Source organism: Amblyomma americanum, chromosome 8 (genome assembly GCF_052857255.1).
Source record: "Amblyomma americanum isolate KBUSLIRL-KWMA chromosome 8, ASM5285725v1, whole genome shotgun sequence".
NCBI lineage: Eukaryota > Metazoa > Arthropoda > Arachnida > Ixodida > Ixodidae > Amblyomma > Amblyomma americanum.
Window position 1 is genome coordinate 73,691,648 of NC_135504.1, and position 72,089 is coordinate 73,763,736.

The 72,089-nt window shown below is 47.4% G+C and overlaps 2 protein-coding genes, 1 long non-coding RNA gene and 1 pseudogene across 4 annotated transcripts in view; 1 reads left to right on the forward strand and 3 right to left on the reverse strand.

Moving 5' to 3' along the window:
• Positions 1–653: 653 nt before the first annotated feature.
• On the reverse strand, positions 654–24,811 carry LOC144101914 (flavin-containing monooxygenase 5-like; annotated as a pseudogene). The gene is made up of 2 exons (XR_013308101.1): positions 24,218–24,811; positions 654–2,003 (listed from the first exon to the last, which is right to left on the reverse strand). The product of XR_013308101.1 is annotated as a flavin-containing monooxygenase 5-like (transcript).
• LOC144101915 (uncharacterized) lies at positions 15,242–16,246 on the reverse strand. The gene has a single exon (XM_077635136.1). The coding sequence runs from the start codon at positions 16,226–16,228 to the stop codon at positions 15,242–15,244; it is 987 nt and encodes a 328-aa protein (XP_077491262.1). The 5' UTR covers positions 16,229–16,246.
• A 27,154-nt stretch (positions 24,812–51,965) lies between the features above and the next one.
• LOC144100443 (uncharacterized) lies at positions 51,966–52,554 on the reverse strand. Its single transcript, XR_013307655.1, has 3 exons — positions 52,495–52,554; positions 52,168–52,407; positions 51,966–51,990 (listed from the first exon to the last, which is right to left on the reverse strand). It is a non-coding gene; the product is annotated as an uncharacterized LOC144100443 (long non-coding RNA).
• A 16,757-nt stretch (positions 52,555–69,311) lies between these two features.
• The window catches only part of LOC144100444 (prolyl 4-hydroxylase subunit alpha-2-like), a 6,232-nt gene continuing 3,454 nt past the window's right edge, over positions 69,312–72,089 (forward strand). Inside the window, exon 1 of the mRNA XM_077633400.1 lies at positions 69,312–69,924. Coding sequence (XP_077489526.1) covers positions 69,367–69,924 — 558 coding nt within the window. The 5' untranslated portion in view covers positions 69,312–69,366. The remainder of the gene's footprint in view (positions 69,925–72,089) is intronic.

The following is a 72,089-nucleotide window of genomic DNA, read 5'->3' on the forward strand; positions in this document are numbered from 1 at the left end:
ACTCTGCCATCTAATCGCAGCCGTAACGCTGCACATGGAAATCTTCTGCCGAAGACGAAAAATGTCTACGGAGAAAGGACCACAGCTCATGTGGGGACGAAGCTGTGGAATGCCCTTACAGGTGATGCGAAGCGAAGCTGAAATTTTCCACTCCTGTTAAAAAATTAGTATAAATCAGAGTGATGAGAGTATTTTCTGTATTTTCTTTGTATGCTGTATTGTGTGGAGACTTTGTATATTTGTTCAGCTTATGCCTTTTTGGTTAAGATTTCAGCTTTTGATTTGAATGCAAGAGCCTTCGTCATGTGTAATGTAAATATTTTGTTCTGATGCCTGCACTTAGTATCACTTGATAAGTTTTGCATGGATCCCAACTAGCTTTTAGCTAGGGATCTAGAAGTTCTTTCAAATATGCGTTGTATAAATGTTGCGAAATAAACTTGAATTCAAATTCAAATTGGTGATATTCTGCGCATTTCTGTATCACTGAGCGATAGTGTGAATATGATCTATTGTCGAGTATCCTTTACGAAAGCCTGCCTGATCATTTGGTTGACTGAAGTCTAAGGTTGTCTTCACTCAATTAGCGATTACCTCAGTCAATACCTTGAAGGCAACGAACATCAAGCTGATCAGTCTGTAATTCTTCAAGTCTTTGTCGATTCATAAAGATAGGCAAATTGTGTTCTAAGGTCAAGGAAGAGGGGAGCAGAAGGAGAGTCGCAAGGTTAATCGCATATGACGTGAAGCTTTTGCAAAGACACTTATTTTACACTGAACAGCCACGCAGTCTATTGCTTGGATACCAGAATTACACTACTTAAATTTATCACTTCCTTGTGATGTGGTACCCTCGTTTCTTAATAGTTAATACACAGCTTTTAGCACTTGGAGGTTTCGCTTGCTCTGTTCACCTCATGCTTCTTCGCTTATCATTCCGCCGCTGCTCCAAAAGGCCTTTCTATGCAATTAGCGAAGAGAAGTAAGCGCTCCGCTTCCCGATGCCACCCGCCGGGAAGGCTGTATTTTGTACTCTTTAATGTCCCGCAGATCAGGAAGACTGAGACCCCAACGACAGCGCATAGTGCCGAGACTCTAGTGGCTCCGAAATTGGTAGCTGCGGAGCGCTCTTTGCCGTTTCCGAGGGAGCGCAGTGGAGCTCGCAACTTTTCCTGGAACCCCGGGATTGCATCCCGAGCTCCTTGCCATGAGTGCGGTCCTAGGAGCCTGTATTGATAGTTGAGGACGGGAGAGCTCATAAGAGCGTAATATATCTTCGGATACGTTAGGAAGAGCTTCAGGTAGTTAGGGTTAACACTGATGGCTTTAGCGAGGCCCTCGACGTAGGCGATCTTGTCGATCATCAAAGAATGTCTTGTCGTATTAAAGAAGGACGATGTGATCTTCCGCTGCGTCACATCCACAGCGTGTTTCATAGTCTCTTTGGAGGGCAATGTCAGCTTGCCTGAGAAAACTCGCACCATGTAGTGCGCCTGCATCTCGAACGTCTGCACAAGGCTCCCGTTGCCATCAACGAATCCCAGGAACGTGACATTTGGGTTCTCTGGCGGGATCATCATCTTTTACAGCAGAAGCCGCTCTCCGTCTCTGGGCACAGCATCCGTCGGGAACGGCAAGCCAGTACTGAAGCCAGTGGCGGAGATCACGGCAACCACTTCCTCCTCTACGTTGTCCATAACTAGGCCGTTCTCAGTGAACGTTTGCGGTGGCCCCCTGATTTTGACGGCTCCGTCGATGATCTTGCCGTCGATATACTGGTTGGCCACGATGGCCTGAGTCATGACGCCGTGATCGGCTACAAGGCCCAGGGCTTCGTGGTCCCAAATGCCATAGGCTACCCTAACGACGAAGCGGCTGGAGCAGGACTGCGGCAGCCAACTGTACAGCCAGAGTCGTGTTTGGTTCAAAACGTACACATCCATGGGGACGCACTTGTAGTGAAGTGGAAGGACCCAGTTGATCCGCCTGGTGCTGATAAAAACCTGCGGCGTGAAAAACACATTCACTGAGCTAAGCGGGCGATACCCCAGCAAAAAACAACAGCCGGCGCAAATACGCGGTTCCATTTGGATTTAAATGGCACACTTGAACAGTCAATTTGATCTAGATGGTTTCAACATGTCGTAGCAGTAAAATTGGTTGGAACATTTGGATTATTCAGCTGGTTTTGCAGATCCCAAAAGGCTATATGAATTGTTTCCTAAGATTCCAACTCGTATTATGCCACCCGTTTGGATAATTACTTAGGAGAGGTAACCGCAATTGCAATCTTAGAAACGGACTAGAGTATACAAATTCAGTTGGATGAATCCGACAGGTTCCGGCAGTTAAACATTACAGTTCGCTCCCGAGATTCCAAGTGGTGTGCCCATAAAAAAAATTGGTGACAGTTACATTTCCCAGTTACAAAATTCACAGTTGTGTATTTGCAAGCGATTGGAAGCCTGGAGCATTGCAGACATTCCGAGAAAAACAGTGCTCTCAGACAATAGACGAGAACAAGGACACACAACTTCAGCGCAGTTATGCGTCCCTCTTGTTCTCGTCCATTGTCTGCGAGCGCTGTTTTCTCAGAATGTACTTCAACCAACTCGCCCAGCAACACACCTTGCTCAAGCATTACAAATGAGGCCAATTAACAGGTCAAATTGGGTGCTCCATTTGGTGTGGAAACCTTCCAACTGAGACCAATGATTGCGTTGGCTAGGGTCCATAGTGTCTTCTATTGACACATTGAACTAATTAAGATTGTGCAAAACAAAACAAAGAGACTGTTAATTCCACCATGTATTCGATATGCGATAGCATTCTGAGCTGTTGATGCCTTTGCCGGAAGTGCCGAGTGGAGGCTGTGAGGCACAGTTTGTTGTTGAGCTCTTCCCGTACACCACCTGCCACGGCTGGAAAGGAAGGCTTCACACAGATGAATCTGGTCTGGTGATGTCATTTCCCTCGAGCCAATGAGCAATCTCCGGTCTGTTTATGTCATCCCTCCAGCAAATGTGATTTACCCGTTCTGGTGACGTCCGTGAGGACGTCACTGCCAGCTAGCCGACCAGGTTTTTTCTGGACAACGCCAGGTGGCGCCAGGATTTTGCTCTGGTAAGCGTTTCAATGCTAGCGAAAAAAAAAATGTTCGCAGCTATATAGCCCAATTGTTTTTATTATTTCCACCACCACCGCGGACTTGCTTAAATGAAATTACTTCACTCGATGGACAAGCGCGAATGGCTCCAGCAGCAGCGAATCATGGATATGGTTTACAGAAGCGGGAGCAAAAGCGTTTTCTGTCAAAATATATTGCGCTTATATTTCTTCTGTGTTACACTGGCTTTTCTGTTTGGATTCTAGGCGGCAGAATAAAATGGGGTCCTATACTAAGGACTCAAACCACGGGCCTGGCACCTGAATGGAAGTTTTATTGTTTAATTCATTCACTTCCTTCCCCTAGATGCATGCGCCATTGTCATTATTTCAATTCCATTCTAAATGTGCTGGCACTAGGCAGAGCTTCTACATGCAGTCCTAAGAGAAAACACAGTTGTTACAATGGGAATCAAAAAAATTTTTGGACACCACTGAGCGTTTGAACCAGTTGGAGGCAGAGCCAATTGATTACAATTGGTTTTAAACCCATTTGAAATAAATTTTGTCCAAAAGGCAATTGCTTTCAAATGCAATTCCGAATGGTATTTTTGGTGCGAAAGCACTACTTAGCACGGTCAAATCAAACCAAGAATTATCTGTGAAGCCTTGGAGTAACTCGGGTAGGCTCGGGTTAGCGCGGTAGAGCGTCGTGCAAGCTGCAGCCGATGGGAGGAAGCTCGGGTAAGTTCGGAGAAGCGTCGCGCCAGCTGTAGCCAATGGGAGGAGGGCGTCGCACCAGCTATGTCCAATAAGAGGAGGGCGTCGCGCCAGCTGCAGCCAATAGCAGGACGGCGTCGCGCCAGCTGTAGCAAATGGGAGGAGGGCGTCGCGCCAGCTGCAGCCAATGGGAGGAGGGCGTCGCGACAGCTGCAGCTAATGGGAGGAGGGCGTCGCGCTGGCTGCCGCCGAGTGGAGATGAAGAACGAGTAGTGCGGTTGCGTGCACATGCAGAAGCAAGAAAGAAGAGAAGAATGAGCACATGCTTTCGCACGTTTACTCGGTTTAGCTACGTACTCGGTTTAACTACGTAACTCGGTTTAACTACGCGTAGCAGTGTTTTCCATGGAATGTGCTCCGTTCCTTGTATTTTTCGCTATTTCACAGTCGCGTCAGCTACTGCTGCGAATCGTGGGGCCAAACACCCAAAACCTATTTAGTTCTTATGTAGAGACTACAGAAGAGAGCATTGTAGGTAATAGGCCATGCGTCTTCATATAATAGCGACAGTTGTCTGTATATGGAACATCCCGTATTGTCATTTGAATGCATGCTTTATAACAAACTGTGTGGATTGGTAAATAATATTATTAACGCTAATACTTATCTACAACTAAGTTTTTCTTATTTCGACGCCGTAACACAAGACATGCATTAAATGGAGGTTTCATTTTGCCTGCCTGTCGCAATTTATACGGGGAACGCTTAGTTCAACTTTCCGGGGCAAAAGTATGAAACACAGTGCCTGTGAAGCTTGCAAATAACTTTAAGCTCGGCTGCAAGTTTTGCTTTATTAGCAACCTGCGAGGGCACTGATCCTTACCTTTTTTAACAGTACGTTTACCTTTGTGAACTTTTCTTTCCTGTTCCTTATCACACTATGCTTTTTTTAGCGTTTTCTTGAATTGATTTGTTGTGAAGTGTTCCTTCAAGTGCGTATTTTGTTCCGAGCCGTTACTATTCATGTTGGTTTGTTTCTTTTTCTTTCTGTTTTATTTTTTAAATGATCTTTAGTCATTAAGCTGCCTGATGTATTTTATTTTGTAGTGGACAGTTTCACTGGCTACACGGCTATCAGTCGAAATATTTTTGTTTTATGCACTGCCTTGTACGTTCGAAAATAAAGAATGAGTTGACTCTGAAAACCATAGCGCTTTTTTGCAGTGGAATGAGTTTTTTAACGCGGCACTGAAATACTATGCGCCGCTGTTGTCACCTTTGAAGTCAAGAACTGCGGCCCTAAACAGAGCAGACTGCATGAGCTACAAGGATGCCAGGCATATTCAGAATTTATCCAGCGTGATGTCTGCCACACGCTGATAAGGAGAGAATAAAAACATGCGTACTATTCCACTGGGACATTGGAACTTTTATGTGAGTGCGGAGGCAGAACTTTGTTTTTTAATTCACTTAAAAAGAGGAAAAACGCTAAGGCGCCCGTGTGCTATGCGATGTCATTGCACGTTAAAGATCCCCAGGTGGTCGAAATTATTCCGGAGCCCTCCACTATGGCACCTCTTCCTTTCTTCTTTCACTCCCTCCTTTATCCCTTTCTTTACGGCCCGGTTCAGGTGTACAACGATATATGAGACAGATACTGCTCCATTTCCTTTCCCCAAAGACCAAATATTATTATTATTATTATTATTATTATTATTATTATTATTATTATTATTATTATTATTATTATTATTATCAATATACTAAATTTTATTTTCTGCTCATATTTTTCTGATTCCATATTGTTGAAAAGAAGGTTTCTTTACTGTATAAAGACTTAAACTGTAGTGAGCGGCTTTATAAACATTAGCATGCGACGAGAGATCGACATCAACCAAAGGTTCGCGCATATTCTGTTTCAGTTCTACTAATCACGCCCACAAACAGGGGTCAGTCACCTCTGTTGGGAGATGATTTGTTAAGACGCTCAAACGAAGAGCTTTAAGACAGGCTTCCCAGCCAAATAAACCACGAAAACTAGAGTAAATTGTAGGCGCTGCATAGTTCTATAGGAAAATAAACGAAGAGAAGGAACAAAAGACGTTCAGCCCGGTTAGGCGCACACTATCGACAGAAGGTTCATTCTTGACATGAAGAAAAAGAAAACACGAAGGATAACGAAAGAAGAATCACTGGATTGCAAGAGGCAAGTCAAAGTTTGTTTTCGGGAACGCTGCGTCTGGTCCACGTTGAAGCTGTCATGTAAAAGTCAGCACATTTTTGCGAATGCATAGTGTGATAAAAACTTTTGTGCCGCACCAAAAGAATACTTGTGGGCGAAGTGCGGGTTTTGCCAAAGGCTGGGCAATGTGCCCACTTCCGAAACGTGCAATCTAGTGTTTGTTTTTTGTTTTGTTTTCAAGTGTTGTAGGAATTTTTTTTTATTTCGAGATGTCTGTCGTCAAATTTCGCACTGTCAGCCTTATAACCTTTCATGTGTTCTCCCTCTCGCGTCTGGTTTGTACCAGTACAGACCCTGTGAGCGCAAAATACAGCGTTTAATGGAAGCTGATGCTTGTGCCTTGTCCTTTCGTTGTCTCTGCGTAATGGAACCTTATGTGAATTACCCACTAGCCCAAACCATCACCCTTCTAAATGGCGTTGACGTGCATTCTTCGGCAGCAACCGCTGCCAGCGCATTTCAGCCACTTCCGCTAGGTGGAAAAAATCACAGGCGCATACAAACGTGACCATCGTCTTGCACGAGGCTAACGTGTTAGTGTCTTCTCCCGAAGCTGGTCGCATGCACTGGCGAAAGCCTGAAATGAGGCGACTGGTGGTTTCTCCTGTTCGCGAAAAATCATTCTGAAGCATATTGTCACGGCTTGCTTGACGTAGAGGCCAGCTGCGAGCACACGTGTTGATAGCAGCAGCAGCACACGAACACAGGAACAGGCCGGTCCGCCAGCAGCAGCGTCGTCGTTGGCACGCGGCAATCAGGCTTAAACTTTCTCTTCGCTACGCTACCTTCCCCTATAAAGAACCATCATCCCGATGCTAACCAGAGAGCAAAAAACACTTGGCGTAAAACCACACAGGGGCCCAGAAATCTTGCTGGCCGGTGTAGAAGGCAGCGGGAAATGCAGGCGATTACCGCGCGTAATACGGCTTAAGCCGGACAACGTGCGCAATTTCAGGGCGGGGGGAACGACGAGGTGACGGTCGCATTCCTGCGGGCAGCACCTCGTAGTCCAGGTCACCGATGCGGCGAAGAGCCGTATACGGGCCAAAGTAGCGCTTCATGAGTTTCTCGGAGACGCCTCGACGGCGTACCGGCGTCCACACCCAGACCTTGTCCCCAGGGTAAAAATGGACGTCACGTCGACGGAGATTGTACCGACGAGCGTCTGTATGCTGTTGGTGGTGGAGGCGGAGCCAAGCGAGTTGCCGAGCTTCCTCCGCGCGCTCGCAGACTAGACGGGAATCATCGACTACATCGATAGACGGCTTGTGTGGCAACATAGCGTAAAACATCGTGGTGACCTGTCTTCCATGCACCAGTTGGAAAGGGGACACACCTGTCGTCTACTGGGCAGCGGTATTATCGCGAATGTAACGTAGGGCTGTACCTCGTCCCAACTGCGATGGGCGACGTCCACATACATGGCGATCATGTCAGCCATCGTCTTGTTCAGCCTCTCCGTCAGCCCATTGGTTTGTGGGTGGTGCGCCGTAGTTCGGCGGTGGCTGGTGCAGCTGAGACGGAGGATCGCCTGTGCGAGCTGTGCCAGAAATGCGGCACCCCGGTCAGTGATTAAAACGGCAGGGGCACCGTGTAGGAGCACAATACACTCAATAAAAAACTGAGCTGCCTCAGCAGCCGTCACTGAAGGAAGTGCTCGGGACTAGCCGTATCTGGTTGGGTAGTCGGTGGCTATGATAACGTACCTGTTAACCGACTTCGACGTTGGAAATGGGCCGAGAAAATCCATTCCGATTATGTGCAACTGAGGATGCGTGAGGTCGGGCGGCTGAAGAAGTCTAGCTGGTCGTGTAGAAGGTTTTTTCCGCCTTTGGCACTCTCTACAAGTTCTTACGTAGTGACGGACGTACTGAGGAAGTTGCGGTCAATAATACTTTCTCGAATACGTGCAAGTGTTCGGCTGTAGCCAACGTGACCAGCTGTAGGATCACCGTGACAAGCTTCGGCCACTTCGGCGCGCAAGTCTTCCGGCACAACAAGGAGCTATGACCTCGGGCTGCTGTCGAAGTTCTGCTTGTACAATACGCCGTGCAGAATCCGGAACGTCAGCAGATTACGCAGGAAAACGCGGGGCACCACGTCTTTGTGGTCTTCCAGGTGTTCCATGAGCTGACGAATCTGAGGATCATCGCGTTGCCGAGTAGCCACATCTGCCTTGTCCAATGCCCCAAGGAAGCCGTCCGTCATTATCGCCCCCTGGCGCCGGATTCATGGGGGCTCGAGACAAACAGTCAGCATCATTATATTTGTAGCCGGATTTATAGCCGATGGTGACGTCGTACTCCTGTAGCCGCAGGCTCCACCGAGCAAGGCGGCCTGTGGGATCCTTGAAATTGGCGAGCCAGCACAGCGAATGGTGGTCGGTAACGACGCGAAAAGGGCGACCGTACAGATAGGGCCGGAATTTGGTGACCGCCCTGATGACAACGAGACACTCTTTTTCAGTTGTTGAGTGGTTGCCCTCCGCTTCGAAAGAGCTCGGCTGGCGTAGGCAATAACCCGCTCTGCGCCGTCCTGGAATTGCCCAAGCACTGCCCCTAGTCCTTGGTTTGCTGGCGTCCGTGTGGAGTTCAGTGTCGGCGTCTTGATCGAAATGGCCTAGTACGGGAGGCGCTGCAAGGGTGTGCTTTAATTGGCGGAATGCTGATTGCTGCTGCTCGGTCCACTCAAAGGCTACGCTATCCTTCGTAAGGCGGTAAAGTGGCGCTGCGATCTGGGCGAAGTTGCGAACGAAACGTCTGAAGTACGCCCAGAGGTCAAGAAAGCTGCGGACAGTCTTCTTGTCGGATGGTGAAGGGAAGGAGTCTACGACAGCTTTTTTCTCTGGATCTGGCTTCACACCCATTTGGCGGACGGCATGGCCTAGGAACTTCAGCTCACTGTATGCGAAGCGGCACTTCGAAGGCTTGAGCGTGAGTCCGGTGGTCAGAAGAGCTTGAAGAACCCCTTCAAGGTGCACAAGATGGTCAGCGAAAGTGCTGGAGAAGATGACATCATCCAGATACACGAGACCTGTCTTCCACTTGAGTCCGGCGAGCACAGTACCAGTGACTCGTTTAAATGTCGCGGGCGCTGTACACAGGCCGAGCGACATGACTTTATACTCGTAAGAGTACATCCGTTGATATAAATGCGGTCTTCTCGCGGTCGCGCTAATCCACTTCAATCTCTAAGTATCCACTCTTCAAGTCGATGGACGAAAAATAGCGGGCATGACGGATACGGTCGACAGTGTCGTCGATGCGAGGTAGTGGATACACGTCCTTCTTGGTCTCCTTATTGAGTCGCCTGTAGTCGATGCAAAATCGAAGGGTCCCGTCTGTTTTCTTGAGCAGGACTACAGGGGCGGCCCACGGACTGTTCGATGGCTGGATGTCGTCGTCGTTAATCATTTCGCGCACTTCCTCCTGTATGGTTTCCCTCTCCTTCAAGGAAACGCGGTACGGCGGTTGGCGAATCAGAGGCGTCGCGGTATCGACAATAATTCTATGCTTGGCGACAGGCGTCTGGCGAACTCGGGATGTCGTCGCGAAACAGTTGTGGTACCGATGCAAAAGAGAGAGCAGTTCGCGTGTGTGGAAAGGGTCTAGCTTGGAATCGATGTCCAGGGGAAACGTTGTAGGGTCACATGACCCGGGCGGGGCCTCCTCCTCAGGCAGCGCAACAGCTTCGCGAACGTCGCTAAGTTCATCCAGTCGGGCTATAACTACCCCTTTCCTCTGATGCTTCGGCTTATTCCTGAAGTTGGTCACTAAAATGTTGGCACGCCCACGTTGAACACTGGCGATCCCCCCCGTTACACCAATGCTCCGCGTAAGCAGCATCTGGACACTTCTTTCGAGAACGCCTTCGCCACATGCGGTTCTATCGGCTCGCACCGGAAGAAAAACTGTCGATAACGGCGGCGAGTGAACATGGTCGACATCAACTTTCATCGAAGCGCGAGAGGCCCGAGGAGGTATTGGCGATGAAGAACGTGCGCGGAGAGTCAACTTGCTCCTCCCTGCGTCGATTACAGTGTCATACTCACGGAGAAAGTCCATGCCAAGAATAACGTCTTTGGAGCACTTCTCTAAGATCACGAATGTGGCTGAGCACGTCTCACCGTGGATCTCAACGCGGGCAGAGCACTTGCCAACAGGGTTTACAAGGTGACCTCTCGCGGTACGTATGGGCGGGCCGTCCCACTGAGTGGTAACCTTGCGAAGACGTCGAGAGAAGTTGCCGCTGAAGACCGAGTAAGCGGCACTGGTGTCGACAAGCGCCGTTACGTCACAACCGTCGATTAAAACGTGTGTGCATTGCTAGATGTGCATGGCTAGATGCCACAGAACAGTCTTCGCTTCCAAGGGTGCCATCAGTCGAGCAGGGGCATTCCAACGTAGGCGGAGGTTCTTTACTGCGTGAAACACTGGCAACGCCACCTCCAGGCGTCGCCGTACTTAGTTTTTCTGAAGTGCCGAAACGCTCTCACGGCGAGGTCCGCGAGAAGGGGCTGATGAGCGGCGAGGGGGCTGCGACCGGGAGGTGCGAGATGGAGCTGACACTGGCGATGGAGAGCGTCGAAGGTAGTCCTGTATCTCGCGGGCTGTTCACCGTGCAGGGGCGCGGATCAGCCCGGTTGAAACCTCAAAGGCCGAGTTCGTAATACGAACAGTAGCGGTACACGTGGTCAGGCTCACCGCAGTGGAAACACAGCGGCCTCTGGTCTGAAGTCCTCCAGATGTCGGTTTTCCTGCGGTCCAGCAGTTCCAGGTGTGCATCAGACGGGGGCATGAAGACTTGGCGTCGAGAGCCGGAATCGGACTGGGTCTGGTAGTGACGATGTACGGGAGCTGGAAGACGGACGGCGGCGGCGTAGCTCAGAGATGGTTGGTCGGCCGCAGCTACAATGGGTACGTCTTCGGACGCCAGCGCTTGTCGCAGTTCGTCCCGAACAGCCGTTGCGATGGAGACAGATAACGGCTGTTCAGGAGCTGGGAACAGCCTTTTCAGCTCCTCTCGGACGACGTGGCGGATAATTTCGCGAACATCGGACAGGCCATCACCGCTCAGGCCGGACGAAGCAAGACTTGAGACGACAGGAGGGGCGCTCAGTCGCTGAAAGTGACTGGTTCTTGTCGCCAATGCGTGCTCGATATTGGTAGCTTCAGCGACGAATTCGGTCGCTGTGGCAGGAGGATTGCGGATGAGGCCTCCAAAGATGTCATTCCGGACACCCCTCACCAAGGCCCGCACCTTCTTCTCTTCAGTAGCCCGAGGGTCAGCGCGGGCACTCAGATGCAGTACGTCTTCGACGAAACTTCTCACGCTCTCGGTGGGAGCCTGGATACGAGCGTGGAGCAGATCTTCAGCATGCTGTTGCCGATGCTGGTTTTCAAATGTGCGTACCAGTTCGATCTTACATATCTCCCATGATGTTATCGACGCCTCGTGGTTCTCGAACCAGTATTTTGCTGTCGCATCTAAGGAGAAGTACAGGTTCTGCAGACATTGGTCGGGTGTCCACCCGTTATGTCGAGCTACCCGTTCACAGTGCTGGACCCAGTCTTCAAAACCATCAAGTCCATCACCACGGAACGGGGCGACAGATCTTAGGGTGACAGGCACGTAGACGATCCTCGGCACAATCGCGGGGTCGGTTTGTTGTGACTGGGACGACATGGTGGAATTGGTCCTAGATCGTAAGCGTGAATTGTTGGGCAAGTTGGTACATGTTCACGTGAAAAAAACCTGCGAGAAAAGACAGACTGTCGCCGGACTTTCAACTGAATTTATTAAGGTTCCACCACATATTTATAGCCACTACTTGCGCAGGCGCACATACATGCCACATTCAACAAAGTCCGGACGTCATTACTAGCCAGATAAAAAATTTCATACTTTGTCATAGAGAATAACACATGAGTCGCTGATACAAACACGCTCGTTCTTTTTTATTAAAAACGCTTCTAACAGCTCGCGCTCGTGCCTGGACTTCCCGCAGCCGATAATGGTAGCATTGTTTATTTATTTATTTATTTATTTATACACAGTACCTACAGCGCCCTCATTGGGGCCTTATTGTAGGGGGGAAACATCATAAATAAGAACAAACATCTAGTACATAATGAATTAGGCAAATGATGCGGTCTACACAGAAAATACAATAAACCCATGCACACGGAAGCAAAAACAAACAAACAAACAAAATAAAAACCATTGTAGAAAGGCAAACATACCCTAAACACACACATACACGCAAAAAAAAAGATACATATTAAAATACAGCACTGCTTAAAACATAATACACTCGGACAAGAATTATAGCACTTATATTGACAGGTGGCTTTGCAAATCGGTCAGAAACGATGTAGGAGGAGCGGTAGCGACCCGCGAAGGGAGACAGTTCCAATCATGCACTGTTCGTGGGAAAAAACTATATTTGAATACGTTTATACGGCAATTGTACTCGCACACCTTGAGTGGGTGGTCAGTGCGGGCGGAAGTGTAGCTGGGTTCACTAATGTATTTCTCTTTTGGAATTCCAGTTTTATTATTAAGCACATTATAAAAGAAAGAGAGCCTCAAATATTTGCGCCTGTTTTCAAGTAACGGCCATCCCAACTTCTCGCGCAAACCAGAAGAACTTTTTTGGAAATTGTAATCGGCGGACACAAACCTAGCAGCCCGTTTCTGGACGCGCTCCAGCTCCTCAATATTCAGTTTTGTATGCGGGTCCCAAACCGCGGAAGCATACTCAAGTATCGGACGTACAGTAGACATGTATAATGTCTCCTTCAGCGTAAGGGGAGCGTCCTTAAAGTTACGTCTGAGAAAGTTTAATGTGCGACTGGCTTTAGCAGATATGTAATTTACGTGTGTATTCCATGATAGGTCAGTAGAAAAAAAGACTCCCAAGTACTTATAAGTTGAAACTGCGGATAATTCAGTGCTACCAAGGAAATAGTCTGTTTGGAGGAATTGTTTCTTTTTTGTAAACCGGACCAGATTACATTTGGAGATGTTTAGCGCCATATTCCAGTTGTTGCACCAAGAGAATACAGAGTTGAGGTCATGCTGTAGTGAAATTGCATCTGCTTCAGAAGATATATTGCGGTAGATACAACAGTCATCAGCATAAAGTCTGATTATACTTGAAATGTTACTAGTGAGGTCATTTATAAAAATGAGAAATAGAAGAGGGCCCAAAACCGACCCCTGCGGAACACCTGAAGTTACACCCACACTTTCCGAGCTGACACCGTCGATAACCACGCACTGTCTCCTTTCCGCAAGATACGCCTCAATCCAGGATAAGAGTGAGGTAGGAATATTTAATTTTGAAAGCTTCTGTAACAATAGGTTGTGAGCAACTAAATCGAACGCTTTTCGAAAATCTAAAAATATACAATCTACCTGACCGGCGGAGTTTAAGGAAACAGAAATGTCATGTGTGAATTCCACGAGCTGTGTTTCACATGAGAAGCCGGACCTAAATCCATGTTGTGTCGAACAGAAAAAACTATTGTTTTGTAGATGGCTAATTAACTGAGTATAAATGACATGTTCCAGTGTTTTGCATGACACGCTCGTCAGCGATATGGGCCTATAGTTACATGTTTTAGTTTTATCACCACTCTTATGAATCGGAACGACATTGGCACTTCTCCAGTCAAGGGGCAAAGAAGAATTCTCTAACGATTTCTGAAATAATGCAACGAGATACGGGGCAACTGAAGCTGCACAATTTTTCAAAACGTAATTGGAAATGTTGTCAGGCCCTGGTGCTGATGTAACTTTAATTTTCTGTAATAAAAGCATGATCCCCCGTTCAGAAATTTCTACGTCATTCATTCTGGTCAGGGTGCTGGAAGATTGAAAGTCAGTATGTGTATTAATGGGATCGGAAAACACCGATTGGAAATAAAGATTGAAACTTCTCGCTTTACCTTTTGAATCCCTTCCAAAATCAGTTGCGTCTAGTATATCAGGCGCAGAGACCCTGCTGTTTCTCTTATTTTTAACATATTTCCAGACTGCCTTTGGGTTTGTATTTAGTTGTTGGCCTAGTGTGCTGAAGTATGCCCTTTTCGGTTTACGGATTTCTTTCGATAAGTTCTTAGTTTGCTTTTTCATCTCGGAGTACAAAGTTAGAGCGGGCGTATCACAATATCTGCGAAAGAGCCGTTTCCGCCGGTAGATCATTGCCCGCAACTGTCTATTCATCCAATGCATATCGTCACGACGCTTGGCTGAAATCAAGCGGGATGGGATAAAAGTCTGCGTCAGTGACAAAATTTTAGTTTTAAACAAGTTCCAGAAGGAATCAATATTCAGGGATGGCTGATGTGAAAGAAACTCAGGAAAAAATGCGTCGAGTTCCTGTGATAGCGAAGCATAATCCCCTTTTTCATAAAAAGACACTTTGCGTTGTTGGGTGTGGTGGGTCTTCATAGCATTACAGGATACTTTTGCTAAAACTACATCATGGTCGCTTATGCCTGGCAGCGTTATGACAGACGAGACTAGGCTAGGGTCATTGCAGAAAAACAAGTCTAGCACATTAGCACTGGTAAGGCCGAGTCTGGTAGGGGTTTGAACAAACTGAAATAATGAGTGAGCACCAATTACTTCACGGAAAGCGGTATACAAGAGGGATGCAGTGCGAATTACTGGTTTAAAACAAGACCATTCTACGCTGGGCATATTAAAATCACCGGCAAGGATAATATGTGTTGCGTCTAAGGCTAATAATGTGTTGCTAAGTTCAAAAAATGGCTGTGCGCAGGTTGAACCGGGCGTCCTATAAAAAGAGCCAATTGCCAAAGAAGTACCATCGCCCAGCCGTACCCTGCACCAGACAGCTTCAGAGGAATCGTTGTCTAAGTTAACAGACACGCTTCTCAAACTGCTATGAACGAGGATGAACACACCACCACCGCGTACATTGCGATCCTTCCTATACGTGGTATAGGATGGAGGAAATATTTCACCATCACTTATGTTGCTGTCCAGCCATGACTCGGTTCCAATTACCACATGTGCGCTCGTCATTTGTAAGAGTGAGAGGAATTGGTCAGTTTTGTTTTTTAGACTGCGGCAATTAACAACAATACAGACAAGTTCATTTTTAATAGCAGTTTGTGGGCTAGCTAACAGCCTCGGTGATGGCTATTGGTTTACACAAGTGATATCGTCTGTTTCAATGTTGTACATATAGGTTTTGTTGTCCAGGTTTAGCTTATTAAACCGCAGTTTCAACTTTCCGCCGCGTGCCTTAGCAAACTGCATGAGCTTTTTTCTTTGCTGCCATACTTTGGCCGAATAGTCCTCGCTTATCGCCCAGTCAGTATCTTTTAGTTTGGCAGCATTTGAAAGAACACGATTCTTTTCTTTAAAGGACAAAAATTTAACGATCAGGGGTCTGTGCTTGTCGGGCGCATATCTTCCTAGTCTGTGCGCTCTCTCAATGGCAGCGGCGTCAACGGAAAGTTTTAACTTTTCAGCGCAAAAAGAGATAATTTTAGTCTCAGACTGTTCCCACGATTCGGTTGCTTTGTCATGGATGCCGTAGAATATTAAGTTGTTTCTTCGTGATTGGTTCTCCAGGTCATCATGCGATGACTCGAGGGCCGCGCACGCGACAGCAAGTTTCTGGGAACTTTGAGATAATCTTTCTACTTCAGGCTTTAGCGGGAGCACCAGTGACACATTATCTTCAACGCTCTTGACTTTTTCTGCGAGTTTTGTTAGTTTTTCTTCGAGATTCTTTTGCTCAAGCCGAATGGAACGTAGTTCGTCCAATATTTCGGTCTGTTGCTGTTGTATCACAGGTATTGTCATGATAGTATCGAACATCTGCTTTTCCTGCCCAGCAGACAGAGGCCCAGGGTTTTGCTCTACGTCTCCCGCAAGCAAAAGCTTTCTTTGAAACAAACCTATGTATCCTGAACAGCTCGCGCACACGTCGTACAGAAGGCGTAAAAACATGCACACAGCAAAGTTGGGATCTGGCGTCGACTTCCCAAACGGTTTGCCATTAACCGAAAGGTAAGAGTAACAAACCTGAAGAAGAACAAGATGTAAGCGTCTGGCTGCCATGTCGGCGCCAGATCCCGGAGTGGCTGGGTACAACAGCTGCTTATGTAGGTCATGCATGTGCGGAAGGTTCCAGGGTTGCCAGTCGATGAAGCGTTCGAGTGCCGGTAGCGCTGTGAAGTCCAAAGCTGAGCAATTTTTGCACTCCTTGACATGTATGGCCAGGTTGCTCCCTGTACCTAAGCGCAGCGTACTGCCATGTTCCCTGATTCTCTCGTTCAAACATTGCCCCGTCTGCCCAATGTAAATTTTCCCACAAGAAGTAGGGATAGAATATACTACCCCCACAGAACACTTCCTGAACTTTGTTTGGTGCTTAGTTTTGCAGGCAGGTTCTCGCTTGGAGCCGGAGATACGGACGCAAAGGCTGGAAAGCTGGTCCTAGATGTCCTCGATCCCTGGGGCAAGAGTCGAAATTCCGGCGCTTGGCCTCGCTGACGTCGGCTAGCGCGAGTCTCTGTCTCGCCCTAGGGCTCCAGGAAAACCCGACGGCCAGGACTTAGTACCGGGCTCGAGTTACGAGGCGGGGTGCGTTGCATGAGATGCGTTGCCCAGCACCTGCCCCGAATGTCAATGCTTGCTTGACGTAGAGGCCGGCTGGCGATCACAGGGGGTGATAGCAGGAGCACAAGAACATAATGATGATGCTGATGACCTCTGGCTGAATGGCACGTACCCACGTTGGGAGATTGGCCAGGGTACATTGTTGATACAAACGCACACATGGATAAGGAGTGGAGTAACTGGATAATCTTGTGAAGAAGACGCACATTTGGATGAAAAATATGAAAAAAAGGAAATGAAAAAGCTGTGAATTCACATTTTAGCATTAGAATCGACCTGATGCAAATATATACCCGTGAATAAAATCGCACACAGGTTTCAAGGCATACCCTTGGCGCTTGCCCCAAAGGAGAGTAGGATACGAGTAGATAGAGGGAGCCCCAGTCGAGCGAGGGGGATCTCCAAGTACGTTCTACGGAAAGAAGCGAGCCGCCGGCAAAAGAGAAAAAAGTGATCTATTGACTCTATTTCGCCATAAAACTCACAAAGGTTGGTCAGCGATAACCCTGATCGACATAAGTGGAGATTTTGTCGCGCTATTCTGCAACGCAAGAGGGTCATGGACGCCTTACATTTCCTCGAACAGCACATCCGCACACTCCAAGGAAATGCCAGGTGTTGAAAATCCGCTACAGCAAGGAGAGGCTCATGGCTCAAGTAGTGGAAGCGCTGGAACCGTTGAAAGTGTGCTGCAGTCAAGAAGACAGTATTAGGACCGAAAGGAACAATAGGTCCCCCAAGGGCGGACTTAGCTAAAAAATCAGCCCACTCATTAGAAACAGTGCCACAGTGTCCAGGGAGCCAGTGGAAACGAACTTCTGTAATATGTCGTGGAAGAAAAAATCGAAGGGAACGGCTCATAGGGGTATCTCTCGATTTTTCCAGCTCTGTCAAGACGGAAAGGCTGTCTGAAAGTATAATAACCTAGGAGATATTGCAGGGAATCCTGATTAAGACCAACTCAATGGTCAGAAACTCGGAGACAAAAATAGGGGTATAGTCAGGGGCCCGAAATGAATAACTCCAATCAACAGCCATTGAGTAAATTCCAATGGCCGCCTTTACATTTTGCTAGGAGGCGTCTGTAAAAACGCAATATGGGCAGGAAAATTACCCAGATGCTCCTCTATAAGCACTTTTAATACACTGGGAGGCCGATCTGTCGCATTCCCTGGGAGGGTGTCATCAAAGGAGAGCACAGTGTCAGCGCGGCGGGTTATAACTGGTACTACAGAATTTATTGATAAGGAAATTTTTGGCAGCAGGGAATTAGTGAACACAACCGGAGGAAGCTGGTACCTAGGTCAAGAAGTACAAAAGAATAGAGATGGGTTCGTTGGGAAATTGGGATTAGCCAATCCAGGAACACGCTCCAAAGACCTTAAGAACATCCGCACAGTAAGGAGCTGAAACCTCGAATTAAGATCAGGTATCCGCGCCTCCAAGTACAGCACAGCACTCGGCACTGATTTAGGCAGACCTCAGCAAAGGCGCAGAGCGCAGCGTTCCATAACAAACAGGGGTTCAAGCTTGTACTTTGGGCACCCAGAAAAGAGAACAGAGCCGAATTCAAGTATTGGCCGCACATAGGCCTTAGAAAGAAATAGCAAAGTGTCGCGATGCATACCAAATTTTTTGTTGCTGATCCTAACCAACCGGACAAGGGAACGCTCACCTTTAAGCACAATGCTTTTAATATGGGGCCGCCAATCTAACTGCGGGTCATATAGTATACCCAAATATTCAACCGAATCAACTTGCGGTATTAGGATAGAATGATACGACAAAGAAATGTAAAGAGAAGATGACGATGGAAAAGCAAGGACGAAACACTTGTTGACCTTTAAAGTTAACATCAGGCTGTCGAGCCAAACTTCAAGAGCATTTAAATACTCCTGCAACAATTGATACAGGTTATGAATATTTTTGGCAGAAGCGAAAAAAGCAATATCATCCGCATACACATAAACATTGACTTCCTGGTGAATAGGAATATTACGCATTATTATGTGAAACAATAACGGCGAAAGAACGGAGCCTTGTGAGACACCTCTAGACTGGGCGTATGTGTTAGAATTTAACGTACCCGTAGTGCAAAAGAAAGATCTCGTACTTAAGGACTCCCTTATCCACGCGAAGAGGCACCAAGGAGGTTGTACACCAACTAGCTTTTGAAGCAAAATGCTGTGTTCAACGCTGTCATACCCCTTAGCTGTACCTAAAGTAACCACAACAAATACCTCTTTTTGCTTCATTGGAACCCTAATACTGCTCTCCAAGTCTATGTGCGCGGTACAAATTGAACACCCACTACGAAAAACAATCTGAGCCTCACTGAAGCATCGAAGAGACAGAACATGATTCGTGAGGCGGCTGAGGACTAGCCGTTCTATAAGCTTAACAAAATTTGATGTGAGAGCAATCGGCCGAATATTGTCGAGCTCAAAACCTTTTCTCTGATCTTTGAGCAATAAAATTATTTTCGCTGTTTTCTAATTTTGTGGAATCCAGGCTTTTTTCAAAGACGAGTAGACAATCTGTAAGAGGTCCAGGCAAAGTCCTGCATTGGTATCTTCAGCATGCCATTAGTCACTCTGTCAAACCCAGGGGCAGCACACTGCAGGCAATTTACTGTAGACGTTAAATCAGATACAGAGAGCTCAGTAAAATCTGCACTCAAATAGAATGGGGTCGAAGGAAAGCCAGTGCAAGCATGAAAACGCGCAACAAGGCCTTGAGCTATGGACTCCAGTTCTTCTTTTTCATCCAGAGGGGGCAGTACTGTGGATTGACCGATATGAGAAGAGGGCAGCACGTTAGTATGTACCATGTATCTATAGAGAGATTTCCGATTGACTAGATTGGACAAAAAGGTGTTCAGATTTGCACTGTAGTCATCTTTTGTCACATATATTAAGGAGCCTAAATTAAATTTTAAAGAAAAAGGTGTGAAGAAGACGACGCGAATTAAAAAAAGAATAAAGAAAAGGAAAAAGAAGCATTCGATGAGGTGGAGGGAGATGATTGGTGGAGAAGCATTCGGTGAAGTGGAGAGAGATGATTGATGGAGAAGAGAAGACGACGACAAGGCATACGTGGACTAACACCGAGGCTATAAAAGGGCGAGTGAGAGCGAGGCCCGAGGGGGAACAGCAGAGAAGCGGAGGCTCCGGCAGGTCAGGAACACATCGGCTGGAAGAGAGCGACGCCGGCTACTGCTCCGGTGAGCTCGCGTTCTACGACATCGCATCGTGGACTTCCTGCCGTGCCTGAGCCCGTTCCGGGGAGTCAACAGAGGACGCTACCACCTGCTACGGCCAGGGGTATCTCCAGCGCTGTTGCCACCCATCCGGGTGGTGCCCCCAACGCCAATAGCACCGGCATCACCTCCACGGGCGCTTGCACCTGGAGCTTGTACGACGCAGCCAGCGACGCCAGCCGAAGCACGTTGGACGCCGCCAGCAACGGCAGCCCAAGCACGCCGAACGCCGCCTACCGGATCCACACAAAGCCGCAGCCACACCGAACCAACCGTGGGCACGAACGCCGACCGCTAATAGTAGAACGCTATAGCAGTAGACGCTGGTAGCGGTGTGCCCGGGTCGTGTGTATTTATAGCCTTTGTGTTGTGTTAGATTTGTTAGTATTGTATTCTAGTGTGTGTGTCATGTAGGCTGTATTAAACGTGCGCTTGTGTGGGTACACCCGTCGCCTAGTCCATTCTTTCGGTCCGAGTGTTCTCCGGAGAGGTCTGTGACATCCTTAGCCTTAGATATGGTTCGTTTAAAAGATGCTGCAAAGAATTTGCAATTGATCCAGTTCTTAGGGCACTGGCTATGCGTTAGGCTCTTCAATGCGGCTTTCCTTTGAAGATAAGCTTTTTCGCATGCTTCTTTCGACCAGTTCGAAGAAGTCTTATTTTTAACGGTTCAGTAAACCGTAAAGACTGATCGCCGAGTGGCGTCTAACACGGAAGTTAAAACTTGAGGATCGCGGTCAGAATTATTCGAGGGAACAACCGACGAGAAGGCCTCACCTAGAAGTCTCTGGTGTAGTATTGACTAATTTATGTGCGTAACTAGTCTCCCTAAGCGGGCTGCATGCAATAGTGATAGTGAAAGTGATGGATAGTGGTGACTTGACGTACCGTAGTCAATTGTAGACGATGAAGATACCCCAATACCATTGACAGCTAAAGTTAAATCAATAGCTGACCGAGAATTTGCCCTCTTGGAAGTTATGCCGCGACTGTTATAACAGCACACACCATTTCCTGACATCCAAGACCAAAGTAACTGTCCGCTGTAGTCTGTCCTGACACCCCATATAACATGGTGCGAATTTAAGTCTCCAGCCCAAACTACATTTTTGCTGTTGCGCCGTAAAGCATCTAGCCTGTCCGTGCTACGGACACCGGCGGGGAAATAGATATTCGCAACTGTAACAGGGGCACACTGCGGCAAAATGATGTCGCCTGCAAGAATCTCACAATCAGGTTGCATTAATTTATGAGACACTTTAGCACGATGGTATAGTTTTGATGAATTCAATGTTACCAAGCCTCCACCCCTGCCGATTGGGCGATCCGCTCTAAGAACAGAGTAGCTTTGAATTGCAAAAGGACGATTTGGAGAGAGCCACGATTCTTATAGTAAATTAATGTCTGGAGAAAATTGAAGAATAAGATGCTGTAAATCGTGGAAAGAAGATGCGATAGATCGACAATTGCGCTTGTGAACAGAAATACCCGCCCTGATTACTGCTTTAAAAATGAGGCAGCAACAGCCTCTTTCAACACGTCTGATTTCTTTGAAGTTCCTGGCGAACCTTTCTTGGTCTTGACATGCAGATGGTCTCATTTAGAAGGAGAAGAGGAAGCACGACGCTTCTGAGATTGAGGGGTCATTTCAACATCTGACTCACAAGCCTTAGAGAGGGAGACTGGGTCAGAGACATTTACACTCACAGGCGTGGAGGCAGAAGGGGTGATTGGTTGAATATTGTCAGCAGATACATTGGATGGAGAACCGGTAGACGAGGTTAGGTTACCTAACGCCGGTGAAACAACCTGCGTGGAAATTACCTGAGATAATTGATCACTGGATGTATTGATCATGCGGTCAAGTACTCTAACAACAGCCTTGTCTACCGCAGCGACGACCGACTTTGTTAAGATTGTCTCCACATCGGCAGCGGTCGTGCAGACAACATTTGCGTACGAGCTCTGTCGTCTGTCAAGATGGGCATAAGCATCTGCGCGTGAACACCGTTCGCGTTGAATAATGCCCAATACATACTGTTCATCGGCATGCTTCGGGTAGGTGGGATCGTCAGCTGTGTGATCACAGTGGCAAAGGCAAGAGCTAAATGGCTCACAAGTGCAGAAGTCGGAAGCATGATCACCGCCGCAAACGCGGCAGCGCGTTGCCGACTTGCACGATTTCCCACTGTGACCAAAACTCCAGCAGTTCTTACATTGTAATGGTCGGGGCTGCAGTAGGTCAATGCGGTATACAATGGGCTAGTCTTTGATTTCACATGGGCAAGAGGACACCGCAAAACTCGCTATAATTGACTCAGTTGGAATACGAGTGCCTCCAGCCTCTTTGTTGCAGCGGTAAACTGAGAGGATGTCAACACCGGCATCATGGAAATCTGCAAGAATTTCTTCTGGTGTAGGGGAGGGATACACACCGCGTATTATTTCTATTACGCATGCAAGTTGCTCAGGAGTAAACGCTTTCACCGGGAGTGAGGCGAAAGAAGTGCACTGCAGCAAGTCTGCAACACAATCCAAATCAGGTGATCTGCACAGAATTCCTCTTTTGCCAAAAGGTCGAACCTCAGCAATTTCAAGATAGCGGCTGGTCGCAGCCTTCAACTTCTCCTGGATCAGACGGGAACTTTTGATTTTAATGAATCTATCTCCTACAGGCAACAGCGCCACAGGAATGTCCTTCACATCGTTTTTGGAAAAAAGACTTTAGCGGCATATTTTCAGCCGGCAAACTGGCGAACTAGGTTACCGGACCTGTGCACGGGGATGACATGGCCATTGTGCGAAGGCTAATAAGACACGACGCACTGAAAAGGGGAAAAACCGGGCCAAATCTCTGACTCGCGGAACGGCCTCACTAGTAGTTGACGACAGGCCAGAAGACGCAGAGGCAGTCAGCAGCACCAAGAAACACTTCAGCACCGAGGCTTTCTTGAAGAACGCAGCGGCGGTCACACGATGTCACAGCAACGTCACAGTGATGTCACAGCAATCGTCTCAACAAGAACATAGGAACAGGCAGGTCCGCCAGCAGCAGCGTCGTCGTCGGCACGCGGCAATCGCGCTTCAACTTTCTCTTCGCTACAGTATTACTCTACGATTGATGTCAGCCGCTCATCGCCTCACCATGGAATGTGAGAGGTTCATGACTGTAAATTTTGTTGCGACGCCGTGCAGCAGAGGCCGCGTACGTTGGTTATAGGGCTTTGTAAACTCACTACCTTCCAATGACGCTTCTATTTTTTCCGGGACAATATTCAATAGCTTTCCTATGATGACAGAGGAAACGTTTCTTAAATGTCATTTTCACCCTTTCAAGACTTGATTTGTTCGACTGCAAATCATTTATTCAGAGTAGGTCCTAGCGTTCCTCTAACTAAACTGCGCTCATGTGTCGCACCAATTGCACTCAATATTTTTTACATACAGAACGACCACATGTGCTGCTAGGAAATGTGCACTTTGTGGGAAGATACGCATATAGACTGGTGAGAACGCAGTTGCAACACACGTGTATTGAAAAAGACACCTAGCTGTAACGCCCACTCGAAAGGAGCTGTCAGAAACACCAATTTCAGAAATTTTGGGGGCTCTATAAAACGTCAACCACCTCCCACTAATGCCTTTCCCTCTAATGTGGAAGGCTTATGAAGAAGTCAAAACGAAATATTCTTCTCAATTGTGCAAATAAACAGCCTCCACTGACCGGGGAAGCCTTCGAAATTAGGAAAAAGACAAAATTTTTTGAAAACATGGCGCAGAAAAGACACAGACGACACAGATGTGGATGGGACAGCACCTGTCCCGTCCACATCTGTGTCGTCGCTGTCCATTTTTTTGCACTATGTTTTCAAAAAAACTAACCAACTAGCCCTAACCAAGCTACTGCTGCATCAGGAAGACAATAATCTTCATACGTGGCGCGTCATTGTTTCAAGTTCCTAAATTCATGCTTTTAACTCCTATGTAATTTCTCCTTATTAGCTCTGAACTCCTTTAGAAACAGAACACTCTTATAAGCCTAAGCTAAAGACCTTGTGAAGTACGGCTTAGTGCATTGTTCAGGAAATGGGTTCTCCTTTCGTATGTTGAAAACAGTGTTCTCGATTGTCTTGTTATTTCAATCAATTTGGTGATAGGCTACATTTTGGGAGGACAGAACACATAGCAAAGCTTTTTGCTTCGGCAGAACTCTTGCATACGCTTACCTGACGTGCAACGGTGCTCATATTAACTGCGATGTCCAGCGCCGAGTTGGCAAACCCCACGACGACAACAGTCTTGTCCTTAAATGTGTCGTCGGCGTACTTGAAGTCGCGCGAGTGCATCACCCGCCCGTGGAAGAGCTCCCGCCCGGGAACATCGGGCACCGAAGGTGACGCGTGATGACCCGTGAAGACAAAGACACCGTCGAAGACCTCCTCCCACGTCTTCGAGTCCCGTACCCTAACAGTACCGTCTTTCCCTACTCAAAGGACCTCGTAGTTGAAGCGTATCTTGGGAGTCACGCCAAAGTGGTCGGCATAGCCGCGAATGTAGCGGAGTAGGTGCCAGTGGGTCATGTACCAGGGTGCGTCCTTGTCGGGTGGGAAGTCGCTGTAGCAGGACATCTCCTTGCTGGTGTTGGCTACGGTCATGTGCATCACGGTGCCGGTTCCTGGCTCCGGCGTCTCTTCCCGGTACCACCATAGTCCGCCGCAGTTCGAGGCCCTCTCGAAGCAGACAACGTCCAGGCCTTCTTCGAGACAGGCCTTGACGGCCGCTACGCCAGTGCAACCGGTGCCGATTACGGTGACCCTCATCGTACTTCTGTTCAGCTGTCCTGGACACTGCGGTAATAGACAGAGGAGCAGCACTCTCGAGATGGCGGCAAACAGGCGGGTCGTTGCACTGTGACTCGAACAGCGACGCGATTAGGCAGATAACTTTTTTCCGCTTTGCGAGATCAGGTCGGGCGCAGTCTAAACACCTGCCTTTACCGCATCCCTTTATCTTTCACCCATTCACTCCCTGTCTCCCTCACACCCCGCATCTCCTCTCCGATCGATCCGCCGGATAGCGAAAACTACGTGAAAGCACCGCTTGTTTACACTACCGACGCTCCGGTGTCTGCTGGCACAAATAGGTTCTTCGAAAGAATGTAACGCGGTCAAAGGAGGCCTAGCCCAGATTTATTGACGTGAGAGAGAAGCCGCAAACTCTTCTCAGAAGACAATTTAAAGTATATCGTATTAAAAAATCGTTGCATTGCATGGGTGCACATAGTGAATGAGTTGTAAATGTATGTTTATATGCGTTAGTTCAAATCATCTGCTCTTCAGTGCAAGATGTATAACGCATCTTCCCTGCACATACTGTATAACTGCGACCTGTCGACGCGCTTGATACGGTTGGGACCAAGAGGTGCGTTTCCGCAGTGTCCCGTTCGTTTTTTTTTTTCACCACTCTTAGTGTGGTGAAAGTTTTCCGAAATATAAATCTAAAATACGGGAGCTAATGACTGAGCGAGTATCGAAAGCGTTTAAACAAACTCAGCAATATCTCTCAATAATAGTTGAGGAGCCCTTTTAAATACTAACACAGAAACACAGAAACAGAAACAGAAAAGGCTGCCGAAGGCCTCTGCGGTGGCTCAGTGGTTATGGCGCTCGGCTGCTGACTCGAAAGACGCCGGTGCCATTCCGGTTGCAGAGGTCGCATTTCTGTGGAGACGAAATCCTAGAGGCCCGTGTACTAGCTGTTCGATGTCAGTACACGTTAAAGAACCCCAAGTGGGCGAAATTTTCCGAAGCCCTGCAATATGTCGTCCGTCACAGCCTGAGTCGCTTTGGGACGTTAAACACCATAAACCAAACCGAAGGTCTGCGGAAAAAGCTGCCTATGGGAGACTTGACTGGCCCGCTAACCCAGTCGTTTTGACAGCAGCGGAGATATTGCTTATAATAATCACTCACAAGCTAGCGCTGAACACATAAAAAATAAGCAGATAGTGTAAAGCCGAAGATGTATATTCGTTGCCGCTGCATTGCTATCGCTGTGCGTGTCTGCTTGACAAGGCTGTCCTATATAACTGATTTCACCACCGCTCCCGTTGTGCCGGTTGTTAATAAATTGCGTTCTTGCAACAAATGATTTCGCTACATGCTGCACACTGAGGAATACATTAGTTGAGAGTCATGATGCATGCAGGTGTGTATATCTGTATTATGGATTTGATAAATATTTAATAGTGAAGGTATCATGTAACGAAACTGTTCTTTAACGTAACTGAGGGAAGTCGCCGACACAACCTATACTTGGAATCATAGTCCCCTATTTTCACGTACTGTTTGCGATTTGAAACTTAATCTTTAATAATTAAGGTTTAATGCAGTTCCCCTTATGCCATAACAACTGATCATTTTTAGCAATATGTCATGATTAACAGAATCAAATGCATTTCTATTCTCAAAGATAATGCCAACTGTGTACAACTTTTTCTCAATGTTTTCAGCTACCCTTTTCTATATTGCTATCAGCGCTAATTCTGTCGAATTACTCTTCTGAAATCCGAACTAGTTCGAAGTAATGATATTTGCACTTTCTAGATATTCAGAAAGCCTCCTATCAATTAAATGTTCGACAATTCTTGGAAAAACACTTCATATAGATATTAGTCGGTAACTGCTCACGTCTTTTTTTTATCCTCCTTTTTGTATTACTGTCACTCGAGCAATTTTTAGTTTGTCAGGGAAACAGCCTTCACTCATTACACAAATACGTACATTTTCCAAGGGTACTGCAAGGACATCACCTGCTACATTTATTGGCAGGTGATTATATCATCAGTGTCAGCTGCACCTGAGCTGTTTAATTATCCAATTACCTCCTGAATTTCGGCTTCATCACAGGGCGCCAGAAATACTGAACTTTCATTATGCTTGATTATGTTTCATTATATTTCATTATATACTTTTGTCGGGTAAGAGCCCGTCATTTACTGGCTTGGAAACACCTGTGAGAAAATATTCATTGAAATTTTCACAGAGCTCCCTTCCTGACATTATTACAGCATCTATACTTAAATTACGGGGAACAGAGTCCTTCCTTCGAGCATCAGATAGGTCCTTATAGACCTTCCAGAACTTGTGTGGCTGGCCAATATTTTCAAATTTACTATCCTGGTAGGCGTGTTTAGCCTGTTTTATCTGTGCGTTAACTTTATTTCGTTTTTTTTCTAAAATCCTTGAATTTACATTGGTCTTTTGTATTAAGGTAATCCTCGAGCAGCTTGTTTCTTTATCTTATTTTATAAATTTTGGCACAAATGCACGGCTTTCGTGCTTTTTTGTATTTTTCTGGCAGTATTCTGGGAAAGCTTTATCGTAGAGTTACATAATTTTACCATCAAAAATAGAAAAACGTTTTCGTGTATCAGTTTCAGTAAGTTCCAATCTAAGTTTCAACGTAAGTATCAATCTATCTCAAGAAGAAGACTTCTAAAATTGGTTAACGTCATTTCGTTATTTTTCGTCGCTGCCTACCCTGTTGCATTCGGCTCTCTTAGGACATGACCTTCTAATATGCAAAAAAGAGGCTGGTGATCACTGATACAAGCTACAAGGGCACCGGAAGCGTGTTACCAATGTCATAATTTGCAAAGCAGACATCAATCACAGTCTCAGAAGTATCAGCTATTCGCGTCGGACAAGAAACAAGATTTCTGCAGCCATGACAAAGCAGCATCGATAAAAAGTTACTCTGAGCATGGTTAGTCCACACCAAATCAATAGATATCTCCAACAATTGTCTTTTCATCAGTTTTAGATAAGACCCCTAAAAGTGCATCCGAATATTCAATGAAGCAATGTGCTTTTTCTGCTGCAGGTCTGCACAAAAGTACCGCAGTCGCACCTTTATATCTCAAAATCAGCATTTCATAATCATCATCAACTGTGGGACATCCCTCTACAAGAGTGAATTTCAGCCCCATCCTAGCATATATAGAAATGCCAACACCTTTCTTCTCGTGTTTAAATAAACCAAAATGATCATAACCGTCGAAAATATGGACACCAGATTCATTATCAAACAGTGCCTCCTAGAAACATAAGAGATCAGATTCATTATCAAACAGTGCCTCCTAGAAACATAAGAGATCAAAATTCAGAGCAAGTGCATCGAAAAGAGCCTTCAGCCGTTCGCCCTTATTCCTTAGACTGCGAAAATTCAGTCCGAATACGGAAAATGCTTTGCGCGTCCATTTGTTGTCCAAGACACACTGATTAAAACATTCTTAGCCACACTTCGTTCCATTCACGATCTCACCCATTAACAGCACTTCAGCAGCACAAAAAATAACAGGTTGGCAATGGTACTCGTGATACTACTGCTTTATAGCTTCCTGGCTCGATCACTGTTTCATCTAGTGGCAAGGAACAGGACGACATGATGACAGGTCAAGTATTATTTCTTTAATTTTGTTGTTGTTGCCTCAAATCATCATCATCATCAGCCTTACTACACCCACTGCAGGGCAAAGGCCTCTCCCATGTCTCTCCAATTAACCCTATCCTTTGCCAGCTGCATCCACCCTTTGCCTGCAAACTTCTTAATCTCATCCGCCCACCTAACCTTCTGCCGCCCCCTGCTACGCTTACTTTCTCTTGGAATCCACTCCGTTACCCTTAAGGACCAGCGGTTATCTTGCCTTCGCATTACATGCCCTGCCCAAGCCCATTTCTTTCTCTTGATTTCGACTAGGATATCATTAACCCGTGTTTGTTGCCTCACCCACTCTGCCCGCTTCCGATCTCTTAACGTTACACCTATCATTTTTCTTTCCATGGCTCGCTGCGTCGTCCTTAACTTAAGCTGAACTCTTTTCGTTAGCCTCCACGTTTCTGCCCCGTAGGTGAGTACCGGTAAGATTATGCTGTTGTACACTTTCCTCTTGAGGGAAATTGGTAAACTGCCACTCATGATCTGCGAGAATTTGCCATATGCGCTCCACCCCATTCTTATCCTTCTAGTTATCTCCCTCTCATGATCCGGATCAGCTGTCACTACCTGCCCTAAGTAGACGTATTCCGTCACAATTTCTAGGCTCTCGCTGCCAATTGTGAACTGTTGTTCCCTTGCTAGGCTGTTGAACATTACCTTGGTTTTCTGCATGTTAATTTTTGGACCCATCGATCTGCTCTGCCTGTCTAACTCATTGATCATGATTTGCAGTTCACCTCCTGAATGACTCAGCAAGGCAATGTCATCAGCAAATCGCAGATTATTTATGTATTCTCCATTTATACTTATTCCCAACTGTTCCCAATTCAGGCCTCGAAATACCTCCTGTAAACACGTGGTGAACAGCATTGGCGAAATCGTGTCTCCTTGCCTGACGCCCTTCCTTATTGGAATTTTAATGCTGACTTTATGGAGGACTATAGTAGCTGTGCAGTTGCTATATATATCTTCCAGTATTTTGACATAAGGCTCTTCTACCCCCTGATTACGCAATGCCTGTATCACTGCTGAGGTTTCCACTGAGTCGAATGCTTTCTCGTAATCAGTGAAAGCTATATATAGAGGTTGGTTATATTCTGCGCATTTCTCTATCACCTGATTGATAATGTGAATATGATCTATTGTGGAATATCCTTTACGAAAGCGTGCCTGATCATTTGGTTGATTAAAGTCCAACATTGCCCTGACTCTATTAGCTATTACCTTAGTAAATACTTTGTACGCAACGGATAGTAAGCTGATCGGCCTGTAATTTTTCAAGTCCTTGGCGTCTCCCTTCTTATGAATTAAGATAATGTTTGCATTTTTCCAAGCTTCTGGTACAGTCGAGGTCATAAGGCATTGCGTATACAGGGTGGCTAGTTTTTCTAGCACGATGTCCGCTCCATCGTTCAACAGATCTGCTGTTACCTGATCCTCCCCAGCTGCTTTTCCCCTTTTCATTGCTTTTAAGGCTTTCTTTACTTCATCTTTCGTTACTAGCGGGATGACGCATTGCTGTGCACTGCTGTCTTTCTCATTAACGCTCTGATTACATTGGCTACTGTACAGGTCTGTGTAGAACTCTTCGGCTACGTTAACTATCTTATCCATATTGCTAATGACAGTGCCCTGCTTGTCTCTTAATGCATACATTTGGTTTTTACTTATGCCTAGTTTCCTCTTCACTGTTTCTAGGCTACCTCCGTTCTTTATAGCATGCTCGATTCTCTCCATATTAAACTTCCTTATGTCGGCTACCTGTGCTTATTTATTAACTTTGATAGCTCCGTTAGTTCTATTCTATCGGTCGGGTTAGATGCCCTCATGTTTTGGCGCTTCTTAATCAGGTCTTTCGTCACCTGAGATAGATTCCCGGTATCCTTTCGAATTGCCCTACCGCCAACTTCTACTGCGCAGTCCGTAATTATTCATGTTAGATTATCGTGCATTGCATGAACATCAAGATCGCCATCCTCAGTTAAAGCCGAATATCTGTATTGCAGCGCTATCCCAAACTCATGTGCTTTCCCTCTTACGGCTAACTCGTTAATACTCTTCCTCTTCACTAGCTTCTTCCGTTCCCTCCTTAAAGTCTAAGCTAATTATAGACCTTACCATTCTGTGTTCGCTACAACGCACCTTTCCGAGGACGGCCACATCCCGAATGATGCCAGGTTTAGCGAATAGTATGAAGTCGATTTCATTTTTAATCTCACCATTGGGGTTCTTCCAGGTCCACTTCCTGTTTACTCGTTTGCGGAAGAAGGTATTCATGATCCGTAAATTATTTCTAACCGCGAATTCGACTAATAACTCTCCCCTGCTATTTCTAGAGCCTATCCCATAGTCACCTACCGCGTGGTCGTCAGCCTGCTTCTTGCCCACCTTCGCATTGAAGTCGCCCATCAGTACAGTGTACTGCGATTTTACTTTATTCATTGCTGATTCTACGTCCTCATAGAAACTTTCAACGGTCTGGTCATCATGGCTGGATGTGGGTGCGTAGGCCTGCACCACTTTCAGCTTGTACCTCCTATTCAGCCTAATTACTATAGCTGCTACCCTCTCGTTAATACTGTAGAGCTCCTCTACGTTGCCAGCTATATCCTTATTAATGAGGAATCCCAAACCTAGTTCTCGTCTATCCTCTAACCCGCGATAGCACAGTATGTGTCCGTCCTTTAGTACTGTATACGCCTCACCTGTCCTAACTTCGCTAAGCCCTATTACATCCCATTTAATTCCCGCTAGTTCCTCAAACAGCACTGCTAGGCTAGCCTCACTAGCTAAAGTCACTGCGGTGATTAACAACCTGCAGAAAGTAAGCGCGCAGTTTCAGCGTCCTTCCTCCCGAAGCACCACTGCCGAAATGAGCCGAATGCTGACTCGCAGCCCACTCCGACATCAGTTGCTGGCTACAAGCTGCGCAGGCGCTGTGGCGACCGCCGGGTCCGAGGTGGACCGTCCCTCCTGTCGCCGAGCTTCCGTTTATGGCAGTCACGGCGGGGATTAACAAGCTGCAGAAATTAAGCACGCAGTTTTAGCGTCCTTCCTCCCGAAGCACCACTGCCGAAATGAGCCGAATGCTGAGGCGCAGTGCTCTCTGACATCCGTTGCTGGCCACAAGCTGCGCAGGCGCTGTGGCGACCGCCGGGTCCGAGGTGGATCGCCCCTCCTGTCACCAAGCTTCCGTCTATGGCAGTCAGTGCGGTGATTAACAACCTGCAGAATTAAGCGCGCAGATTCAGCGTCCTTCCTACCGAAGCACCACTGCCGAAATGAGCCGAATGCTGACGAACAGCCCTCTCCGACATCAGTTGCTGGCCACAAGCTGCGCAGGCGCTGTGGCGACCGCCGGGTCCGAGGTGGATCGTCCCTCCTGTCACCGAGCTTCCGTCTATGGCAGTCACTGCGGTGATTAACAACCTGCAGAAATTAAGCCCGCAGTTTCAGCGTCCTTCCTACCGAAGCACCACTGCCGAAATGAGCCGAATGCTGACGAGCAGCCCTCTCCGACATCAGTTGCTGGCCACAAGCTGCGCAGGCGCTGTGGCGACCGCCGGGTCCGAGGTGGATCGTCCCTCCTGTCACCGAGCTTCCGTCTATGGCAGTCACTGCGGTGATTAACAACCTGCAGAAATTAAGCGCGCAGTTTCAGCGTCCTTCCTACCGAAGCACCACTGCCGAAATGAGCCGAATGCTGAAGCGCAGTGCTCTCTGACATCCGTTGCTGGCCACAAGCTGCGCAGGCGCTGTGGCGACCGCCGGGTCCGAGGTGGATCGCCCCTCCTGTCACCGAGCTTCCGTCTATGGCAGTCACTGCGGTGATTAACAACCTGCAGAAATTAAGCGCGCAGTTTCAGCGTCCTTCCTACCGAAGCACCACTGCCGAAATGAGCCGAATGCTGAAGCGCAGTGCTCTCTGACATCCGTTGCTGGCCACAAGCTGCGCAGGCGCTGTGGCGACCGCCGGGTCCGAGGTGGATCGCCCCTCCTGTCACCGAGCTTCCGTCTATGGCAGTCACTGCGGTGATTAACAACCTGCAGAAATTAAGCGCGCAGTTTCAGCGTCCTTCCTACCGAAGCACCACTGCCGAAATGAGCCGAATGCTGAAGCACAGTGCTCTCTGACATCCGTTGCTGGCCACAAGCTGCGCAGGCGCTGTTTCGACCGCCGGGTCCGAGGTGGATCGTCCCTCCTGCCACCGAGCTTCCGTCTATGGCAGTCACTGCGGGGATTAACAAGCTGCAGAAATTAAGCACGCAGTTTTAGCGTCCTTCCTCCCGAAGCACCACTGCCGAAATGAGCCGAATGCTGAGCGCAGTGCTCTCTGACATCTGTTGCTGGCCACAAGCTGCGCAGGCGCTGTGGCGACCGCCGGGTCCGAGGTGGATCGCCCCTCCTGTCACCGAGCTTCCGTCTATGGCAGTCAGTGCGGTGATTAACAACCTGCAGAAATTAAGCGCGCAGTTTCAGCGTCCTTCCTACCGAAGCACCACTGCCGAAATGAGCCGAATGCTGACGCGCAGCCCTCTCCGACATCAGCTGCTGGCCACAAGCTGCGCAGGCGCTGTGGCGACCGCCGGGTCCGAGGTGGATCGCCCCTCCTGTCACCGAGCTTCCGTCTATGGCAGTCAGTGCGGTGATTAACAACCTGCAGAAATTAAGCGCGCAGTTTCAGCGTCCTTCCTACCGAAGCACCACTGCCGAAATGAGCCGAATGCTAACGCGCAGCCCTCTCCGACATCAGCTGCTGGCCACAAGCTGCGCAGGCGCTGTGGCGACCGCCGGGTCCGAGGTAAATCGTCCCTCCTGTCACCGAGCTTGCGTCTATGGCAGTCACTGCGGTGATTAACAACCTGCAGAAATTAAGCGCGCAGTTTCAGCGTCCTTCCTACCGAAGCACCACTGCCGAAATGAGCCGAATGCTGAAGCGCAGTGCTCTCTGACATCCGTTGCTGGCCACAAGCTGCGCAGGCGCTGTGGCGACCGCCGGGTCCGAGGTGGATCGCCCCTCCTGTCACCGAGCTTCCGTCTATGGCAGTCACTGTGGTGATTAACAACCTCCAGAAATTAAGCGCGCAGTTTCAGCGTCCTTCCTACCGAAGCACCACTGCCGAAATGAGCCGAATGCTGACGCGCAGCCCTCTCTGACATCTGTTGCTGGCCACAAGCTGCGCAAGCGCTGTGGCGACCGCCGCGTCCGAGGTGGATCGTCCCTCTTGTCACCGAGCTTCCGTCTATGGCAGTCACTGCGCTGATTAACAACCTGCAGAAATTAAGCGCGCAGTTTCAGCGTCCTTCCTACCGAAGCACCACTGCCGAAATGAGCCGAATGCTGACGCGCAGCCCTCTCCGACATCAGTTGCTGGCCACAAGCGGCGCAGGCGCTGTGGCGACCGCCGGGTCCGAGGTGGACCATCCCTCCTGTCGCCGAGCTTCCGTCTATGGCAGTCACTGCGGTGATTAACAACCTGCAGAAATTAAGCGCGCAGTTTCAGCGTCCTTCCTCCCGAAGCACCACTGCCGAAAAGAGCCGAATGCTGACGCGCAGCCCTCTCTGACATCCGTCGCTGGCCACAAGCTGCGCAGGCGCTGTGGCGACCGCCGGGTCCGAAGTGGATCGTCCCTCCTCTCGCTGAGCTTCCGTCTATGCTAGTCATTGCGGTGATTAACAAGATGCAGAAATTAAGGACGCAGTTTTAGCGTCCTTCCTCTCGAACGACCACTGCCGAAATGAGTGGAAACGCGAGGGTCCCACTAGTGAGCGGAGCTCCCCGATACTGGACGGAGCCTTGACGATCGTCTCGATAGCAGCAAAAACAGTCCTTTACCGCTGAAAGCATTCTCCAAGAAAGTGAACCTAGGGACATCGAAAACGCATTTGTGTTAAACTTGAGTCTGGCTTGGAACAGGGGCTCAAGATTATTGGAACAGGGGCTCAAGATGATCGGCACGAAGGTTATTCACCAGATGCTCTTGCTCAGTGGTTTCATTGACGATGACATCGTTGGTGTAGAGCAGAACCCCTTTGCACCCTTGAAGAAATAAGTGCATCGTCATCTGAAAAGCAGAAGGCACAGAAGCAAGTGTGAAGCAAACGCGCTTGAACCTGAATAGCCAATCATGTGTAATCATGTGTAAGTGCAACATTTAGTCCAGGGGACCATTCAGAGTTTGTGTTTGTATCACTCTGAAAATAAACGAATTGAATTGAATTGAAAGTTGTCAATTCTCGACTTCACTGCTCAATGGTACTTGGTGATACGCCGAGGCGACGTGCAGATTGCAGAAATGCTGTTACCAAGCCAAGCTATGAAAAAGCTGTTCCGTTTGCAGCGATGGAAAACTTTCAACCACAATATAGCCTTGTTTGGCTCACGCAAATCCGCGCGTATGCGGATGGAGCCATCATTTTTCCGTGCAACTACGATCGCAGATATCCGCCTGGAAGCGTCGACCGGTTCAACGATGTCTTGATCTTCGAGCTTCCAGTTATGCGGAAACCTGCCCGTGAATGGCGAACGGCAACCGTTGGAGCTTACAGGCAGGAGGCGCGACGGAGTCGTACACTCTGAATCTGCACGAAGCCGCGAGCAACTCCTAGTTCACTGGCGAAAAGATTCTCGAACTCGGAACGCAATTCGGGAGGCAGAAAAGGCGTATCAGTTGTCACGGCAAGACAATCCAAGGATGAACCTTCAATCTTCATTTGCACAGTGGCTCCTCCCGAGACAACGTATAAGAAGATACAGGCACTTCGTCCTTGAAAGTTCGCTGCCGCAACAAATTGTACGTACGTGAACTGCGACTTAGTAGTCCAAAACTTCAACGGTGCGAAGTGCCGTTGGTAAAGTTGTTCCGCAATAATGAAGACGGGTGAACCGGTGTAAATTAGGAAGAAGATAGCCTCCTTCAGTCAGGAGAGAGGCAAAGATTCCGTTTTTCCGACTTTCAACGTGCAGAATAGCTGCGCTGCTGCACCATCCGTAGCGACGGCGTGCCAGCGTTGAAGAATTGATTAAAATTGGTTTTGGGGGAAAGGAAATGGCGTAGTATCTGTCTCACATCTCAGCGGACACCTGAACCTCGGCGTAAAGCCATTTGGACACTCTGCAAGTCGTCTTAACGTCCTGTCAAAGTCCAGCGTCCTCTGCACTCGCCGAACTTTGATAGGGCGTTCACACGACTTGCAAAAAGTAACCAAATGGCCAACTTTGCCGCATAGACAACATTCGCGCTTGCATGCTATGCAGGCAGGGTTATTCGCCAAGTGTAAATTAGACCCGCAGCAGTAGCATCTCCTTCCTGTTGGTGCAGCAGGTTGCGACGTATGGCAATGTTAATGATCGCTGTGGGTCTTGGCCGGCACTTGGCGGCCTAACGAAGGTGGTGAGGCGCGCTAGTACTCAACGTGCTGAACAAGAGCATCCTGTTCAGATAGCTCCCTGGCCCCACAGGAAGCTTTCTCGTACTGTAGAGCTAGGGCTATGGTGCGCGCCAGCGTCAGAAGAGAACCTTCCAAGAGAATACTTTCACATAAATGGTGACTGGACGTCTTTTCCGCCAGCCGGTCCCAAAAGATGTCGTGTGCCAGGTACCCAAGCCCACAGCCACCGACAAGGCTACGAAGGGTAGAGACATACTCATCTGCTGCCGTGCCGGAATCTTGGACTCGGCGGCGAAAACGGCGACAAGCGGCGACACGTTAACGGATGATTTTACGCTAGAGCGTATACAGCTCGTTCGGTCGAAAAGCCGTCGCAGTAGTAGTTGTCAGTAGTAGTAGTAGTAGTAGCAGCTGTAGCTGTCAGCACCACGCGTCGGAAATATTCGAGGCTGCATAAAAGTCTAGGGCACGCACATTCATTAAATACAAAAACGCAGTCTAGGCCGGGAATCGAACCAGGTTCTTTGGCGTTCCAGACGGAGACGCTTGCACTCCGCCACGACGGCTCTTTTTTTTCTTTATTGCATGGAAATAGTGCCGAAAACAAAAATCTAAGCATGCTTGCGCCGCAAAACATCAGGCCATCATACTCCTGCACGACCCCACCTTCCCAAACACCAAAAGCCTGGAAGGCAGACACATGCATCTACGTAGGCGAGCCAGCTAGGCGGCTCTTGCACTGCTCACGAACGTAAGATTCGGCGCGGCTGTCATTCATGCGGCTCCTCCAGAGACTAAATTGTCCCCGAAACACAAGTAGATCACATGGTACAACACAGTTTTTCTCCACTGGCAAGAAAACGGGTGCTGTAGGCTGTGATGCCAATGTCCTTCTTAATTGTTCGTTTTAATATGTCCCAGAAGAACATAGCATCATTTCCCAGAATAAAACAGAGGTCAATTGTCTCTGGTTTACTGCACAGGTGGAAATTCACCATCCATGGCACAAGGATCTTCTCAGCATGAAGCCATGCCTTCACAGGCAGCGCGTATGTATGCAGTTTAAAGAAGAACGTTTTTTTTCCAGCAGAATAAATGCAATTTCGTCTAACGCGTTTTAATACACTGGTGTCAGGAAACTCCAGAAAAACTGGCCGATACAACCGTACAGGGAACAAATACTCTGTAAGTTTCTGAGTCATCTGCCTTCTGTAGAGGCTATACAGGTAGTCTAAAGAAAAGCGCATAGTGAGCAAATTGAAGGTGTCAGCAACTTCCTTAAGGAAGCCCCATAAGGATCCCTCACGTTTGTGTCCGATCGGTGCGAATACGAAACGCAAATGAGCGCAAACACGCCTAATAAGCACAGCTACTAAAAAAGGGTGTTTTGCAGTCTTGAAAAAGAAAAACTCGAAACAATCTGATGGGCGGAGTGAACAAGGCCTATTATTCCACCAGACTCTAGAGAAGGAAATAAATCATCGCGACGAATGGGTTCCTATTGGGAGCGCCATACGCAGATAGCAAATATTCTGTGCATAACCTGCACTTTATTCCTCACACAGCTGAGAACCTGCATCACATAAGCAAGTTTTGCAAATAAAGAAATGTTGCAGACTTGAGCCCAGGCAAACACTGACAGTTCCCAACCAATCCAAGCCTGGGTTTGTCGCTTCATGAAATTATCTGTTAGTCCCAGTAGGCTCCACTGTTGCGAATTTGGTGAAGAGGAACCCCTAGGTACTGAAGGGTCCCGCAGTCCCAGCTTATGCCACCAAAATGACTTGGCCTTGCACCCCAAACACCCAACAAAAACCCCTTGGATTAATCTAAACTAAGAGCTGAACCTGATACCTCACAAAGCTGTTCAGTCAGATGTAAAGCCTCAAGCGCACTCTTTTTTCCGTACAAAAGAGGTCGACATCATCTGCATAAGCTAAAATCCGAATTTCACATTCCGCCAGGAAGAAACCACTGATAGTTTCGCTGTTATTAACATTGAGGCAAATGGGGTTCAATATATAGGGCAAACAACAAAGGCGATAATGAACAGCATTGGCGAACAGGTAATTTCAATGGAATAGGTTTGCTTAGCTCTCGGTTAACAATTAGCCTCGTATAGGATACCCCAGTCTTATGCGTCTACGCAAAACATCTCCAATATTTGCATGCCCTAAGACTGCAAACAAGAAATCATAACAAACTTTATAAAATGCCTTGGCAAGGTCAATCTAGATTATTGGTACCTTTTCGGTCTCATCTGATACTGTCTCCAATACTGAACGTGCATTATGAATATGGGTTTGGATGCTGCGGCCTCTGATATCCCAGACTTGATGAGAGCCTATTAGGTCAGCCACAACTAGCTGCAGACGAGTACAAAGAGCCTTATGCAACAAGTTTGTAATCTACATTACAGACGGAAATTTTACGATATCCCTGAACTGTTCTCTACTGATTTGTATCCGTGCTTTTTGGAATTAGTATAGTATGCCCAGAATAGAAGGAAGGGGGGGGGGGGGGGGGAGGGGAAGCCAGCATCATAAGAAACCTGGAAAACCTCCATCGAAGAAGGCGCTAGGCAAGTGGAAAATGTTTTATAGAACTCACTAGTATTACCAACTTGCTCAGGAGATTTCGAAGTCGTCAGGTCAGAAATGGCAGATTTAATTTCGTCCAAAGTGATAGGCCCCTCCACTACAGCACGCTGCTCATGGTCAAGTCGAGGAGAGGCTTCCAATAAGCACTGTAATCTGATCTCACATTTATGGCCGCACAATCCCCAAAGACCTTCCGATAATAGTCAAAGGAAGCATCAATAATACCAGGACCATCGCTGCATCTGCAACAACCAAACTCAATTTCCAATATTTCTTTAACAAGAGCAGTTTGCCTTTCATCACCCAGGTCCCGACGAGATGGTTGCTCATCCAGAAACCTACGGGACCTAGACCTTACCAAGGCCCGCTTGTATGTTTCGGTTCGAAACCGCTGAAGCTCTCTTTCTACGGTAGTAATATCTTCTACATAGGCACCTGGGCTAATCCTCTCTTACTCATGTAGCTCAACCAAAGTGCGGCCAAGCTCTCGAAGGTGATTTTTGCTGAGGCGTCAATAGCCAAGTTTTTTTTTTCATGCGTAAATAAGTCACCATTTTTTCAAAACTGAGTGATCACCGCGCGACCGTGTATCATTCAAGCAAGTAGATGGAGCCCATTTGAAGATTTCATCTGGGAGCGCACAGCTACTCAACTTCCACAGCTCCCATTGAGGATGGAATATACGCCGACTGTACCACCCTATCTGAAGAGACACCATGCAGTGATCACTGAAGCATATGGGTCGCACCCAGTTACCAAAAGCACTGGCTAGCATGTCTGCTAAAACGTAAACCCTGTCAACCCGGGCACTAGAGGAGCACTGAAAATGAGTAAAATGAATATTATGTCCCTTTGTCCCTTTGTCCCTTATCTTACCCAACATCCACCAGGTTGTATTCGCATGCCAAACCAGTAAGTAAAGCAGCACTACAGGTCGTAACGCTTACTTAACACTGCTCGGTCTTCATTCCTACATACACAATTGAAATCACCCAACAGTATAACTTTACGATAGTATAATTTTACTGAAAAATAGCCATCACGCTGTTTTACAGAGGCAAAAACACAAATAATTCGTCACTGTGCACTCCAAATTGCGAGGTCACAGCAGATGAGTCGCCCGTCATCATCTGTGCGATATGACACTGCACTAATCTCCAGTGTGTTGGCCAGAAATAGCATGCACGCTCCTAATAAGCCACTCGAGTGACTAAGGATAGCATTGAATTCTGACAAAAAAAGGCTTGAGAGCAGCTTCAGTCTCCTCATCAGAGGACAGCTTCGTTTCCTGGATGACTGCCGCGCTCACACCCCACTTCTTTAAAATATGAATAAAGGCGCGTCTAGTGAATGCACGGGTTTATTAGAAACGTCCCTTATAGATCTGTGCTAAGGCATACATGAGTAATTATGAGCATGTAAATTACTATGCGCTCAACCTGGCATCGTTCAGGATGTGGACGTCCTCGGAAAGGTGCGCTGTAGCGACCACGTAATGGTAAGGTCTCGAATTAGCTTAGACTTGAATAGGAAGAGCAAGCCCATTAAAGAGTTAGCGATAATAAGGCAAAATAGAGGAATTCAGGGTATCACTGCAGAACAGATGTTCAGCCTTGACTGAGGAAGACGATCTTAATGTTCATACAATGAACGATAGTCTGACAGGTATCATTACGGAGTGCGCAGCAGAAGTAGGCGGTAAGGTGGTTCGACATGATACCGGCAAGCTATCACAGGAAACGAAAGATCTGATTAAGTAACGACAAAGCATGAGGGCGTCTAACCCTACAGACAGGATAGAGCTAGCAGAACTGTCGAAGTTAGTAAATAAGTGCAAAGTAGGCGACGTAAATTTAAGGTCGTCATGTGCACCTGCTTGTTCGCGTTTCTTTTGCTTATGTTTTTTTTTTACATTTGCATCCCGAAGCCGCTTCGTCGGGACGCCAGGCTTTTTCGGGGGAAACTTTTGTTCATCTTTTGTTTGTCGTTCGGAGTTGCGTTGTGTACAGTTGCATCCCCGAGCCGTGTAGCCAGGACACCGCGCCCCTCCTCGCGGAACTTTTCTTTGTCGGTCGGAGCCGAGCCCGGGCGCCTTAGTCGAGACGGTCTGCGCGTTCATTACCCGGCTTTTGATGTGTTTGTTTCCGCGGGTGAACTCCGACTTTGCCGGGAGTGAGCGTGCAGGTCTTGTTCTAGCAGTGACATGGAAGGCACCGTGTCTCCATAGACGGCGCTTCGCGCATCATTTAGCGCACGGGGCTCCGGACACCTTCGACAAACCCCACCCCGCGCGTCCGTTAGGTGTCTGGCTTTGCGTTTTTCGTTACCGAACCTCGAAGCCACTTGTCGAAAATTTGGCCTTCTCCGCGAGAATGGTTTCCTGACATGGCGGACCGCGGCCCAGACGCGTCGGCATCCCAGTCCCGTCTGCGACACATGCATTCCTCGAAATCGTGGGAAAGTGCCTTTGGGGATGTGGGAGTGCCGAAAGAATAATTGTTTCTTCGGAAGAAATCCTGCCACGGCCGCGAGTTCTCGGTGGGGGGCGGCAGTTGTGGTCGGAGCTCGGTAGGAGACGGTCTTCCTCCCGCATGTTCGCTTAGGAGGACGGACTGTAATAAATCCAAGGGCGATCCAGCTCATCATCCCCTATCTATGCTGCTGTCATTACTTTAACTCACTGTACCCTCCTTTTGTCGTAATCAAGTGCTTAATTAAATCAGTTTTTTATCAGTTAGTCCGGCCAATTCGAGAGGTTTATTTGGCGAAGCAGAGAAACGGGACCTACGAAGAAGGACTAGCAACAAGTGAACAAGAGAGAGGAAACCGAAAAGAGAGGGGGGGCATTAATTTTTACTATATGGAAGTTCAATATGGAGAGAATCTAGCATGCTGTAAAGAACGGAGGTAGCCTGAAAACGGTGAAGAGGAAACTAGGCATAGGTAAAAAGAGGCTGTTGTTCAGCTCTGGTTACACCTGGATTGACGCGATAGCTACAGCTGGCCGAGTGGAACTAGCTCAGTCGAATTTCAGAGTTAGTCTTTCGCCGCTCCGTTTCGCTGGGCGTTCCTTCTTCATCTTCGTTCCACTTGACACGGCGCATGCGCACATCTGTTTTCTGGAGCTGTTTCGCGCCGTGCCGCCGGCAGCAGCAGCTGCTCCTCACTACGTCACCAACCACGTGACCAACGGCGCCGCCACGCAGCTCAAGTGGTGCCACGCTGAAGGGTCGAAGAGGTGGCGTAGTGTAGCTATCGCTACAAAACCTGATGTATGCGTTAAGAGACAAGGAGGGCAGTGTCATTAGCAATATGGATAAGATAAAGTAGCCGAAGAGTTCTACACAAATCTATAGAGCAGCCCTTTCACGAAAGCCACGATCCTCGGTCCGTGGCCAAAACAGTCGACTGCCATCAAGGCTTACAAGGCACTCTTTGGTTTGTTTTTTTTTAGAGATGCTGCCTTGTTTGACAGATTGCGACAGTATATCCCGTTTCTTTTTCTACCCTCTTCAATGCCCTCATTCCCTTCCCCGGTGCAGGGTAACCAACCGGAAACCTTTCTGCTTAACATCCCTGCCTTTCCCCCCTTTCTGTATCTATCTATCTCTCTATCTATCTATCTATCTATCTATCTATCTATCTATCTATCTATCTATCTATCTATCTATCTATCTATCTATCTATCTATCTATCTATCTATCTATCTATCTATCTATCTATCTATCTATCTATCTATCTATCTACCTATCTATCTATCTATCTACCTATCTATCTATCTATCTATCTATCTATCTATCTATCTATCTATCTATCTATCTATCTATCTATCTATCTATCTATCTATCTATCTATCTATCTATCTATCTATCTATCTATCTATACAGTAGCTAATGTAATCAGAGCGTTAATGAGTGAGACAGTAGCAGACAGCAAAACGTCATCCCGCCACTAACGAAAGAGGAAGTAAAGAAAGCCTCAGGGAGCAATGCAAAGGGGGAAAGCAGCTTGTGAGGATCAGGTAAGAGCAGATCTGCTGAAGGACGGTGGGGAGATCGTGCTAGACAAACTAGCCACCCTGTATACGCAATGCCTTATGATCTCGACCACACCAGAAGCTTGGAAAAATGCAAACATTATCTTAATTCATAAGAAGGGAGACGCCAAGGAGTTGAAAAATTACACGCAGATCAGCTTACTGTGCGTTGCCTACAACGTATTTACTAAGGTAATCGCTAATAGAGTCAGGGCAACCTCAAACTTTAATCAACCAAATGATCAGGGAGGCTTTCCTAAAGGATATTCCACAATAGATCATCTTCACACTATCCATCAGGTTATTGAGAAATGCGTAGAATATAACCAACCCCTACAATACCCTTCATTGATTACGGGAAAGCCTTCGACTCAGCGCAATCCTCAGCAGTCATACAGGCATTGCGGAATCATTGTGTAGAAGAACCTTATGTCAAAATACTGGAAGATATATGTATACATAGCAACTGTACAGCTACCACAGTCCTTCATAAAGTCAGTAATAAAATTATAATAAGGAAGGGCGTCAGGCAAGGAGACACGATCTCGCCAATGCTGTTCACCGCCTGTTTACAGGAGGTATTCCGAGGCCTAAATTCGGAACCGTTGAGGATAAGACCTAATGAAGAATACCTAAATAGCCTGCAATTCGCTGATGACATTGCCTTGATTAGTCACTCAGGAGCTGAACTGCAAATCATGATCATTGAGCCAGGCAGGCAAAGCGGAACAGTGGGTCTAAAAATTAACATGCAGAAAACGAAAGTAATGTTCAAGAGTCTAGCTAGGGAGCAGCAGTTCACATTTGATAGAGAGGTGCTGGAAGTGGTAAAGGAATACGTCTACTTTGGGCAGGTAGCGACAGCTGACCCGGGTCCTGAGAGGGAATTAACTAGAAGGATAGGCTGGGGTGAAGCGCATATTGGAAGGTTTTCTCAGATCATGAATGGCAGTTTAGCAATATTGTTCAAGAGGAGGGCATACAACAGCTGTATCTTACCGGTACTCACCTATGGAGCAGAAAGGAGGCCAACGAAAGGGTTTCAGCTTAAGTTAAGGACAACGCAGCGGGCCATGGAAAGAAAATTGATGGGCGTAACGTTAAGAGACCAGAAGCGGGCAGAGTGGGTGAGGGAGAAAACGCGAGTTAATGACATCCTAGTCGAAATCAAGAGGAAGAAATGGGCTTGGGCACGGCATCTGATGCGAAGTCAAGATATCTGCTGGTCCTTAGGGGTAACAGAGTGGATTCCAAGAGAACGCGAGCGTAGCAGGGGGCGGCAGAAGGTTAGGCGGGCGGATGAGATTACGAGGTTCGCAGGCATAGGGTGGGTGCAGCTGGCAAAGGACAGAGTTAATTGAAAAGATACGGGAGAGGCCTTTGCCCTGCAGTGGGTGTAGCCAGGCTGATGATGACGAATTTACAGGGAATAAAGCGAGCACCATGCTTTTCCGGTAAATTTCCTCCGTGCTTGGCGTGCAGTCGTAGCGCCATCGTGTGGCACCCACTGAAACTCGCATTCACTATGCACGGCGCTGGCACGGCAGATGGCACGCGCGTAGGCGACCTTACTGCATCGGAGTAGTGTCGTTCGTTTCTGAACAGGGGCGGCATTACAGATCACTCTCAATCGAAACTGTCTCAAAAAGTGTCTCATTTGCCCCTCTCCTATTGGTCGGCCGTGGCTGGCGGCCATTTTGATTTTTTGCGTCACTGACTGACGTCGTAAATGTGCCAGAAGTGTTGACGTTGGCCACCTAATTATGCGGGCAGATTGAGACAAATTTTTGAGACTGGGAAATGTAGCCTCACAGCGTTTGAGGCAGAAAATGGCGGCTGTTTACATCGTCGTATACGCGGGTGACCGCGCGAGCAACGGTGTCGGAGGGTGCATGAATACGACTTTGACGCGCGGGACGAGTTATTTCGACGCTTCGACTTAAGAAGACTGCGCAGTGGCTGTGCGACGAACTCGCCGTTGAACTGGGAGGTGCGCGGGTGAGTGCGCTGTCAGCGGAGCGGCAGGTGCTGTTCGCGCTGTGCTTCTTCGCCTCCGGTGGGTTTCAAGGCGCCGTTGGAAATGAAGAAAACGCGCCGGCGCAGCCCAAACGAGTGTGAACAAGTCTTTGCGGCAGGTAGAGGAGACCAATGTCAACGTTGGGTCACAGAGGGGGTGTGCTCGCTTTCCGAGACGCGAGGAGAAGGCGGCGGCGAAGGAGGGCTTCCTTTGCCTAAACTTTCGCCGCGGCAGCATCCCCAGCGCCGTGGGGTGTGTCGATTGGGCACTCATCACTATCAAGGAGTCTGGGGGCAGTGCTGCGAACGAGCCGCAAGCGGTTCTACACTGCGAACGGGAAAGTGAGTATACCTCGGCCGCTGTTTTTGACCGCATGAGTTCAGCTACAAGTGCGGGCCTCGGCAGCGAGAGTGAGTACGGGCTGTGCGTGTTTTTTTCTCAGATCTGTGGCGCGAACATGTGCATCCTGGCCGTGGACTCGCGCTGACCCGGATCCTTCCACGACGCGTTTGTCTGGCGGCATTCCGAGGCAGAGGAAGGCCTGCTGGACGACGGTGATTTTTTGTTTTGGGTAAGCAGTAAAATAGCCGTGTCACCCGTCAGGCGAACTCAGTCACATATAATGAGCTCCAGCACTATGCATTTGCCCGGATCTGCTAAAGCTACAAGAGTCAGTCTGGCCAGTTACACCAACGCAGACACATTACCGTATGATACAGTGTATTGCCACCCTTTTGTTAATTATAATTGCAGCAGAAACACAGGACACATATTACATTGTTGAAATGCATAGCCTTTCCTTTTGAAGAAACCAAAGCAAAATGCACCTGACAGCGCTTGTGTTTTGTAGGCAATCATAGCGCATCATTTATTTCTATATGGTGGTAAAAGACTGACCTTACAGCAGTGCTCACTTATACATCTAAACCCTGCGTGTCTGTATGCTCTTGAATGTTATGTTCAGCAAAGCCTGGATGTAGGCTACTTGTCATGAGTCTCCTACTGTATAGCAGAGTGTGCTGTAAGGCTGTTGAGATCACTGAGAAAGGACATGCTTAGCTGCGTCATTTTTTGTTATGCAGGAGACTATGTCTACCCACTGGAGCCATGGCTGCTTACACTAGTTGCGGGGCATCACAGACCCGACTCAGCAGAAGGCCTGTACAACACGCCACATGCTTTCACACAATTTGTGGCTGAGCGCTGTATTGGTGTGCCGAAGAGCTGCTTCCGGTGCTTTCAAGGGCAACGGATGCACCACTGCCAGTGGGAGTGGACAGTGCGCATCATCACCGCACATGCTGCACTTCACAGCCTCTGTTTGGATGCGCCCATATCAGCAGAGGGTGCAGGCGACACTGCCACTGACCCAGACAACAACGGGCCGCCTCTAAATGGTGGCTACCTCGTAGAGACAGGATCCCTCCTCACCTGCCTCCTGGGAAGAGCAATGCGGTGCTGTACTTTTGGCCTCTCTAAGACGACCCGTCTCCAGAGGAAGGTGTACCGAGGGATGGTGCAACGACAGCTGCGATGGAAAATCTAGCATCCAACGACGACTCACCATGCTGGCGTAGAGAGTCATATCAGCCACTATTCCCCTGTTGCCACTGTCATTGCCTTATGTCAGTGCACAACACACATCTGCAAGTGTGTGAGCAACTGTGTGATGTGGTTGTGCCCCTGGCCAACCTGTGTGCAGCCAGAAGCCAGCAGTGACAAACAAGTGCCCCCACCGGCTGCCACTTCATTTTCAGTGTGTTTGCCAGTATACCTCCCAGTCCCTCAGCAGCGTGTTGCACCGTCTCTTCCTGAAGGCGGAAAAGGTGTTGAAGCAGCTTGCCCAATTTCTGAAAAGCATCATTTTGAACTCTCTTTTGTCAATGCTTATGTCAGCCCGCCTGTCCCTTCTCTGCTGTCTCCTTCCAGCTTGGTGGAGTGCCTGTGGTCATTACCTGTGTGACGAACATGCATGAACCAAACGTGTAGTGCTGGAATAAGGCATGAAATATTTGTGATGCTTGTTGGATTCAAAACCAACACCAAAGCTATTTTTTATTGCATCATACATTCAGTAAGCGCATTAATTTTTTTTAGGCACAGCATTTGACACGAGTGTTTCTATTGCAGAAAAGGCAGTGTACATACAACCATACTTTACCTTGATGTACAATTACCATATGGCATTTCTGAGTGCAGTTAAGAAAAAATTTGAAACATTGAGTTCAAAGTGCCTGTTTTCTTTAATACAGAGGCTACCTGTACAATAAATACTGCACAGTACAGTCTACATAATGCATTTTCATTACTAGAAAACATTTGGGCACATATAAGATGTGCCAATGCCAAACCTAAGCTTTTAGCTAAATGGTATGTGGCTAGGGGTTTCACTCTGTGCTAAAAGCTCTACCTACTGCAAGGAGACCGCTGTACAACAATGCATAATAAATACTGTAAGGTGCAGTGGCTACAATGACTGCTGAATGACTAGAACATCTTCACTGATAGACAAAGATGTGTAAACATCACATACACATCACCAAGGAGATGGTGTGCAAGTAAAGGTTCGTTTACAATCACAAATCATGCAACACCATTACTGGAAATGCTCTACAGCTCTAAGAATATACAGACAGCTATATTATGGGAAATTTTGAGCTCTCGGTTATTGCCCCATAGCTTACACGGTTTGCATAACACAGGGCTATGAAGTCTTGTCCATGATGAAACGAGACGGTGACAATGCCGAATGGCCGGACAAGGTCCTTACGCTATCGCATAATATATGTGATAAGTGCAACTGCTTTCAAGCTACTTTTCGTCTAGGTATTTAATATCCTCGTCATTTTCAACTGGCTGTTCTTTCTAACTTGAGCGGCCTGCATACAGGGTGCCTCAGATATGATGGACCATAATTTAAAAAAAAAACCAAGTGGTATTCTGACCTGAAAAGTGTATGTTAGAAGGAAGCTATGCAAAGTATTTAAAGCCCTTCAAACACTGCCCTCACCAAACCCAGTTATACCAACTTCACTCCGCCAGCTGAGCAAAATACAATAACATATTACACATCACTGCTCTGTCCTACCTACCTCACTGCCCTGGGTCATATGCAATTCAAGCGCTGTGTACCAGCAAACATGAACAAACTTGCTCAGCTTTCTGCCCAGTTGCAATTAGCCTCTACACAAGCCATACAGGCAAACTACTTGTTTCCTGGTTGACCCTGGATCTACTACGAGATCAGCAAATAACGTTAATGGAACAAGCTCGTTCTCTCCTCGGTGACAATAGCAAAGTTATCAAATCAAGTGCTTCCTTTCTCTCTAAACAAACTAAGTGGAGCATAAACATCACAATTTCTGCATCTTGCACAGGAAAAAAAAAACACCGCAACAGCTGAACATCAACCGAACGGAGCTACAAAAATACAAACGGAACATCAAGTGCTTATCCCGATGTGGGCGGCATCACTTGGTTACGAGGCAGAAGAGTGATTGCTGCCACAGAAGCAGGACGCGTGTCGGCTCTCATTTCCCGCACCGAGATTGCAAGCTATCAGCAGCTGCACCTGTCTGCTCCCGTCTGTCAGCAGTTGCTTCTATGTGATGATTCATGGTTTTCTGGTATTTTCTGAAGAATATACATGGCTTGCACGTGACGTCACATCCGCTTGATCGTTGACCCGGCGACCATGCTTGTGACCCAGTCGCTCAGTCTTCGTTCAGTGCTGTGCTGCCGCGGATGCTTCCAAATTCGTGGCACCGGCACCGTTCACAGCTCTTCTTCATCCGATTTGTGCCTGCTATGGCGCCGCATGAACCTTTAAACGCGGGATATTACTCTGAACTCATCGGCAGTATTCACCTTCGTTACGAAGACAAGGTGAAACTGTGCGATATCGATCCATACACGCTGCGGCCCGGAGTGGACACAAGTGCCGATGTGAGTGGCTTCCCCGAGATTTCGCACGGCGACATCGTCACGTATCTTGTGTTTTCCGCGAACTTTGTGACTTTGGAAAACATGAAAGCGTACAAAGCTTTGGAGTCCCACAATTATTTTACAAGCGGCTGGGTGAAGCACCTTTCTGCCAAGGAATTCCAGGACGGCAAAGTTGTCCTGCTTGGCGAGGTAAGCACTACGAATCCATTTGATGATTGCAAACCTTGTTAATCTGTATGAGCAAAGCTGTGACGAATGGTCCGTACGCCGTTTGCGCTAAGCGCTCTGTGCGGCGCATCTGAAGCGCGACATTCGGTTATGTATGTACGCGAGCACGTGAAGTGCCCGCAAAGCGTGAAAGGAGGCGGAAAAACCTTATCGGTTCCAAAATCCAAACAGAAAAGCGGAACTTGAGGTCAAATCTAGGTGATCAGAATACTTTGCTTCGTGATGACCTCGGTGGCTCGCTCGAGGACCCGGCGTTGAACAGCCAAGTCCGAGCTGGGCAGCGCAGTCTCCCACAGATTAAAAGAACCGAGTTGCAGCTCCCATTATGTGCCTTTGTTTTTATTTGCACAGTCTGAATGGCATTGCAAATGAGCAGGTTCAGACAGACAAGTTCGTGCACCGCAACTCTGAAAAAAAAAACTGCTCAAATGTTTTGTTCTAAGACGACATCCCTAGGCAAAGTGCAACTGAACCGCAGCAATTTTGAAACGATAGGTCAGTAAAGCCGACGTTTTTTCTCGTTGTCTTCGCAGGTGAACCACTCACAGAGGCTGGGGCACAAACCTCTCCAAGTGTGGATATTGTGCAAGAAGGATGGCGCTGTGATCACTGCGCACTGCACATGTATGGCTGGAGCAGGGGAAGCATGCTCCCATGTTGGAGCCTGTTTGTTTGCAGTTGAGACCGGCATCAAAATGATGAAGTCAAGAAGTTGCACCCAGAAGGATAATATGTGGCTGCCCGCTTATGTCGAAAAAGTACAATATAAGCGACTCAAGGACATAAACTTCACATCATCTAAAGGGAAAAAGCGGCAGCTTGATAGCAATTCCTTTGAGGCAGGTCCAGTCAAGGAGCGGGCTCATGTCCCGCCACTTTCAGAGTAGGAGCGTACCAAGCTTTACGGCTCAATTCAGGATGCCGACATTGTTCCTTCAATTTTTTCAGTCCTCCCCGGATATGATGGACACTTTCAAAATCCTGTACCGATGCATGATGCCCGTTTGAGAAACCTCTACTCCGAAGAAATGTTGGCGCATGATTTTGATGTTTTGGTTAAGAAAGCCAATGATGTCATGCCATCAATAATTATAAGTGAAGAGACCGTAAAGGCCGTTGAAGCTTTGACAAGGCAACAGAGCAGCTCGTCTAATTGGTTTTTGTACCGAGCGGGCAGGGTGACTGCTTCTGTAATGAAAAGGGTGTGCCAAAACAAGCATTGATAACCCTAGCATATCACTGCTAAAACTGATATGCTATCCTGAAAAGCAGTCGCTGAAGACGCCTGCCATCACATGGGGAGTGAAAAATGAGCCCCGTGCCTTCAGGGCATACCAAACCAGTGAAGCCGAGAAGCACGACATGTTCAAGTGCTCCAAGTCGGGTTTTCACCTGAGTACAAGATATCCGTTTGTTGGAGCAACACCAGACGGTCTTGTTTGTTGCGCATGCTGTGGGAAGGGTGTTGTTGAACTTAAGTGCCCATTTTCGCTCAGGGAAGTGAAGGACGTTACAGAGATGGCTACTGCAGGTTCCTGCCTGGAAACTGTCAATGGTGTAGTCCAGCTACGGCGACAACAAGGATATTTCTACCAAGTGCAGACACAAATGGCTGTATGTGATGTTCAGTGGTGCGACTTCGTGGTGTGGACACCTAATTTGTTGCACGTGGAGAAAATACAGAAAGACAGGCACTTTTGTGAGGAAATTCTGGCTGCTGGAAGAAAATTCTTCATTCATGCAATCCTGCCCGAGCTTTTCAGCACCTACTTCACCAGGCAGCATGCTGGTCCAGTGGTAAACTCTCCCAGTGATGTCTACTGTTTTTGCCGTGGACCAGAAACTGGAAAGATGGTTGCTTGCGACAACGCATCCTGCCACTACTAATGGTTCCACTTTTCATGCGTGGCACTCAAGCGAGCACCAAAAACTACACTGTGGTTTTGTCCAGAGTGCAAAGGACCCAAAGGCTAAGCAACCTGTAACACAACTTGGACAGCTGCCTCATGTTTCAACCTTGGAAGTGCGTCTTGAGGCTGGAACACACGTGGCCCATATGGGACACGCTGAAATCTGGCGTTGAGAAATGACAATGCCGTCAGCAGATTCTGAGTTTGCTTTATTCAGACATGCAGGAGCAGGACTCACAATCACTTATCCACTGAGGCCGAAGCCTGCTGTCCAGTGCTTTATTCAGACGTGCTGAAGCAGGATTCACAATCACTCATCCACTGAGGCTGAAGCCTGCTGTCCAGTGGCGTCCTTTGGTGCAGCAACAATTGATGCACACAAGTTAGATAGCACACAACACACAGTTACAATTTTGTCGAGTGGTGCGAATTCATCTCCTGGCCGGCACACAACGTAATCGATTGGCACGACAGACTTCAGAAAAATAAACTTATTCCTAATGAGTCCAATTACTCTTTCCACGTGTATTCGCACGTTTGCGAGCTTTCTTGTGCTCTGCACATCTCCTGCTGAAAGTTGTTTCTTTCCCCTGGTAAACGCTGGCACGTGAAGCTTTGCACAGTAGAAACCAACGCTTTCGCTGATGTTAAAACCCCTGTCTGCGAGTACAACGTCTCCAGGCACCAAGTTGTCCAAAAACCCACAGTGTTCGGTGATATGTTTGTCACTTGCCCTGCCTCCCCAACCTTCGGATATATATGTAACAACACCTTGTGGAGCAATCCCAATCAGGAACTTGGCTGTATTGCTACCTTTATACTGGGACCATGTTTCACATCTTGGAAGATACGATGATGGCCTTTCTATCTTGATTTCGAAGCAATCGATGATGACTGCTACATTCGCACCAAACGAGTCGTAGAATGCCTGTGGCATTGTCTTTTGCAAAGCATCTCGTGTGGGCCAGATTATTTCATCTTTAGGTCTGCAATACGCCACGTGCAGCCTTTGTCGAAAATGCGCGATACTGTAGCCTCTGAAATATTGAACCGAAATGCAAGGTCAGCGTTTTGCAGATTTACTTTTAGCTTCATCATGAACAGAACGAATTCTTGAAATTTTGTGAGCTTATTGTTGACATTGTGTGAAATGAAGCTTGCTAGTGCTTCGACCACAGCAAATAAAACAGCAAAGTTTGGCATCCCAGTGTACAGTCGCACCTTTGCTTCACAACTTTTCAGTGAGTCTTCAGTCACCTCGAGCTGCTCTTTCTCTTTCTGCAATGTGTACAGATGTTCATTCAGCACTACAGAATGCTGCTCCAGTGCCTGTATGTCTTGAATGGTCATGTCGGTTTGAACAGCGATTCCTGTATAAAAAAAAAGTTTATAAGCTCGTAAACTAGAGTGGCAGCCAGCGAAACTGCATGCTGGCTAGGCATCACAAGCACTAGGTAAGCGGACCGACGCACCAAAGGCCTTGGAATGCATCGTAAGCAAAAACAAATGACCATGCATTACTATGAAAAAAAAAAATGCCTACTGACCTGTCTCATTTTCATCGGCGCTGACTTCCTCGGCTTGCGGTGGCTGTGGGGAATCGGGACAGGCACGCGGCGACGCCTCCGATGCCACTGCTGTCGCTTCAACATCGGCCCGTCGCTTGTGAGCGAGTCTTTTTGCTCTGCGATCGTGCCGCGCGGAATCAGCATGCCTGGTCCCGTGGCCGAGACTGAGAGACGGGGCCCAGTCTGGATTTGTCTCGTCGAACAGGTTGGACGGTTCTCCTGCGGACGCAAAGCTGTTTTCAAAGCGTTCCACGTAGTCATGTTGGCTTTTTTTCTATAAAACGGAGATACATACAGTGGGCTCACCTTTTATGAAATGCACACCGCAGACGCGCACATTGGGGCTTTCGTGGTTGAAATTAGCACGTTTTATGCGTGCTTACCACAAGCTGCGGCGCTTCGCACTCAGAGTCTTGGTTCTCTCGCACTGGTTTTCGATCACTTTCGGCAGAGAGAAAAACCTCGCGCTAGTTGGCCTTTTCTTTCTCCCTGTAACGTCGCTGCGATTGGAGCAGCCCACAACGGCGCAGTTGACCATGCTGAGACTGCAACGCTTACGCACACGCGGAAAACAACACGAGCTGGCACTACCGCGACCACTCCAGTGCGCACGGAGCGGCGGTGGGTCATGAATATGGCGGCCGCGTATCCCAGCATTCCTGTTGATGACGTCGGTGCAAGCCATGTATAAACAGAACCACACGTCACTCGGTCATCGAGAGGCACCGACCGAGAACACAGACTAAAGTTGTCTTCGTCGATGTTCGAGCCGAGCGCTGCTTGTAAGTTGATCTCGGCAGGCCCGTAGCATTCACTGCCTTCAATCAGATTTTTCTGTGCACTTAAGACATCCGCAAGGTACCTTGATTTCAGACGACACGCGAAAAAACAGGAACTAGCCAAGAAATCAGCTGTTTTCTTGCAGGCCGCCATGTTTACGTTATGCCACTGCCAGCGCGCCCTCATGGCAAGAGAAGTTGCCCTAAAGCAAATTTAATTGCAAAACTGAGAATGCATCTAATTTTCCTTCGTGTTGTTGAAATTTCAACACAGTTTGTTACCAAAATAAAACATTATTTGTTTTCTTCATAGCGTTTTTGTTTATTTTTAGACTAACACGTTCACGCATTACCGCTGACAGCTAACCTTCGCGGCAACAAGTGACTGAACAGCAAAGTTAATTGCAAAACCGAAAACACTGCTTCTTTTGCTTGGTTTTGTTGAGTTTGGAATACAGTTTCTTAGCAAAATAAAACATTACTCGTTTCTATTCACTGCGTCTTTACAGCAAAACATTAGTCTACGGTCCCTTGACGTGAATAATTGGTTTTTGGTGGAAAGGAAATGGCGCAGTATCTGTCTCATATATCGTTGGACACCTGAACCGCGCCGTAAGGGAAGGGATAAAGGAGGGAGTGAAAGAAGAGAGGAACAAATAGGTCCGTAGTGGAGGGCTCCGGAATAATTTCTTGACGTGCGAATAGTGGTTTCGGGGCGGAGCCCTGCTACTAGCCATCGCAACTAGCCGATTCCGCGGTCGGCGTCTCTCGGTGTCGTCATTTTGACGTCAGAACTCCCTTGAACGATTAATAACTGGACGCCCCACTCCAGTTGTAACCTACACAGTGCTGTGCGCGTGTGTGCTTTAATTCCTCTAAAATGAACTAATCACGCGCACAACCTGGACACATTTCTTATTGTGTAAATAGTTTATACATATTACTTCTTCCCCTGTCCTCTATTCCTGTCCCCTCACCTCTTTCATTTCATTTCTCCATTCTGCCTGCTGTCCTTTATTTCCGCTGCCCCAGCTCAGGTGCTTCAGTATCGATGGCAGATGCCGGGGCTATCAAAAATCTTTTCCTTCCTTTTTACTATTATTTTAATAAAACCACTACCACCACGTCAGATCTCAAAATTGAGACAGTTTTTGAGAGCGATCCGTAATCGCGGCCCAGGTGTGATAGAAGCGCAGCCGTCTACGAGTGCTAGTGTGCAGTGTCTGTGTTGTTTTCAGAGGCCTCCTAAAGACTCCGAGCGATTTGTCCAAAGGGCAAGACGATGTCGCTCCGTGGACTCCCCGGCAGCGCTGCAACACGCTGTCGCGTTCCACTCTTAAAGGCGAAGCTTATGCGTCCTCCAATTTTTGTTTTATCAAACTTGTTAGTTTTGATTGGATTGAATTATTGTGTGTGTGTGTGTGTGTGTGTGTGTGTGTGTGTGTGTGTGTGTGTGTGTGTGTGTGTGTGTGTGTGTGTGTGTGTGTGTGTGTGTGTGTGTGTGTGTGTGTGTGTGTGTGTGTGTGTGTGTGTGTGTGTGTGTGTGTGTGTGTGTGTGTGTGTGTGTGTGTGTGTGTGTGTGCGCGCGTGTGTGTGCGTGTGTGCGTGTGTGTGTGTGTGTGTGTGTGCGTGCGTGCGTGCGTGCGTGCGTGCGTGTGTGTGTGTGTGTGTGTGTGTGTGTGTGCGTGCGTGCGTGCGTGCCTGCGTGCCTGCGTGCGTGCGTGCGTGCTTGGAAGTCGGCCAATTGAGGTGTCATGTGTCCTGAGGCAATAGATTGGTGACTGACCTGGATAAAATGTTGTTCTTCATTTCACCTCAATGCTTGAGTCTGATCTACGCTTCGTCGGGGCGCGCCTGGCCCTGACATCGAAATGGCAACGAGCTAGTCCTACGACCCTACCGCCTCCAGCGGCGCCGATGGATAACTGCACTAGGGGTCCCTGTTGGCGTCGACCACTGCCGAGGAGGACAACAGAAGACTCCTGGTCGCTTCATCGTCATCACAACATGTGCGTCTACTACAGTTCATTCATAGCTGCGGCGTCACGGAGCGTGCATCCAGAACTTGGAACTCCAAGAATGGTCATAACGCAGCGGTCATAAAAGAAGCGTTTTTGTGCAATATAACACATCTCAACATACAGTTCAAGTTGCGTCGGCTCTTCGTGACATAAATAAGAAGTTGAGGCTGCCGACTTAGGGCGCCACCACGATGATGTAATAGCACGCCATGAAGGTGGCAGAGAATTTATTTCCATCGGTGTAGAGCCGGCATGGTGAATGTCAACAAGTAGTAAAAATAGTCAAAGGAATAGAGCATAGGAGCGTCCCATCGATAATACAACCTAGGAAATAACAAATGAATTAACCGTCTTCAATATGGAAACGGGAGCTATGTGACGAGGCGTCAGATTTCACCAAGCGAGTGCAGAAAATCACCAACTCCGAACGCCCGCGGCCTCCCCGAAGGAGAGTTCATAAACTCTGAACAGTCAGCTCGCAGGCCTAACCGAACCTGCAATTCGGTAGTGCGAAATAGCGAACAAAGCAACGGGACTAAGAAAAATAGCAAACAGAACGCAAGAACAGCAATAACGTGGGTATTGCCATAGATCTACAAACTGGTTCAGGAAAATGCAGGCATGTTTCACGCCCAACCCCCCCCCCCCCTCCTCCTCCTCCATTCTTACCTCGGCCCGGCAGCCCCGAGATTCCGTGGGCACAGCGGATGCAGTGCTCCAAGATTTGTTAAATGCTTCAAGGAGGTTCACGCTTATCGGCACAGCAGAAAACTGCACTCTTGCTGCACCATTTGGGAGAAGAAGGAAGCCGCATATATTATGCGAAGAAAAACACGCAGTAAGCCGTGTCGGCTACGGCACCAAGTGAAACAGAGCCGGCTGTACCCGACGAATATAATGCCAGAATGGCGATGTTGAAACAAGAGTTCGCCACCATTACAACAATCATTGTAGACCATCGCCGCTTTCCGAATCGTACTCAACAGTTACAAGAGTCGATCTCCGAGTGCGTAAGGGGATTTAGCAAAAGCATGCGGCTATACGGACACAAGAACAATGATTCGAGACCCTTTCGTCAAGGGCATATCGTCCAAATGTGTGAGAAGGCGGCTCTTGTTCGAAGAACCGAAGATAATTTCCAGAGAAGCGCTCCAACTGGCCACACAATGTCAACAAATGACTAATGACGTTGAAGAGGTAGAAACATTAGCACAAGCGGTACAACAAACTATCTTATTGTCACCGAGCCGCCACCAGTGTCCACGCATAGAGTCACAACAAAATTATAGCCAGTACTCTCCAAGTCAAAAGGATAGCAATCAACGTCCACAGCAGTAGCCGACTTCCACTGGTCAACATCGCCAGATGGAACTATCGAGAGCATCACGTCAAGCCTCAAGGTCATCAATGCCATTTCAATGAAGCTTCAAAAATCGACAACGAGTGAGCGATAGTCAGTAAGTGTCTACGAGGAATTGTTCTCGCTCTGGTATCATGAAGAACAATGCATCATCAGTACATGTGCCCAGCACGGGGCAAGGAATGCTTTTACTCTTCCGAAGATCGGTCATTTTCGGACCGTGCGCCGAAAACGGGTGTCTCATGTACGGCAAGTGCAAGAAGCGGACACTCAGGAAGATGAGTCTGATGCATCTTTTAGCCAAGTGTGCACTCTTCAACAGCAGGAAAGGAACACGGGCATCTTCATTCAGGTAAAGGTAGATGGAATTGTGACGACCCGACATACTGCGCGGGTCCACACGGGACGGAGAGACACCGCTAAACTTAGTTCGAACAAAATAGATATATACGCGAATTACATGTTATCGAGTACAAGATGCAGAGGCTGGGGTGCCCATCTTTGCATGGGGCTGCGATGGCGCCACAGTCTTCGTCAGAAGAAATAGAAGGACTGCGGAGGTGACCTTGTTCGTTCGCTGAAGCTCAGCTGCTCCCCCGATGGTTGGGGCGCTTCGAGCCCCGGAGGACAGACACCCAGCGATGTCTCGGGCCTTATTCGTCACCTCACGTACGAGCTTTTCTCGTTTTTTTTCTTTTCCGTCCATTCGAGCGATCTTTCTTTCTAGGCTGGAGCGCCTTCCTCGCCCTTTTCTCAACACGGCGCCTTCGGCCTTCCCCGTCTTCCCCGGACCTCCCGCGGGCATGGGTCTTTTCCCCTCCGGCCGACACCGCTGTCACTCTTGCGGGGTGTGTTTGACCAGTTGAATGCTTGTCTGTGCGCGAATAAAGTTGAGGGTAAGGCTTTCGGCCTTCGGGCCCCTAATTAGTATTGGCCTCCGACACCCGACGATTTATTGGCACCATACAGTCTCTTGTTCAAGATTCTCCGGGCTCCCACAAAGGAAAGATGTCACCGTAGATTGCGGCCCTCCGGAGACGCGCAGCGCACGTCACAGAATTACGCTCAAATTCCTCCTTGACTCTGGCTCAGCAGTGGCCATCACTGAACATCGACTCTTCCAAAGCAACTTCCCAGCAGTAACTAAGCATAACGACGCACCCATAACGCTCCTAGATTACTAAAAGAAGCCCATAAGGTACTCGGATATTTTACTGCTCTGACTACATCCAGACCGCGAACAGCGGAAGTCCTCTTTTAAGAAGTCGAAGAAGGCACAGTTTTTAGCTGCACAAAGGTACATCATCACTCACGGCTCCATTTATTTGCGTGTTCTTGGAAGTCGGCCAATTAAGGTGTCATGTGACCTGAGGCTAAAACATGGTGACTGACCGGAATGAAGGGTTGTTCTGCGTTTCACCTCAATGCTTGCGTCTGGTCTGCGCTTCGTCGCAGCGCGCCTGGCCCCGACATCACAAATATGTAGTGCTTCGCCAGGAGGCACAACACCTCATCGAACTCATCAGGGAGAGGCGCTTCGTCACCGGATAAGGAAAGCGTTGCCGAGGGTGTCGAATTAGGCGGCAGTACTTTTCCCAGGTGAAGATTTGTTAATGGGATTCTGCTGGTTTCTAATAGTTTCATCTGGTCCGAGAAGGAAGCCTTCTGGTTTGCCGCTGATTGAAGTGGTCCCTGTAAGGCACCAATTAATTTTTTTTTTGCTTGGAAAGTATTGAAGACCTGCTGACCTTCATTGCCCCAATCACTTACGGATAATGGCGCTCCGTCGATCCGCGGCCAGTGTGGAGGCACCCGACGCCGCCAAATAGTTGCAGAACGCCAACTCCCGTTGCGCCCATGGTACGGCAGGACGACCAGGTGTCTGCAGAAATAGTGGCGGCTGCTAGGGACATGCTAAATTCATGCCAGAGGTAGAGCAGCCACTTCAAGGTCCTTTAAAAAGCATCCCCGTCGCCAAAATATATTGTATCAGCATGCAGAACACAGGACATGGACACGAAGAAAATGGCGTCCACATCAATGGCAAGCATTCAGCAGCAGCGGCACCGCAGAAGCTGCTATCCGGACCCTAAAAACTTCACCTTAAATTGAAGGAGCCGATTCCGTACGCCTAGCATGGATGAGCTACCGAAGAATGAGTGGCTATCGGAAACGTGCAATGGAAACTGGCTGCTAGTATCAACGTAGCTTCTGACATAACCACCAAACAGCTATAAAAGTAGCGCCCCACTGAAGACCTGCTTCACAAGCATTCAGCAGCAGCGGCAACGATGGAGCGGCTATCCGGAGCCTAAAACCTTCCCTTTAAATTGCAGGTTAGATTTTTTCTTTTTTTTTTTCTTGCATCTTTTCCAATTTTATTTTCTGGTAGCCGCTGCTGCTGACTGCTCGGTCTGGTTTATGGTTTATGGGGGTTTAACGTACCAAAGCGACTCAGGCTATGAGGGACGCCGTAGTGGAGGGCTTCGGAAATTTCGACCACCTGGGGTTCTTTAACGTGCACTGACATCGCACAGTACACGGGCCTCTAGAATTTCGCCTCCATCGAAATTCGACCGCCGCGGCCGGAATCGAACCCGCGTCTTTCGGGCCGGCAGCCAAGCGCCGTAACCACTCAGCCACCGCGGCGGCTTAGACTGCTCGGTCTGTCGTGACGATAGGAAAAATGACTGACACATGTCTTGCATGCAACGAAGAGCATTCTGAGGATGAAGTGTTTCTAACGTGCTCGGAATGTCAGTATATGTATCACATTGGAACATGTTCAAGGGTAAATAAAGCCACATACAAAAAAGGCAGAAAGTGCAAAAAAATCATAGAAATGCCCAGCATGTAAAACAGCTAAGGCTTGAAGCAACCAGAGTGGTGAGAAAAGAGCGAGGAACCGGAAGAAAATCTTGCAAGTGAAATTGCGGATATTCGTCTCGTGATCACCGAAGTACTTGAGGTTAAGTCAGAAATCGACACACTGGGAGAGATAAAGGCCACTGTGGATGCTATTGAGCAGTTTATGCAGGAAATGACCACAAAATACGACGAAGTTTTGTCAAAAATGAAACAGCAGGATGCAGACATCTGCCCTCGGAAAGCGAGTGGAAAAGCTCGAGGCTCAGGTAACGGAACAAGAAAACCAGGAATTAAGGCAACAAGTTAACGAACTAGAGCAGTACGGTAGACGACAAAATTTAGAAATACTTGGGCTGCCCCATCGTGATAATGAAAACCTACTGAATGTCTTGGCCACTGATCTCGAACTTCCGCTCCTGTCCGAGGCAGATGTTGAGGCTGTTCATCGACTGCCCTCACGATCTATCAGTGACAATGAGGTCGGGGAGAGTGCTAAGTAGTTTGCACCTATTCTTGTACGCCTCGTATCCCGTTCAACCATAGACGCATGGCTTGCAAAAAAGGACAGTAAAGGAAACGAAATTTAAAATATTCAACAATGAAAACCTGACAGCACAGAACAAGACGCTCTTTTGTAAAATGAAAACGGCGAAAGCAAAAGAGTATGAGTTTGCCTGGCTAAAGAATGGAAAAACGTTTGTTCGTCGCGGCCCACGCAGCCGAGTTATCCGGATTAGGACGACAAACGATATGGATAAGATACGTTGAGTAACGGGTGGTACACGCATCGCGGTAACTGATAGCACTAACACCCATGAAAATGACAGTCCCGTTCACATATTCTTATCATGATGCTGATTCGTTCAAACATTCAAAGCACCTACGAGAAAAAAATAAATTTCCTTTATTCCATCTAAATGCTCAAAGCCTTCGAAATAAACAGGATTGTTTGGAAATCTTCCTAAATGCATTAGACCATAAATTTGAATTTTTAGCTTTCACTGAAACTTGGTTCACCACCGATTATGATGCTATACAGTTTCCAGGATACAAATGCGTATCAATTTCACGGAGTGATAAGAGAGGGGAGGTGTGGCTTTCTATATAATAAACTACCTAAATTATGCCTCCATACAAGAGTGTATCATGTTAAAGTGTGTTGGTACCATATTTGCAGTTGTATACAGGTAGCCTTCTGGATCACAGGCTATTTTTCTAGCATTTCTTGAAAATATGTTAGAGCAGTGCATGCAGTTTAAGTTGCCTGTAGTTATTTGTGGTGATTTCAATATCGATATTTTATTGCTTGATGCAAATCAGCAAAGAATGCTGGATATTTTTCGTTCGTTTGGTTGTGAAAATGTAATACTATGCCAACTAGAGTGACAGACATGTGCCATATTTTACTAGATGTGTGTTTTACAAGCTACAAAAAGGATGATGTGCAAGCAGGTGTACTAATAGCTGATATTAGTGACCATTTACATATTTTTATATTCTTTAAAACCTACTGTACACCACAGAGTCATTCCAGAACTTGTGCACCCATTGCATACAAAATCATTAAAAGAAGCTAAGACCATAATATTTAGAAACTTAGTAGCAGAAACAAGCTGGGCAGATGTTCTTCAACTGTCTGACCCCGTCGAAGCATATGACGTCTTTATTAAAACAGTTACCGAGCTCTACAATCAAGCCTTCCCTACAATAGAATTCAGAAAGTGTAAAAAAGCCAGAAAGCCATGGATAAATGCCGACCTTCTGAAAAAAATTAGGGAGCGTGACAGACTGCCTCTTTTATCAGAACGAAAAAAAATAGACTGTTTGACTGAATATAAACAAATTCGTAATAAGTTAAGCTCTCATATTAAAAAAAGCCAGGACTAATTATTACGAACATAAGTTTACTGATATCTGCAACAGCCCTAAACAAGTATGGAATACAGTAAACAAGCTAATGTCCAACAACAAAAGAGACGGCATCTCTGAATTCGTTATAAATGTTGTGCCTTACACAGGGGCGTCGCTTGCTGACAAACTTAAGGAGCACTTTCTCATATCAGGGGCTTCAAGTAAATCTCAGGCAAGTAACTGTGATTTTACAACGTATATCACGCCCAACATCCACAGCTCAATGTTCATGTTTTCGACTAAAGAATTAGAAATCTGCACAGTAATCAAAAACCTAAAAGCTAGCAGTGCATGTGGTGCTGATGGCATCCCCGTTCAACCTATAAAATCAATCAGTCACATGATTAGTCAGCCACTTACACATATATGCAACCTGATTTCAAGTACCGGAATATTTCCAGATAAATTAAAATTTGCTAAAGTCTCCGTCATACACAAGGGAGGTGTAAGAAATGATATAAATAATTATAGGCCAATTTCGGTCTTACCAATCCTCTCGAAAGTTGTTGAACAAGTTATAAACATAGACACCAATAAAAAATATAAATACCAATATAAAATATACACCAATATAAAATATAGACACCAATGTATGGATGGAAAATTTGTCGACGTGGCTCCACGGTAATGAACTAGAGTTAAACGTTAAAAAAACCAAGTACATTATATTCCGCGCTCGTAACAAATGTATAAAACAAGAAATAATTATCAAATTTCGCGATGAATCTATCAAACGTGTAATATCGCATTAATTTCTTGGTGTCATATTTCACGAACATCTAGACTGGCCACCTCACATTGAAAAAGTTCGCATTGGTATCTCTAGGTCCATTGGTATCATGTATAAAATTAAGGACCTTTTGCCTATCTGGATAAAGAAACAACTATACTACACACTGGTACATTCGCGTTTCCACTATAGTTTTCTTGTCTGGGGCACAGCACCTAAAACAAGCATAAAAACATATACTTATTACAAAAGAAATGTTTGCGCCTAATAGGTAATGCACCATACCTTAGCCACACTGTCCCATTGTTTAGAAAACGCCACATGCTTACACTGTGGAATGTTATAAACAAAAAAAATAGCGTTAGCTACTTACGTACAAATGCATTCCGATCCTACCGCATTTTGTCATCAGTATCTAACGAAAACACACACCTACACCACCCGGGACATATGTCATAATAAAGAAAAAATACGCACAAACTACGGCACCCGGAAACTTAGCTACTGAATTTCCAGTTTTCTAAATGATTACCATCCTGCTGTAAGCCTTATTCAGGAAAGTCAATCATTGAAAGCTTTCAAAAATAGCATCACTAGGTATCTCTTGCCACTGCAGGCATGACCACTCTTTTCGTTTTTATTCTGTTGTTTCTCACAGTATTAACCCAACTGTTGTACATAAATGTTCAATATGAAATAACTTCAGTTTCAATGTTAACCAACCACTCTGTATTTACATCTCGTTTAGTGTTTATTTTATGCGCTGAATGTCTTGTGCTGTCGAAGGGGAGCAAGAAGGGCACAGACTCTTTGTCAGGCATCCATTTGCCTTTTGGTCGGCGCCCTAGGCAACTGTAAGGAAGGAAGGAAGGAAGTCCTCAGACGTTGCTGGCACATACCCACTACGGGGGAGTGGCTAAGACACAGGCGGTTAATTACTGGATACAGGAAAGTTTTGACGGGAAAAGGAGTGGTAATAGTATGTAGTCTGAGAGATTGGAAAAGGGAAGGAAAGGGGTCCAGTTAACTTGGAGATCAAAGACGGGACAATTGCTTAACGTGCATAATAGTACACAATGCCTGTAATATTGCAATGTCGTACTGATTGAGGGCGGGAAAAAGAAATTAGAATGGGAGTCGCCGCGTTTCTTGAAGAAAATTTTGCACAGCAGAGCGCACACTCCTGTCGCTTCGTCCAAGCAAAGAAGCGCCAATGGAAAGAACAACCGCGGAAGACACAGGCAAGCCCAGTTGATGAAATGGAATCTGCAAAATACTCTTCCTCAAATGAGAAAAGCGGCGGCAGAACAGCAGGAAGTGATCTATTGTCTCAGGTTCGGCACAAAAAGGGCACAGTGGGGAAGCTGCCAGGCCAGATCTGTGAAGGTAGAAATTTAGAAGGGGAACCCGGCAACGCAAGCGCGTGAAAGAGACCTCTAGTCTGCGTGAGCGCCAATCTTTGCTACTCCAAGGATGCAGAAGATGCTGATATTCGGGAGATGATGTAAGAGCCGAGGCAGCAAATTCCTGAAATATAGTGTAGCTGCGAAACCTCACCGCAGCTGTATATGCACATGATGGCAGGACAGCAACAATTGGGCCGCTGAGAGAGACTTGCTAAGGAATCTGCAACCTCATTTAAGTGAAAGCCCATGTGACCGGGTACCCAAAGCAACCTTACTGAATTTAGATGGAGCGGAATCAGGAACTTAAAGAGGCGTAACGGCCGAGAGTCAGTGGGTGAGGATAAGGAAGAGCAAATGGACAGAGAGTCTGTCATAACCACGACCTGGGAAACTGTAGATTCTAATTTTCGTAAGGCTAAGATTACTGCTAATAATTCAGCTAGAAAAATTGGAGTGAAGTCAGGAAGACGGAGAGAAAAAGACCAATCCAGTGAAGGCGAAAAAATTCCCACACCTGCCTTTTCGCGATCCTGCGAGGCATCAGTAGCAATAAGAACATGAGAGGGAAAGGACCTTAGGTGGTCCTGCAATAGACCCTGAAGAAGTGGGAAGGGCTGCAGCTTTGCATTCGATGGGAAAATATCATCGAATTCAATCTGGACAGATGAGGAGTTGTTACATATTTGGCGGACATCTGTGAAATGAATATTTATGCGATCAAGGAGGGACTGCACGTAACATATCTGCGGGGTATGAAATCGAGACCAGGCAGCACTAAAAAAGGCGGAAGGTTGACTAAGAAATATTATACTGGAAGCGTGAAGAGGTGCGTCGCACAATTTTAAAAATGTTTGAACTGTTAAAAGGCGAAACCTAGCTGATAACGAAGGCATTCGCGCCTCAAGGTGCAGAACAGCATTGGCGACATATTTTGGAAGCCCCAGACAAAGGCGCAACGCCTCACGCTCCAAAAGCACAAGAGGGCGAAGTTTATAGGCAGGAGCTCCTGAGAATAAAACACACCCGAACTCCAAAATTGGGCGGACGTACATTTTATAAATCATCAGAAGCGTATGCCTTCTCATGCCTGACCTAGCACTACAAAGCCTGCGCAGGATGCCAATGGCCCGAACTCCTTTTGCAGAAACTTGCTCAATGTGGGGCCGCCAGGAGAGAGTAGAGTCGTATATTACACCGAGATACTTCACCGTCTGAACTTGAGGTATTATGTTATTTCTATAGACCAGGCAGATATTTACTGGAACAGAAACTGGAAATACTAACAATGCGCATTTCTTCACATTAAGGGACAGATGAATTCTTCCTAGCCAGTTGTCAAGAATATTGAGGTAATTTTGTAGGGTTTGATAAAGAGTGTGAATGTCACTTGCTGATGCAAAAAATGCGATATCGTCGGCGTACACATAAGTTTTCACATATTGAATGCATGGAATTGAGCTTAGAAAATGTTAAAAAGAACAGGTGAGAGAACTGATCCTTGCGGAACACCTCTGGTCTGTGGAAATCTCCTAGAGGAAACACCATTTTGGCAGCAGTAAAATTCTCTATTTTCCAAAAAAACAGATATCCAGGCTACAAAATAGCTTGGGAAGTTGAGTTCCTGTAATCTTAGTAATAGAGTCGAGTGCTCCACGCTGTCGTATGCTTTACTGACATCAAGGTGACAAGCGCAGCAAACTTTTTTCTATTGCGAGCCAATTTAATACGACTCTCAAGGTCAGTATGAGCACAACAAATTGAACAACCCGGCCTGAAACCAATTTGGCATGGATTCAATACAGCATTTTCTGAAATGAATGACATGACACGGCTGAGAAGGACCCTTTCCACCAATTTCACAAGGTTCCATGTTAACGAAATAGGGCGTATATTGTCTAAAGTTAAGCCCTCCCCTTGCTTTTTAAGCAATGGAACTATTTCAGCAAGACGCCACTCATGCGGTATCCAAGGACCTTTAATAGAATGGTTAATTAGAGCCAACAGGTCTGCAGGAGATTCATTGAACAATATTTTGATCATAGATGAAGTGACCCTATCGGGGCCAGGAGCCGCTGGGGATAAGCGCAGAACAATTTGCGACAGCTCAGGCATAGAGACCTCAGTGAAATTACTTGAGGTGCATGTGAATATAGTAGGAGAAGGTAAAGCAGATGTAAAGCGAAGCTCTAGGCCACACGCAATATCCTCTAAGGCCTTTGCGATGTCAGCAGGGGACTGAACAAAGGATTCAATGTTGGCAGCCGGAGGAATCACCTTGTTGCGCCTCAGGAAATTAAATAAAGCTCGTTTATTTTCTGATTGGGAAAGGAATTCATAATGATTTGTATTATACTCCTCCTTTTCACGGGCGACAGTGCGCTTAAATGTTGCTGCAACATACTTATAATCCAGCCAATTTTTTGGGCATTGATTGATGAGAAGTTTCTTCCAAGCTGCTTTTCGTCGTCTATATTCACGCGTGCACTCAGCATTCCACCAATTGTTCGCGATTGCACCCTTTGTGCTCTTAAGCAAAAATTCAGACTTTTGCCTTGCATGGTCCAGTACCGAGCATAGATGTGCAGCCTTGCTTTCGGCACTTCTCTGAGCGCAAGTGTCTGAAGTGATTTGGAGGGCTGATTTTAGCGTGTCTTTAAAGCAATTGTAATTTATTAACGTGCGCTGATGTCGCTCAGGAAGAGTTAATTTAAACGCAAACCTGAAACTAATCGGTAGATGATCACTATTTGTTGCACAGTCAACAGGCGCCCAAGACATAACAGAGACTCCTGGGGAGGAAAAAGTTAAATCCAAGGCAGAGCGGCATTGACTGCGGACAAACGTAGGCAATCCGGAATTGTTGCAGATCAAGTTATTGCCAGAAGCCCAATCAAATAGTCTAGAACCAAAGCTGTCTGTTTTAAACCCCCAAGTCACATGGTGCGAATTGAAGTCGCCAAGTAACAGAACCTGAGATCGGCTACTAGACATGAGTGAGTCAAGGGGCCGAGTGTCACGCACACCAGAAGGGAAATATGCATTAGCTACCGTAAAGGGCTGTTGACCTGGGACACTAAGGTCAACCGCAAGGATTTCACATTCATTGTCCGCATATTGAAAAGAAATGCATGCCCTGTGGCAAAACTTTGTAGATATGAACACTAACAACCCTCCCCCTCGTGATGAACGGTCAAGCCGGAACGGATGGTAATCCTTGAGATGATAATTGAAATTTGAAGTTAGCCATGTTTCCTGTAAAGCAACTAAATCCGGTAGAAGCTGAGTGCATAGGCAATTTAAATCTGTTGAAGCTGAGAATATAGATCGACAATTCCACTGGAGTACACTTAAGAACCCTATCTTGGCGGAAGTGCCGCAGCCGCGACTGCCTTTTCTAGAATACTGGTCTTAGCCTTTTGACTTGCGTTACTTTTCTTTGTCTTTGACTGGGGGCAAGATGGACCTGCAATATTCAGAGGACACCCACTTCGTTTCTGGGCGCGGAGATCAGACTCCATGTCCATACAATCCATAGAGGATGCGTCCATAACGCTATGCGAAGAAGAGGCCTGAGAGGCCTTTTGTTCCTCACATTGTTTTTGGCCCTGTGGAGCGGAATCGATAATTACAGAAGGAGGGGTAGCTTCCGAAGCCAAAGAAGACAAGAGCGGAGCGGTGGACGCCTGCAGAAGATTGGTCATCTGAGCAGCTATGACCTGCGAAATGCACGTGGACACGGTTTCCATAATGCGATCCATTGCATTTGCCACAGCTTTCTCAACTGCCGCTGTAATAGCCTGGGACCAACTAGAATCCATTATGGGTGGACATTTGGCGGCCACACTAGAGTAGGCTGAGGTTCTCTCCTTGACTGCGGCAAAAGCCTCTCTCCGCGTGCATCTGCGCTTGTCTATAAGCTCGAGCACCTGAACTTCTTGTACTCGTGCAGGAGTCAGGCGAATCAGCAGAGTGAGCACCGCTACACAAACAACATTTCTCTTGCTGTTCAGGACATTCCTCTCTGCAATGACGTTCCCCACAGGCACAGCAGCGTAAGGCCGATTTGCAGGCTTTGCCGCTGTGGCCAAATCGCCAGCAGTTTTGACACTGAAGGGGCCGAGAGTGAAAGGCATCTACTCGGAAAACCAATGGTCACACCTTAATCTCTGACGGGCAAAATATTCCTGCAAATGTGGCAATTACGGACTCCGTAGGAATTTTTTCTCCGTCAACCATCCTGCTGCATCGATGGACAGCAATCACTCCCGCAGGCGAGAGGTTCTCAAGCGTTTCCGCAGGGCTCAATCGAGAGTCGACCCCTCGGACCAAGCCCTTGGAACATGCTAGATGAGGCGGAATGAATGCGCTCACCGGGTGGTTAGCGAATGACGTACGCTTCAGCAAGTCTTCAATACAGGCTTTATCCGGCGACCTGCACAAAATGCCACCCCTGCCGAACTGCCGGACGTCGGTAATGTGCATGAAATGCTGCGATGTTGACCTAAGGGCCGCCTGCACGGCCTCCGGGTTGTTCAGTCGGATAGCGCCTCCATCGGAAGGCACTAATGCGACTGGAATGCTTGAAACTCCGCTGCGGAAAAAGAGATCGCTTGGGAGCTGGTCTTTAGGAAGAGATGCCGACCAAGGGGAAAACCCCTGGCCAGGAGAAGAAGTAGACATTAAGCTTTCGTCCCGCACCCAATCACCCAAGAACAGGAGCAAACAGGCACAGACAAAAAGGAGAAATTTAGCAAGCTAGAGCAACACCGCCAAGTACTTAGCCACTGCCCCGCAGCCTGGGTAGCTGAGCCACGTCAACAGAAGGATTGCGTTATCTGAATAAACTCTTTGACTTTGATCTGTTTCTTCATCATCATCATCATCAGCCTGACTGCACCCACTGCAGGGCAAATGCCTCTCCCATGTCTCTCCATTTAACCCTGTCCTTTGCCACCTGCGCCCACCCTATGCCTGCAAACTTCCTGATCTCATCCGCCCACCTAACCTTCTGCCGCCCCTGCTACGCTTGCCCTCTCTTGCCCACTCTTGCCTTCGCATTACATGCTCTGCCCAAGCCCATTTCTTCCTCTTGATCTCGACTAGAATGTCATTAACCCGCGTTTGTTCCCTCACCCAGTCTGCCCGCTTCCGGTCTCTAAACGCTACACCCATCATTTTCATTTCCATGGCTCGCTGCAGCCATGGCGTAGCAGCGATGAAGAGCAGCGATGGCGTAGAGGTAGAGCGTCCCCCTCGCTTGCTAGAGGACCGGGGTTCGATTCCCGGTGTCGCGCAATTCGCCACCGGGTTAAAAAAAACTCCGCGCGTTGCTGGAATTGTATAAGCAGGTCTGGGGCGCGGCCTGATCTCGCTGCTTCCCAGTCGCACCGGTATGCATCAATTTGCTACCTTTCTCTTGGACCAGTGCTCGGTTTCGCTCAGGTAAAAATGTTGATAACATAGGTTTTTTATCCCGCCTCATACAGTGGCGCTTTTTCGGCAAGCCTGCTTTGCGCCATTAAAATTAGGTCAATGCATTTTTTTTTTACTGAAGAAGAGAAAAATCCGATTTCGGTTTCTTCCCTGTCGACGCAACGATCAATAAGAAACACGAAATCACGCCCGACAGAAGAGGAGATGAAGAAGACGTCTAGTCAATGGAACAATGTCATCTCTTTTGCGGAATCAGATATTTGTTACAACCGTATTTCAGCTGGCATCCTGTTACTCGGATCTGTTCACGTCCACGCTCGATATGCAAGAAGCCATCAGCACTGAAGGCATCGCCTTTGAAGACTGCCAGCTCTTTGTCCTCCTCCAAGAGCGTCGCCTGGACAGAGCCATGGGTCTCCATGAAAGAATTCGGGCTGCCGTACAGCGGAGGGCAGCGCATAGTGCCTTGGGAACATTCCTTTCTGTCAGCCGCCTTGGAACCGTCTACGCTTACTCGCCATTCTGGAAAGGGCGTCCCAACTTAAGCAGCCTTCGCTCGGCTCTCAAGTCGTCGTCATCGCTTTGGTGGTGGCCCACAGAAGGCGACGTCACTGGAGCCGCCGTCGGAATCTGTAAGTTGCAGAGACTCTATGACATTCCGGCGGGAAGGATGGCAGCCATGAAGTCTCATCTGCTGCCGACCGCTTCGCCCGAAGACTACAAGGAAGTGGCCAGGGGTTGCTTCACGGTGGGGCAGTTTGGCAACACGTCAGCCTGGTCCCGTGCAGCGTTTCAGATCGCTTCTATTCACGACAGCGGCAGATCGCGCAAACTGCAGTTGGGCCTTCGCTGGCTGCAGGACAACGACAAGCGGTGGCCGCTGCTACGACGGTCGAGAAGGTCCCATCGGCCGCTTCACTACCCTGCACCGCCGCAGTCGGACGTTCATGAATACAAGTCAGTTTGCGTTGAGCAGGGATATTTGCGGCCATCTAGTAGCGAATTGTTCTGCACAATGTCTACGAACTATGGGGACCCTCGTCTGATCCTGCGACCACACAAGATTGAAGTGTTGTCGTTAAAACCACGGATTGTAGTCTTCCCCGGCTTTCTCACCTCAGCGGAATTGGATTACATCCGAGCCGCAGCGCAGAAGGGATTCAAAAGGGCCGGAATCTACGCACACAACAACGTTGCTGGTGTTCCTAGTTGGAAACGAATTGGCAAGGTGAGAGCTGGAGCATCTTTTGGGGTAGGGTTCAGCGTCGGAGCAAACTCCGATGTGCTAATTCGTTAATCTTGGGTCCTGGAACAGTGTGCTGGGAAAGCCACTAAGGTAGATTATATTTCAATTAAGCAGCAATTACTAATTATCCATGGCACAGAATTAAGGCAATCACCTTTCGCGCAAAGGAACCGTGGTGCAAATCGCTGTGCCGCCTCAGTTCTCCGGAAAAAAAAATCATTTGTGTTTTTGAAATTAAACAAGACGTGGGGGGGGGGGGGGGGTGCGCCTTGATCCCCGCGACCATTGCTGACAGCACACCCTATCACCATAACAGGACTTCGCCACACTGGTGCGGTACTTGCCCACCACCTGCTATATGATTACTCCAATTTACCTTCGGTCCTCATCTCCCACGGCTCATTAGCAGGGTGGTGGTCATACTTGTGACGCAACGGATAATGCTAAAAATCTCTGGATTCGGAAATGCAGCCTTTGGGAATTCAACCAGCATCTCATCCAGTTAGGCTAGGTTTGCTGTCTTGTGTGGCGAACCAGAGGTTATTATATGCGATGTTGATAGCGCTTTGTGAGGTTAGGAGCATAGATGAAACCGTCATCATCATCAGCCTGACACCCCACTGCAGGGCAAAGGCCTCTCTCTCAAGTCTCTCCAATTAACCCTGTCCTTGTCTAGCTGCGGCCACCGTATCCCAACTGACTTCCTAATCTCATCCGCCAACTTAACTTTCTACCGCCCCTGGTACTCTTGTCGTCTCTTGTAATCCACTCCGTTATCCTTAAGGGCCAGCAGGCATCTGGCCTTCGCATTACATGCTTTGCTAAAGCCCATTTCTTCCGCTTGATCTCGACTAGGATGTCATTAACCCGCGTTTGTTCCCTCACCCACTCTGCCTACTTCCGGTCTCTTAACGTTACACCTACCATATTCATTTTCATACCTCGATGCGTTGTTTAAGCTTAACCCTTTTTCCCAGCCTCCGCGTATCTGCCCAATAGGTGAGCACCGTACAGCTGTTGTATACTTTTCTCTTGGGGGACATTTGTAAACTGCCATTCACGATCTGTGAGAATCCGCCATATGCACCCTGCCCCATTCTTTTTCTTCTAGTTATTTCCGTCTCTTGATCCGGATCAGCTGTCACTACCTGCTCTAAGCAGACGTATTCCCTTACCACATCTATCACCTCGCTGTCAATGTGAACCACTGTTCCTTTGCGAGACTGTTGAACATACTTCGGTTTTCTTGATGTTAATTATCTGATAAATTATTATTATTATTAACTATCTGTCAGATTATGTTAATTATCTGAGAGATTATCTGTCAATGATATCCTTTCTAAAAAATATTCAGATTTGTTATAAGGCATGTGGACTAGAGTGAAGTTCAAGACTTATTAGCACCCCTACGTATTATCTATATATTTATTTTTATTTATTTACTCTCAGTGCCAAAGCATTACAGAGAGTAAAGCTTTGTAGAGGGTTAGTTGGTCGCGCACACTGAGACTGGGGAGTGCTAGATTCTAGACAAGGAAACAACACTACATTTCAACACCACGAGACACTTGCGCTCGTGTCTCGTTATGTTCCAATGTGGTGTTGTTTCCTTGTCTAGAATCTAGCGCTCCCCAGTCTGAGCATTACAAAGAGGCGTGGGTAATAAAAAACAATAACACGAACGGAAATAGTACGGTATCACCGCGTTATATAATCGCTAACGGCATGTTTAAACATGTAGGCGTCTGTAATGGAGGCGATGGAAGAGGGAAGGCGGCACCATCAGATGTCGTGGGCATGAAAGATGTGAAATGCAAGTTTGTGCGACTGCTGGGCACGTCTACCTTGTACTGGTGTTCGCTGCGTAACGAGATATAAGCTGGCAGCACAGCTAGCGAATCTCTGAGATGCGGGTTACAATGGTAGATTTTGTGAAAAAGTCATATACGCGCAATTGTAGGACAAATTGAAAGACCACGCATATATAGATTTCACTTCATTTCAGTTACACTTGCAGTTCGATGATAGAAGAAATGAAACGAACGAGTTAAGGTGAGGGTCCCATACTGATGATGCGTATTCGTGTTTTGATCTGACTAGAGTTTTATAGAGTAGAAGATTCATGTTAGTGGGCGCCATACAAAAGT

Bases quoted from the DNA above. Each gene is read 5' to 3' on its own strand.
- LOC144101915 (XM_077635136.1), bottom strand. From the start codon at position 16,228: ATGCATGACCTACATAAGCAGCTGTTGTACCCAGCCACTCCGGGATCT.